Consider the following 72,089-nt stretch of genomic DNA (forward strand, 5'->3'; position numbering starts at 1 on the left):
GAAGTACTCTATAATAACTTCATCTCTAGCCTCATTAGTCTGCCACACCCCATTTGAGTCCTTTATACCATTTATCCAATTCTTTTTCTTTCTTTGAGATGCTTTATGATGAAAAAATTTGGAATTTTTATCTCCTTGAGCTAGCCATAAAGCCTTAGATCTTTGTCTCCACATAGTCTCATTTCTTTGTAGCCATTTCTGAACCTCTTCTCTTGCTTCTTGCAGCTTCTGTTTATCATGAGAAAGAGGATCCATCTGATGAGCCAACTGCAATTTCTCCTGTGCTACTTTTAGACTTCTCTGCACATGCCCAAAACAAGCTTTGTTCCACACAGTTAACTTCTCTCCACAGCATTGAATCTTCTTCATAACAGTACCCAAATCTCTCCTACCATTAACTCCCCTCCAAGCTCTTTGAACAACCTGTTTACAATCTGAAGCTTCAACCCACATGGCCTCAAATCGAAACAATCTTCTCCCCACCTGCCTTTGAACTCTTTCAGTCAGCTTTAATATGATAGGCACATGATCAGAATAAGCCACAATACCATGGAGCATAGTGGCCATTGGATAAAGGGAATGCCACTTAAAATTCGAAAAAAGCCTGTCTAACCTCTCACTTATAGTTTGTCCCCCCTCTCTCCTGTTGCACCAAGTAAAAGGATTTCCTTCAAAGCCTAGATCATGTAAGTGACATTCCTCAATAACATCTTTAAAAGCTTTCATCTGACTTTCAGATCTAACTCTACCCCCACTCTTCTCATCATTGCTCATTATCTCATTAAAATCACCCATTAATAACCATCCCTTATCACTAGGGACTTTGATAGATCTCAACAAATCCCATGACTCATATCTCCTACTAACATCTGGATTACCATATACACCAGTCAACCACCAAGACTCACTATTCTCCCCCTCCTCAGTAACCTTTGCATGAACATGGAATCTTGAATAGCTTTGTATTTCTACTGTAAAATTGTTCTTCCAGTAAAGTGCTATCCCACCACTCCTACCTTCACAACTTACTGCTAAGCAACCATAGAACCCCAGCTTAAACTTTAACTTTTCCATAACTTTAGAATGAAGTCTTGTTTCTTGAAGAAACAAAAAATCAGGAGCTTGTTTTCTGACCAAGTCAGAAAGGGTTTGAATTCCCAGTGGGTTCCCAAGCCCACGGGAATTCCAACTTATAAAACTCATTGATCTCGGCAGGGCTGGTGCACAGCCTCTGCCGATACCAAAACATTTGAAACCACCCCCTCTTGTTTATTCTTCTTAAAAGAAACCACTTCATCACTAGAAAAAGCAGTAAATTTACCTCTCTTTTTACTACCTGCAGTAGCTTTGCCTCCTGAAATCTCCTCCACATCTCTTTTCTTCTCTGATACATCAGCAATAGAATGGCATCTTGCTCTCTCCTTCCAAGTACTTCTAGTATTTCTACCTTGCTTTTGACCAACATGCAGGGATACTTTTGAATTTCCAGTACCTTGGGCTTGAAAAATAAGGCCTTGTCTCGTTTGTCTTTCTGCAAGTCCAGAAATAGGTCCAATAGTAGGCCCATGGGATGGCCCAGCAGAAATAGGTCCAGCAGTAGTAGGTCCAGCAGTAGGCCCCTCAACATTCTTAAACACTGACTCTTCCATAACATTACTAACCAGTAAAGGATCATTACTGGCCAATAAAAGATCATTAGTAGCCGTTACCTCAAAACAGTCAGTAACTGCTTTGCTATGAATATTCTCTATAACAGCAGCTGAACATATGCCTGAATTTTGTATCTTCTCATTGAATGATGGACCGTTACTCATCTTCTCCATTGGGATAGCAACTGCACCGTGACTCTTCCTCTCCACCTGAACAGCTTCATCGTGATGTGGAATCACCCCCTGATTAGCTTCACCTTGACTCTTCCTTTCCACCTGCACAGTATTTTCATCAGATGTCATCATGTTCTGTCTCTCCCCAGAACTAGTCGATGTCTTCTTGCTATACTCACTTGATGAGTCCCATTTCTTTTTAGCACTAGAAATAGCCCTTAACCATGCAGCATATTGAGGAGAAGAATCTGTATTGCTCTGGCAATCAACCTTTTCATGAATAATACGACCACAGGTGAAACAAAAACGTGGGAGCTTTTCATACTGCACTGGACTCCAGACTTTTACTCCATTCAGATGACAAGTTTTGCCTCTAGCAAGAGGTTTCTTCATATCAATTAGAATCTTCACTCGTAAACTACTACCCCACCCTACATTATCATCATCCACATCAACCTCTTGTACTTCACCTATTGAACTACCCAACCTTACACCCACTTCTCTATTCATTCCAAACAAAGGTAGATTATGGAATTGCACCCAGAAAGGTGCAGTATCAAACTTCAGATCATGTATTGGAGAAATGCCATCAAATGGATTAATAACAAACAGCTGACCATCAAAGAACCATGGTCTCCCCTCAACAATCCTTTGCTTATCAGCATGAGTAGCAAAGATCATTACATACATATTTCTCCCAACCTCTCTTAACGCTGCAGGTTTACTCAGGCGCCAGATCTTCTTCAAAGTAGACTCAACCACCTGTGTTGCCAATTGTCTATCAGACAATATCTTACCAATCAAACTAAGATCACCCTTCTTCTTTATCTCAGAGACTGCTTCATCTTCAATCATAATAGACATATCCTCTTCCTCATTCAACCGTAGATTACTCCACAAACTATTAAGCTTTTCCATTATAGGTAGCCCAACAGAGAGATACTACACTGAATCAAGAGCAGAAAGATGAATAAAACACCACCGTTCAAAAGAACATGGACATACCACCACCTCTATTTTCTCCAAGCGAGACTAGAGAGAAAACTAGAGAGGAGACTGATAAGCGAGATTTTACATTTTATTTAAATAATCGATTAGAAAGAATTTTTTGATTATTTTACTTATAAATGAAAAATGCAAGGAAAATTTTTTAAGGTTGTATTTGGATGTTAAGGTAATTTTAAATGATCAAAATTGATCTATGAATAATAATATTTTATTGATTTTTTTAAGATGTATTTGAATATAAATAAGTTACAAAATTTGTTTAAATATATTAAGATATATTTAATTTTTTTTATGAAAAGTTAAAAATTAATAAATTTTATCAATAATTAATTTTAAATAAATTAAAATTTTCATCGACCAAACATATCATAAACTCCGACAGACAATGTGCATTATGCCGTGCAATGGGCCGGATGGAATATGATACTTTTCCACTCTCCGAAACAAAAGAAAACAACAGAGTTGGCAGCAAAATAACGAAGAAAACAAATCCTATAATTTTTGTCGTTTTGTTATCTCCCCTTACGTGTATCGACAGTCCAATGATCGTGATTAAAGCTGTTTTCATCAGAACGCAGTGAAAGAGATGACCATGGCGATGTGCAGGGCGAGAGCACTTGTTTCTTTCTCCAAGTGCAAGCCTACACTCTTATCCCCTCTTTTTCATTTCTCTCCGATACGCCGTTTTTCCTCATCTCAGTTTGAGGTGAGCTTTTCCTCTTCTTCTTATTGGCCTTTTAACAGCTTTTATATGCTCGTCTCCTTAAGCCAATAGTTCTGGGTCCTTTAGGCTCTTGGATACAAATGATCAATTACTTGTGCTGATTCTCGGTTGGGTATGTGAGAAAATTGATGGGCAAATGTTTGTTTTGATGGTTCTTCGTCTGGATGTATCTATGGCACCTATAGAAAACATGACAATTACTTACAAAAAAAAAAAAAAAACATGACAATTAAAGCGGGAGAATAAACATGTTCAGTTAGTATATATACATACATAGATACACGTCTGCCTAAATACATATGTGTATTCTTTATTCTTGTGAACTGTAAGCTACAGAATCCAGCTGCTTTTTCGCAATTTCATGTTGTCTTGAGACCTTTTCCCCTTTTCATCTCTTTGGTGGGATTTACTTCTAAGAGTAAAACAAGCTCCCTGGGGCATACTATTATTTAGTATACGTGAATGAAAAGCCAGCTTCTTTGTTGTGAATGAAACAGTTTTTGTGTTTGAACATGAACTTTGTTACTTCACGGGCTTTGATAATTCAAACTTATAATGGGATGCATGTTTTAAAGGAACAAATCAGGCTCTGAAACTGCTAAGCGTGATTTGGGCTTCCAATTCTGTGTTACTCTGCAATTATTTGCAGATATATGGAGACCTCCTTTTGTGGGGGGAGGGATGGGTTCTATATTGGACTCTAATTGAGTTTAGTGATGCCTCTCAATTGGGCATTTGAAATTGTATGGGCTACCTGATTATTCTTGCTTTTCTAGTATCAAGTTAGCATTGACCACTGTAGATTTTTTTAGCTCTACCCACCTGAAAATCTGGTGTTTTCCTTCCTGGTTTTTAGATTGTTATGCATTTTGCGGAGTTACTTCTCAAACCATTGATGTATTACAGAGTGTTGGGTTCATAGGGCTGGGAAATATGGGCTCCAGAATGGTGCATAATCTAATAAAGGCAGGATACAAAGTGGCCGTTCATGACATGTAATGTATTTAGTTCTTTTCTTTTTTGAATTCTTCATGACTTGCCAAGGGAAAAAAAAAAAAAAATTAGTCAGACTTCAATTAATTATTTCATTTGTACATTTTGAAACGAGATGATTCACTCGGTGCAAATTCAAATTCAAATGATTCTGTATGTGTGGAGGCCAATGAGCTTGTAGTTCATAGCAGTAAAGCCCTTTCAAGTGTGATATTAGTTAAATTGGGATATTTTATTGTTTTCAGAAACTGTAATGTCTTAAAGAAGTTCTCTGACATGGGAGTTTCTACAAAAGAAACACCTTTTGAAGTTGCAGAAGCAAGTGATGTCGTAATTACAATGTTGCCATCTTCTTCTCATGTGAGTTTTAATTTATAAATCCATCTCTCTCTCTCTCTCTCTCTCTCTCTCTAAAAAATCTATTTCATTGCTTGTTGCTGTGAATATTAGTTTGATGACTGAATCAAAATACTGAAAATTTATGTAGGTATTTGATGTGTTCACTGGACCAAATGGTTTGCTTCAAGGTGGAAATCTCCTAAGACCATGGTTATTAATAGATTCATCTACCATTGATCCCCAAACATCGAGAAAGCTTTCCGTGACTGTATCTAAATGTATTTTAAAGGAAAAGAAAGGTAAAACTAGTAAATTAAAGTACTAAGCAGACTGTTTTAACTTGACTTGGCAGCTAGTGATTCCGCATTCTTGCTTGTCCATTATATATTTTAGTTTATCCATTTGCCTATCATAATTTACTTCTCTGATCTATGTGTGCAGATGGCCATTGGCATAGTAGTGCTATAAAGTAGTGTATCCACAGAGTAGGGATGTGGAGCACTCATTAGTTTTTTAATGTCTTCTCCTCTCTCTCTCTCTCTCTCTCTCTCTCTCTCTCTCTCTCTCTCTCTCTCTCTCTCTCTCTCAACTTTGTTCAAGATCCATACGGAAGAAGAAAATAGAAGGAATGATAAACTAATTACATAATGAAAGAGTTACATATGTAAAAAGTTGGGAAACACTCTTGGACAACACCAATTTCATAAACTAGAATACAATCCTGCTAAGGGTGCTAGGTCTGAGAATCCATGACTCTTGGGTACTGAGTTGACAAAAAAAAAATCCTAATCTGAGTTACTTGCTCAAACGGTAAGCTAATATGATTTATCTAATTCATGAAACATTCAAAATAAATATTAAAAGTACCATCCTTATCTATGAGGAAAGCAAGAGATATAAACAAAGTATCCGTCAAGTATTAAAATTACGAAACTACAGGGTGGAATGAAAGAGTGCCACATCCACTGAATAATCTATTATTCATGCATTAGAGCTTTCACGACATGTACCATAAATCTAGACATATCTTAAAGGTATGGATCACTTTAGCATGAAATACGTATGTAGCATCATACTCATCTTAAAAATTAGAGTTGCCTTTAAACTACATTTTCATCTTGCTTTGAGTAGTGGATGCTTTCCATGAAACTTGCCATGGTATTAAATTTGAATCAGAGATCAATGTGTTTGAATTTTTTTTTACATTCTTTATATTGGGGGGAGGAGACTAGAGTTTTGATAAATAATCTTGTAATTTTTATCTTTAACCATATCGTATGTCGCATTTTTTTTTTCTATATTTAAGGACTGGCTGATTGTGTTATTTGTAGATCATCGGGTGAACCCTGTCATGTTGGATGCTCCTGTGTCTGGAGGTGTTCTTGCTGCAGAAGCTGGGACACTTGCTTTCATGGTATAATTGCGCTTTTGACCTTTGATGTCCAGATGTTTAATTCATTCTGATTTAATTATGGTGTTAAGATTGAAAAATGACACATTGCCATCATGGAAACACTTCAGACTTTTTCCCTCAGTGATGTATATATTTCGGGCACCAAAGTTTTGTGTCCTGGTAATAATCAATATCTTAACAAAGACTAACATTTGTCCAGGTTGGTGGGTCTGAGGAAGCTTACCTGGCTGCAAAACCCTTATTACTTTCAATGGGGAAAAACACAATATATTGTGGGAAAGCAGGAAATGGTTCAGTAAGTTTTCTTCTTTACTGGAAGTCACCACATTCTGCTGTTGTTTCTTTTTTAATTTTGTTCATATTGAGTATATGTATGTGTCAATAATGATAGAGGAAATTATTTAAGACTCGGTATACACTTTTAAATCAGTTTGTTGTATTTCCCTTCCGAGGCCGATCTTACTTTGCTTTTGCCTGTTTCTGATTAACTTGGACTAACAGAGAATAATACGTCATTGCACATTGTTGGGATGAGACATTAAGAAACAATAGGATATTAGAGAATGAAGATCTCATATTGAAACCATGTGGCTTTTTATTTATTTAACAAAAAATAAATCAATTGTAGGTATTGCCTATTTCCATTCCTTGTATTCTCATCTTTCTAGGCAGAATTGAATGTTGAATTGGAGCCACTTTAAATGCAGTCGCATGAGAGATGAAATCTAACTTCAACATTGCTTGGGAGTGTCAAATCACACCCATATACCATGGTAGGTTCCACCAACTGGTTAGACTCATCAACTCTTCCCAAATTAGTTGTATATCATGATCAATATTAGAACCATAAACACCTGCAAAAGCCCATTCAAAGTTGTCATCAACATTTTAAAAATCACATGCTACAGTATATTCTGCCACACAAACATCAATTGTTTCCACTGCCATTCCATTCCACATGAGTAATATTCCTCCTCATGACCCTCTCGCACCCATATAACACCAATTCATATGTTGACAGCCTCACTAGCTTTATTGTTTATACAATAGCCCTAGACAATCTCCAATTTAGTCCTTCCAGTTCCTAAGTTATTAATCCTCGATAGTTTGTCCTCTCATTCAGCCCTCATACATTCCAAGACAATATCTTAGGCTTCATTCTCAAAAAGATGTTTCCCTCTTCTTTCTTCCACCTCTACTATAGTTACTGTGCTTGTTATCATAATTAATAGAATGCATCAACCTCTTTAATTGTCAATTTCTTCTATTCAAAGATCTAGAAGAAAACATACGGATTCTGATTAGATTTAATGGCAGTAACAATGCCATAAACTCTTCCTCAAACCCCTCACAAGCCATCAACCTTTTACCTTATGCAAAACTCTCTCTGATGACTCCTATGACTCTGAAACAACCTCCTCAATGATATCCAAGGGCAGCAATTCAATAAGGTTTTGTTTGGATTCTGGCACACAATAGCTTCCATTCCTCCAGCTTTTTAGAATTCATGGAACTGCGTTCTTTTTTTCATTCCCCGAGTTGGTTGTATCCTTTTTTTTTTATCAGTAAAACAGTAGTATTAATAATAATAGGCAGTATATGGGGGGGATGGTGTACTAGAGAGGGGAATGGAGCGTATGGAGTGGGGATCTGGAAGCAAATAAGAAGAGGGTGGGGGACGTTTGTCAATCATACTAAACTCTTGGTGGGGGAGGGCACACGTATAAGATTTTGAACGGACATTTGGTGTGGGGAGGAGGCATTGAAGGATTCTTGTCCATCGGTATACCAAGTGGCTTGCGATCAAGAAGCTTCGGTGGCGGACCTAGTGGTTCGCACAGGGGATCAAGTCGTTTGGAATGTCAATTTCTGTAGAGCAGCACATGATTGGGAAGTAAACACTTTCGCGGAGTTCTTTAACCTCCTGTATTCTATGAAGCCGAATGGTTTGCAAGAAGATAAGCTATGATGGAAACCTACGGGTAAAGGTACTTTCTCGGTTCGCTCTTATTATAAGGCTCTTACAGTTATACCAAACTCTCCGTTTCCATGGAGAAGATTGTGGAAGAATAAGGCGCCTCCCAAATCACTCTTCTTCATGTGAACAGCAGTTTTGGGTAAGATATTGACTACCGATAACTTGCGAAAGCGTCGGGTAATCATTACTGATTGGTGCTGTATGTGTAAGAAAGATGGTGAGTCCGTGAATCATCTCCTGCTACATTGTGAGGCAGCTAGAGTATTGTGGTGTGAAGTTTTCAGCCGAGTAGGACTAAATTGGGTGATGCCGAAGTCAGTAGTGGAATTATTGGCTAGCTGGGCGATGCCGGGAGGTGATCCACTAATCAAAGCTGTGTGGAAGATGGTACTGATCTGCATTATGTGGTGCATTTGGCAAGAGCGTAATGAACGAACATTCGAAGATAAGGAGTGGACTATGGAGGGGATCCGTATCTTATTTTTCAGTACTTTATTCTTGTGGTCTCTAGCTATAGACTTCAATGGACAAAATGTACATGACTTTCTAGTGACTACTATAGCCACCTAGATAGGTCTTATCTCTTGTATACCATCTTGTCTACTTCGGTTATGCCTATTATTATTAATAAGATTGTGTTTACTTATAAAAAAAAATAATAGGCATAGCCCAAGTAGACAAGATGGTATACAAGAGATAAGACCTATCTAGGTCGCTATAGAAGTCGCAAGGAAATCATGTATATTGAAGCCATTAAAGTCTATAGCTAAAGTCCACAGGAATAAAGTATTGAAAAATAGAGAACGAAGCTCCTCTGTTGTCTGCTCCTTATCTTTGAATGTTCTCTCATTACGCTCTTGCCAAATACACCACATAATGCAAATAGGGACCATCTTCCACACCGTTTTGATTTGTGGATCTCCACCCGGTATCACCCAACTGGCCAATAATTCAACCATTGACTCCAGCATCACCCAATTTAACCCTACTCGACTGAATACTTCGCACCACAAGGCTCTAGCTGTACCACAAGGCTCTAGCTGTCTCACAATGTAGCAGGAGATGATTTACTGACTCACCAGCTTTCTTACACATACAGCACCAATCAGTAATGATAACCCGACGCTTCCGTAGATTATCAATAATCAAAATCTTTCCCAGAGCTGCTGTCCAAGTGAAGAAAAGTGTTCTGGGAGTCGCCTTATTCCTCCACAAGCTTCTCCATGGGAAATGAGAATTTGGTATAATTGTAAGTGACTTGTAAAAAGAGCGAACCGAGAAAGTACCCTTACCCGCAGGTTTCCACCACAACTTATCTTCATGTAGTCTATTCAGCTTCATAGAGTACACTAGGCTGAAAAAAGCCACGAAGCTATTTACTTCCCAATCATGTGCTATTCTACAGAAAGTGACATTCCAATCGACTTGGTCCCTTGAACCAACCAAGAGGTCCGCCACCGAAGCTTCTGGATCACAAGCCACTCAGAAAACAGAAGGAAATGAATCCTTCAGTGCCTCCTTCCCACACCAGATGTCTCTTCAAAATTTCATGCGTGTGCCCTCCCCCACCAAAAGTTTAGTATGGTTGGCAAACACCCCCCACCCTCTTCTTATATGCTTCCAAATCCCCACCCCATAAGACCCATGCCCCTCTCTAGTGCACCAGCCCCCCCATAAGCTGTCATGTTTGCTATCAACTACTAATTTCCATAATGCTTCCGGTTCCATATTGTATCTCCATAACCATTTCCCGAGAAGTGTCTGATTAAAAGTTCTCAAGTTCTTTATCCACAACCCACCTGAAGAAATTGGTCTGCATACCTTATCCCAACTAATTAAGTGAAACTTGAATTCATCCCTCATCTCACTCCATAGGAAATCACGGTACAATCTTTCGATCCGTGCCGCCATAGAAGCTGGAATAGGGAATAAAGACAGAAAATAAGTAGGTAAGTTAGAAAGAGTACTCTTTATCAGGGTCACATGGCCTCCTTTCGGCAAGTACAATCTCTTCCATCCAGCCAATCTCCGCTATATTTTGTCGATAACTGTATCCCAGATAGATACGGTTCGTGAAGCAGCCCCCAACGGTAGTCCCAGATAGGTCATAGGGAGAGCAGCAACCTTACACCCCAGTGTGCTAGCCAACTGTCGAGTGCTACTGACATTCCCAACTGGGGCTAGCTCTGATTTATCAAGGTTCACTCTCAAACTTGACGCTGCTTCGAAGCATAACAGAAGTGCTTTCAGTGTCCTAAGTTGTTCTTGTTCAGCCTCATAGAAGAGTAATGTGTCATCTGCAAAAAGTAAGTGGGATATCGAGATAAGATCCCTATTCAGATCACCCACTGAAAATCCAGTCAACAGACCGTTGGTAACTAAAGCCATTAACATCCTACTCAGGGCCTCCATGATGATGACAAAGAGAAGTGGGGACAATGGGTCCCCCTGTCTTAACCCTCGCGAGCTGTTAAAGAAGCCTTTTGGACTACCATTGATCAAAATTGAAAATCTTGCCATTGAAATGCACCATCTAATCCACCTACACCATTTTTCCCCAAAGCCACACCTCATCAGTAGATAAGTGAGGAAGTCCCAATTTACGTGGTCATATATGCCTTTTCCATGTCTAGCTTACAGATAATACCTGCAATACCAGACTTTAATCTACTATCCAAGCATTCATTGGCTATTAAGACCGAATCTAGAATTTGACGACCCCTAACGAAGGCATTTTGTGGCTTTGAAATTATCTTGCCAATGGCCTCCCCCAACCTGTTTGCTAGCACCTTTGAGATAATTTTATAAACCCCGTTAATGAGGCTAACAGGTTGTATCCTATTGTATACCTCTTGTATATTTGGGTTCTACCCGTCTGTGCTTTGAATAAGATTACATTATTTATCAAAAAAATTAATACAAGCGAGTGAAGCATCATAAAAAATTTTAAAGCATACCAAAGAGCTATTTTAGGTCCTATCAAGCATCTTTCACTATCAGAACCATTTATGAAGGAAACCTTATTGCTGTGGCATAAGAATAAATGATTAAGATACTCTCAAGATGTCCAATGGAGAGCTAAAGACTATCACTTGGTAGACTCCAAGAATCAATTAGATTGTTCAGTTGGTTTGTTGCCTTAGTATTTCACAGTCTGATTCATGTGGTAATGGAGATTTTGATCACTTGATTTTACTTGGTTCTCTATGCAGTGATTCTGTGGCATAATTTAACATATTCTACCTCTTATTTTCTCATCTCCAATACGACTGACCGTATATGTATCTTGACACTGAAAGTATTTCTAGCTTGTCCATATATACATGTATGTTTGGATGGGAAGGTATCTGTCTATTATTGTAATGCAGATATGGACATGAGCATAACTAATTGAATCAAATGGATCCAACCCTGGTCAACTCAAGTTTGAATTAAAAACAAATACCTTGATCATGCTTAAGTCTTCATGTTGCTTGTGTGGTAGTTCCCCATTCATGAGTGACATATGGCAAATGTTGTATGCTGAGAAAGGTGGAAACTTTTAAGGTAGGATCAAGTTATATCTGTCTGGGCATTCTCATCAGGTCTCCTTCCCTTGCCCTTATTCGTCACAAGCACACACTTCCCTACTACCTGTATAACAGTCCATCAACTGAAGGAAATATGGTTCACAGCTTGTTCTTGAACTTGTGCTTAATTCTTACCCTATCAGATTTTGCTGCGCGTATTTTACGCTTTGAGCATCGTTGTTGTTTAGGCAGCAAAGATCTGCAATAATTTGGCAATGGCTGTTAGCATGCTTGGTGTCTCAGAAGCCCTTGCTCTTGGTCAGTCTCTGGGAATTTGTGCCAGCACTCTGACAAGAGTATTCAACTCTTCAAGTGCTCGCTGTTGGAGTAGGTATTTAGCACTTGTCCACTACTCACCTGTTGGTGAGATTCGATACTCTTAAAGTGCTTACTGTTGGAGTAGGTATTCAATGTTTGTGTATGTGAGAGTATCACTACTTTGAGCAAGACCACATTGGAAACACCAGCACTCTAAATCAATTCTGGAGCTTGTGCAAAACGACAATTTTAATGTGAATAGATGCTAAAGGAAATAAAATTGACATGGTAGCACTTCCTTAAAGTACTATTGATTTGGTAGCACTTCCAAAAAATTAAAGAGAAGGAAAGAAAAAAAAGGTTCCTTGCAGACACATAACATAGTTTCCCGAACTTGTCTTTTTCTTCCTTTCACTTACCTTTGTGTTTTTTTTGGATCTGTTACCATTTTCAATCCCAAAAGCTTTCTAAGAAGCGGGCCAAAAGTGTATATCACACATCATCAAACAAATAAAAACCCATCAGAAATATTAGCTTCAGTAAAGCATGAGATGTCGTAGATCAATAGTTGTCTGAAAGATTTTTTTGATAAGAAGTCATCTTTAGAGATTTAGAAGATAAGTATAATTGAGTTTCTCTCTCAAATGAGATTTCCCTAGTGGAACATAAAAAACTATGCAAGCCAAGAGCAGCCACATTCCTGTATAATGACTACAAAGAAATTGGTGGATGTAGGAACCCATGGCCAACCAGATCCTTCAAGTGCATGTTGCTTTCTACCACATCAAATGTTAATGTGGCTCAGTTTTAAGAAAATTTAAATCTTATCTAGGTAATTAGTATTTAAGACTTTTTAGTACTTACAGAATTTGAATGGCAGTGACAGTTACAATCCGGTTCCTGGAGTGATGGAAGCAGCACCCTCCTCGAGAAATTATGATGGTGGGTTTGCATCTAAGCTAATGGTAAGTGAGTTAACACTATTGCTTTTGAGAATATAATTGTATTAATATCAATGTACAAAACATGGCCATGTGCTCAAAGATGTCTTGAGCCTTCACCCTCAGTTTCATTTGGTTGCTCAATCATTGGGAGGTGGGCACTTTATCCAGTGGGCCACAACTTAGATGGGATGTGAAAACCTATGTTGTGTTCTGCGAGAAGATATATCTTTTTATTTAATCAAGATCTAAGCTCAGTCAAGCGGTATAGTCTATGCATAAGATTGACTTTATAGATATTTAATCTATATTCCTCATTCATAATGCGACACCAGTACTTGCATCGCACTCGATTGTATAGAAATGGACACCATTCATATTGTCAGGAGAAGTGCTTATGTTTGATCTCTCATTTTCCAATGTCCTAAATCTAATGCATATGGTGTTACCTCCTCCCATTAGGGCAAGGAAAGAAAATGGTAAGGACATACTAATATCTAAAGAAACAAGCCTAGCTTCAATCAAAATGACCAAAGAAATAAAGAGAAAAGAAAGGCATGCGTGCACGCGCACACACATATGTAGACTAGTTGTAACTTTGGGATAAGTATGGAAAACTCTTCTCTTACATCAATGTGCTCGCACACTATAATCAATGTCTAAATTCATTTTCCTCGTCTAGATGTCATGTATATGTTAGCTAACCTTCTCTAATTTTGGAAAATTACACTTTACTTTCTTAAATTACCGCTCCATTGTTAAATATACGAGCAAACTATAACTAGTTACATTCCACCCTCTAAATCCAAGTTTATATGTTTGCCCTCTATTAGACTTAGGCATGGTTTGGTTTAAGAAACCTTACAAATCATCTCATCTCAACGTCCAAATACCATTCAAACAGAAATATTTTTCAATTTCAAATTTTCAACATTTCAACTTTTTCATCTAATCATTATTTAATCATTTCAACTTTCCCAAACTTCCAAATAAAACTAAAAAAATAATTCAACATTTTCAAATACCAAAACAAAAATAATATTAAAAATTTAGATTTTAACTTCTTTAACTTTATAATTTTTTTATTCAATTTTTTTTCTCTTTTCTCAAAACCCGATAAAAATCCTAACTACTATTCACAAATTATCTCACTAGTATTCACAGATTTCTCATCACATCTATGTAACCAAACGAGACCTTAGTCATTATCTTGGATGGAAAGACATGTAGTGAGAAATGAGCCTAATATGCAAAACCAAAACCAAAACAAAACAGGAATTTAGTCACATTCTAGTTATTTCATTTTTTTTTCTAGCTAAAGTAACAGAAATTTGGATTTGGAGATGAATTGTAATTTTGTAAGTAGTTATAGTTTGGTGGTGTGTTCAAGAATGAGGTGGTACTTTAGAGTTGTAAAGTTTAATTTTCGTTGAAGGTTCTAGTTCTTTGTTATAACATTAAAATCAATCTTCATTTCAATATAAATGTGTTTTCTGGTTCGTTTTAGATGGTCAATTCATGTGCTAGCTTTTGTTAATTATGCATTCTTTAATATCAATTATTCCTTCATGCCATGGAAGATCGTTTGAGACAAGCTGGAAAATGGTCTTAATTTCTCCTCCAATAGTCTTTGGATGATTGTACACACAGCATGAGTAGTTGAGCATTCATGCTTATGTTCTTCTATATGATGCAGGTTAAAGACCTAAACCTTGCTGCGGCATCGGCCATTGATGTTGGTCGAAAATGCCCATTGACGTCCCAAGCTCTGGAGATGTAAGTGTTTTGGCCTTTATATACCAACTCCTGAACCTAATAAATATAACCTCAAGTGTAATACAAATTATATTTTCTTGTACATAATTTGTGTAACATTTTGCCTTTTAATCCTAAACTATTTGTTCATTTGTATTCTACCCTAAAGTTTCAATTTGAGCAATCAACCCCTTTAACGATGAGATCGGTTGCAATATTGCTCCATCATTAAGGTTTCTCAAATTTGCAGTATAGTTAACCTTAAAGTCATGTGCTTATCACATCATCACATAAATGGGTATATTTATTTTAGAGTTACGATACATACAGTCCTAAAATATGCAACTCATGTGCACTACTTCTTTTGAAAAGAATGAAACCCACTAAGAAAAAGTTAGTATTTTCATGTGAATCCCAGTTTTTTTCTACTTTTCAAATTGAGTGTACAAGACTTATACATTCCGGGACTATATAAATTATTTTCCTTTCTTTTTATCTTTTCTTCTGTCACATGTTAAGCATATAAATTTAATAAATATGACTGGAAACCGAGTAAACTTTAATTATTTGCTACAGATATACAGAACTCTGCCAGGATGGCCATGAGGCCAGGGACTTCTCCTGTGTTTTCCGTCATTATTACTCAGGCATGGATGAGTTTTAGTTCAAGCAATAAAGTTTTCTGGAAGAAGAAGCTCAAACCTTGGAAAAGCTCATCTTATCCTTTTTGTGTCATCATACCCTGCCATTTCACGGGCTTCATGTTTAACTCTACTCCTGTTTGATAGAGTTGTCTGTTTCTTTATGCTAGTCGAATTTGGTGCTGCTGTCGTTTGTCTATTTGACATAAAAGGATGGTTGCAGAAAGCACTGTAAAACCTCTCTCTCTCTCTCTCTCTCTCTCTCTCTCTCTCTCTCTCTCTCTCTCTCTCTCTCTCTCTCTCTCTATAACAGTTTGGAAAAAGCTTCAATAAATCCTTTTTGGAGCTGATTCCATTGACAAAAAGCTTCAATAAATCCTTTTTGGAGCTGATTCCATTGACATCTCCTTGAGGATGTAAATCAACTTTTTTTTAAGGTCATTTACATCTCATTTTTATTTCTTTATATAATGATTACTTTTTAGTATTTTTGGATCAACCTCTATTGTTTTAAAGAAAAACTCAAAAGTTGATGGACAATACCACCTTATTCTAGTAGGATGGGCCTAGGGGTGTGATATGTAAAATTACTCCATTTACTACAATTTAGAAATATGTGCTAAATATAGCAAAATAAAATAAGAAAATAGACTTGATTTTTTTTTTTTTAGCAAGAAAATAGACTTTGAATTAAATGTAATAACGAAATTCATAGGGTGTTTTATCTTTTTCCTTCATTTATGGTTACACGAAATACCTTCTAGGGCACATACCATTTTGAAAAATTCATATGCTTTATCTTTGATTTAAGCTTTTCTTTTACATTATTATTATTATTGGCAAGAATAAACACAAAACTTTATCTGAAAATGCTCTTGATTTTTTTAGAGGCCTTAGATATGGCTTGTTTGGACACTTAGGAGATGTTTGGAGAATGCAATGATATGAAAACTCTTTAGATAATAGTGAAATAGTTTGTAAATAGTAGTAAAATTGTCTGAGTTAATATATTTTATTGGGTTTTAAAAAATGATAAAGAAAAAGTTGAATAAAAATATTATAAGATTATAACATTATTATAATATAATTTCTTAATATTATTTTTTATTTAGAATTTGAATAAGTTGTATTTTTTTTATATTTTGTTTGGAAATTTGATAAACTTATAATGATTAAGTAATAACTAAATAAATAAGTTGAATATTTGAAATTAAAAAATGTTTTTGTTTGAGTGATGTTTGGAAAGAAGTTTTGAAAAACTTTGAGATGAGATGATTTGTGTTCCTAAATAAACCCTTAGAATATTTCATAATGTATTTCAACAGTAGTAAAATTATTTGAGTTAAGATATTTGAATAGATTTGAAAAATAGATATACTAAAGCCACAAATGGGGATCCCGATAGCGGTATCTTTTTTATTTAATGATTAAGGAAGTGTTTTTAATGATGTTGTGAATTTTGTTAAAAAAATATTAAAAAATACATGAAAAAAAGAAAAAAAAAATTTGCACTTGTGAGGATCCTAGTCAGGATCCCCCATGTGTGACTACACTTTAGAAAATGAGAGAGAAAAAGTTAAATAATAATATTGTAAAGTTAAAATATTATTTTTACTTTGAAATTTGAAAATTTTGTATTATTTTTGTGTTGTGCTTGAAAGTTTGTAAAAGTTATAATAATTAGGTTATGATTTGATGAAAATGTTGAATATTTAAAATTAAAAAATATTTTATATTTAAGTAATGTTTGGAAAGAAAATATTTGAGAATTGAAAATTCCTTATTACACAAAAAAGACCTTAGCCTTTGAGCCATCTTGATGTCCAGAAAAATGCAATGAGTACAAGAATAAAATTATAAAAGGAGCATTTCAAAACAAAGTTCATTTCCTCAATTTTTTTGTTTTTGGAAAATGATACAAATTCAATTTTTTATAATTCTTTACACAGTTTTTTTTTTTAAATATGGATTATTTTTATAAAATAATTTATAAAAATAATATCATTTTATAAAAATAATATTATTTTAAAATATAATTATATAATTTTTTTTTTTTACATCTTACTCTTTTGGATTGTAAAAGTTTTTCATCTAATCTTATCATTACAACTTTCCTAAATTTTCATACACATTATAATAAATAATTCAACTTTTAATTAAACTTATGAAAAAAGTTTATTTCATCAAAATAGTTACAATATTCTTATTTATTCATTTTATAATTGAAGAAAAATACAAGTCCCTCAAACTACTGTTAAACTTTTAATTACGCCAAACTTTATACTAAGAAATTGTGACATACCCAATTTAAAAATCATTTTTTATAATCATTTTAAAATTAGAAATATACATTCTTAGTAAAATATTATAAAAGAGAAAAAATTAAAAAAATAAATCATGATCTTTTTATAATATCCATTTTCATATTTTTGTTTCAGTTTTATGTTTGTTATGTTGCTTGTGAACAAAAATTTTATTTATTTTAAAAAATATATATTATTAAGTAATTATGTTTTTTTATTTGCCTTTATTGAGTTTTCTTTAAAATTTTATATTTTATTTATATTTTCTTCAAGTTTTACCTTTTTAATTTTTTAGAATTCGAGAATATTTATATCAAAGGGTTTATGAAGAGGTAGGTTATAAATTCAGGAGATTTGGATGAAGAGTATAAGCATTATTTTATTGAGGAAACATTAACGGGAAAATACTATATACTAAATTTTCGCCCAATTTTCAGTCTTACTGTGTTAATGTGCCATTATCCACCAATACTTGAATTAATTGTTGTAGCATTTTCCTTTATTACTTAAAAAAATAAAAGTTAATATGGTAGTTGAAGGATAATGCCATATCAACATAGTATAATGACAATCAGATATAACATAACATAACATTAATTAATAGAATATTTAATTAGCATAATATGCTATCTTGCGACAACGATTCATTAATTCTTAAATTTGCTATTGTAAAAGCAAGAGTTAATCCAATTATTAGGTCAATATAGAGGTATAATCGGTCCGGTCAATTGGTCTTTGAGGAGAATTTTGGACTAGATTGATTCTTTTGGTCCAAAAGGTCGAACCGTTAAGGTCTTTGAATTGGACTAGACTGTTTTGGTTGGATCTAGTTGGTCTTATTGCGGTGTTTTGGTTAGGATAACTTTTCCCCCCTTTTTTCAAGTTTTCAAGAAAAATACTTGTATAAAATGATAAAAAAAAAAAAAAAGTAATTAAGTGTGATTTTATAGTTTTCTAATTAAGTATATGCTTATATAATTGGAAAATGATAGTATAACTATTAAATATGTCCACTCATATATTTTTATTTTATTTTATTTTTTTTCTTAAATGCTTAAAGAAGTGATTATTAGTGAATTTATATATATATATATATATTTTATTTTTTCTTAATGGTTAAGAATGTTTAGAAAATGCTTAAAGAAAAAACTTATTTGTACTAGTGTGCATATTTGGTGGGCACATTTGATAAGCACTCTAGCATTGTCCTAAATAATTAAGTATTTTAATTAAGTATAATAAATTAATAATGTTAATAGTATCTATACTATTAATAATGAATAGTTAATACACTATCTTAAAATTCTTAATCTTTAATATTTTATATAATCTAAGCATTAATAATTAGGTTAGCATAAAATTACATAACTACTTATAATTAGTTACAAGAAATTACATAATTACTTACCTTCAAATTATATAATTATTTAAATAAAGATTATAAATGTCATATAAAAATTATTTAAAATTTTATATAGTAAATTCGGTCAAACCGGTCTAGTTCAGGGTGAAAAATACCCCGTCTCAAGACCAGATTGAAAACTTAATTTCCTACTTTTTTTTATTAGAGGCCAATCAATTCCTTAATCTGTTCGATTGATATTTTTGATGTGGACCGAAATTCTTACACCCCTAAGGTTTGTGTTGTTATATAAACTAAACCATCTCTTCTTATCTGATATAATTATTTTAATTTTTTAAAATTCTAATATAAAGTATAATAATAATTCAATTTTTTAAATTTTAAAATAAAAATAATATTAAAAAATTACATTAAAAATAATTTATTTAATTTTTATCTCATCTCATATAATCTGTATAATCAAAGGAGAAGTTCAGGAGATAAGAAAAGAGTGCTATATAACATGATTAAGCAAAGGATTTATAAAAGAGAAGTAAAGAGGAGGATAGAAAGGTCTATGCATGAGTAGCGAATAAATGGAAAACCCACGAAAATTCTACTTAAATAGCACGGCTTGCCGGCGTGGCATGCAAAACTTGCTTCCAAAGTTTTATTCTCTGATTGGCAGACCTTTCCCTCCTTTCCCTAAAAGACCGTTTGATTCTTCAAAATTGCCTTTCCCATAATCCCCACCAAATCCTCCCAAAGCTTGAAGCACATACACAACACTAAAAACCCAGAAGCTTAAGAGCCTCTCCCTCTCTCCCTCTCTGTGTGGAACCCATTGCCCATGTATAGGTACACTTTATTCTATGCAATTTACTGTCTTTTTTACTTGGAAAGTCGGTTGAATGAAACCCCATTAAGTCTGTCTTTTCTTTTCCCCCTTTTTTCAGCCTACTCTTATTCCAATTGCTTTAGTACATTGCTTGGTTACGGACCCATTTGCTAAATTTATGTTTTCTTTTTTTAATTCCTGAAATCTTTTTTTTTTTTGTTTTGTTGCTTTTTCTTATAAGATCGCCCTGTAAGTTTCTTGGCGACCTTTGAGACTCATTGCCCTCTGTCAACTCGAACTTGCAAAGAAAATCGTAGCACCGAAAATCACAGCAGATAAAGTTTGGGTTTGTTTTGCTTTTGTGTTTTTGTCCACTTCATATTGAATTTTATTAACTGTGACTTCTTTGCCTTATTACTCGGTGAATATTTTTTTTAGTTTTTTTATTTTCCCTCTTTTGTATAATCATCATGTAAAATGTAAACATTGGAATTGGCTATTGCAAGTTCGGTACATTAATTTTCACTCTTTTGTCTATGTATTTGATAGGTTTCATTTCTCAATTTGTTTGGGAACTTGGGACTTGGGGTGTTAACGCATTGTAATTTTTTTTATACTGTCTAAGAGGCTTTGTTTTGGATTCAAGTCCAAAATTGAATGATCAGAGCTGTATGTAGAATATTAGTTTGAGTTGGTTAAACATGTTTTTTAGTTTTTTTTTTTTTTTGAGTCGGGGAATTATTTAATTTCAATATCTTCAGTTTGCATCTAAATTTGGATTTTTTGAAATGCATTCTTGGATTTTTGTTGCTCTAAGAGTGGGAACTACATTGGATAGGGATTTAAATATAATCTCTTCATTACATCCTTTTCATGTAGATGCTGAACTATGGTAGTGGATTGTCTCAATTGCTATCTTTTTCTTTTCTATGTTGAAATTGGATTTTCAGGATATTGGATTTTGTGATCATAGTTTTGGTACTTTGTAATGAGCCTAAAATATGTTAGGAAAGTTTATTCACTTATAGGAACAAAGCTCAATGTGATTGATTTTGCGTTATTATAATAATCTTATATTAATTACTGCAATCCATGTTACTTATTTTTACCTTTGGTGGGATGCTTTATACTCCTTGCTAACTAGGAGTTCAGGTTATATATAAGTCCCCCTTAATGAGATCTAACTAACCGACCTTGAGATAGTCATTTATGCATGAGATCTGGCATTTTGTGCTAACAGTTTATACATTTAAACCCAGATGATGGAAACTGGAGGATCCTCATCTGTTGCTACGAAGAAGGCAACCCTTACACCTAAAGCTATTATATACCAAAAGTTTGGTAGCGAGGCTAGGTACTACATAGAGGAAGTACAAGAACCTGCTGAATATGGGTGCCCAGGATTGGCCATCCCACATAAGGGGCCCTCTCTTTACCGATGCAGCTTGCAGCTACCAGGGATTTCTGTTGTCTCAGGAACCTTTAAGAAAAAGAAGGATGCTGAGCAATCTGCTGCTGAGATGGCTATCGAGAAGGTTTCTATTCTCTTACCCTACTTTACCACCATTCTTTTTCTTGTTTCATTGGCTGCCAACTGCAGCTTCAGAATCCCTTAACTGAGTGATGTTTGTAGGTACAACAATGGAACTTTTGTTTGAACTGGAGGAATATCCATTATATTTTATTTTTCCTTTCAGCTAAGTTCTAAGGTTTATATCTGTTGCTTAGATGTGACCTGCCATTCTTTCCATAAACTCTGTCTATAATTATTCAATTACATATATATATCAATAATTCTTTTTTGATGAATTAACATATAAAAAAGGAAGTTTCTATTGTTTGCGCCCTATTTTAGAGCTAGAGTCTTTCGTTTAATTTAAGTAGAAAATATGCACTTTATAACGTAGCATGGTGGTGGAACCTATCGTATTTGACTAATATGTCACTATTCATTATTTGTTTACTAATTTATCTATCTATTGATCAAAGGTTCTTTCTTATATATTTTAAATTTGGAAAGGCTTTTCACCAGTGAGCTTATAAGCCTCAATATGATTCTACCGTGATTGGGCAAGCTTACATAGTTGGGAGTGCTATAAATATGAATATACTTTGATCTCTATCAAAGCCTATATTTTTGGGAGAAAATAAGGAAACACCTCTTTCAGATGCTGAAAAAAGAACCCAGAAATTCTCATCATGTCTAACAAGCCAAATGAGGATGTTTATTGATGGTAATAGGAATGCTGTATTGCTATTATTTCATAATCTTCTATTTATAAGAAGCCAAAACTGTAACGTGCATATAAAACTAATAAAAATGCTCAAGGGCCCTTCAATAACATTAAATAAACCAGATGGCAGCAGTGCCATGTGAACTGTATTTTTTTTTTTTTTTGTCTCCAAAAATTTTGTTCAGAATCTCTAATGCAGGCTGCTGCTTGTTATACTTGCCCATGAAACTTTTTGTACTCTGCTCTATTAAGCTGGGCTTTTTTATTCTCTGTGAATGACAAATCATAACCTACTCTTTTTTCGCCTATAATTTCTTACTCTCCCCTTTGTAAAAAGCAGATCTACCAGTTCAATTAATTTAATTTTATTTCCATTTCATGTGTTCGGAAGTCTTGCTAAGTCCTCTAATTGCAATAACTTTAACTTATAGTTGCTGGGTTCTTTAGTCTTTTTATTTTTATTTGTTTTTTTGGAATAAGGATTCTTGTTTGTTTTGTCATTCTTTTGATAGTCAAATACAACTGATGCACCAGGGAACATGGGTTTAGTCACTGTTTTTCTGTGCTCTCTCTCTCTCTCTCTCTCTCTCTGTTTGTTGACAAGTAAGATGAATTAATTAAAGATAAAAAGAGTAACTATTAGTAGACAAGGAGTATACATCAGATACACCTGACTAGAGAAAGAAAAAAGGTCAAAGTGGTTTGGGTGATGGGGGATGTCAAGGTGGCATTCTGTTGGTCATGAGGTGAGGGTTTTTTTTTTGTGTTTTTGTTTTTATTCTTTTGCTTCCTTCTTGCTTTTGAATGTAGTAATGTCCACTTGAGAGAAAAAGGAGAGGATTTTCATACGTACAGATCTGTAGGTTTTTTAATCAACAAAAAAGCTACAAAATTGCATGAAAAGATGGAAATTTCTGGAATGTGTAAAGATATTTTATGATGATGGGTGATGCGCTTTTTTTTTTTTTTTCAGATTTTATGATGGGGGAACTACCCCACGGCAAAGCCCTTAGGACTTACCCATGGAACCTACACCCCCGGGGAGACTAGCACAGCAACCCACCGCCATGGCCTCCTACTTAAATCACAGTTTGATCCTAGGGGGAATCGAACCTATGACATGTGGCTCATGCACACAAGTTTGCCCTTACCACTTGAGCTACCCATGGGTGGGTGATGATGGGTTTATACTTAGGATATGTTTGATAGATATACACTTTCCATTGCATATCTATTAGCAAAAAACCTTTTCTGGCCTACACCGTTCAGTATAGAAGACATTGTTCAGTATAGAAGACATTTTTAGCTCTTTCGAGTTATACCTCATATTTTTTCATTGGAAAGTGGTTTTGTTTTGTGATTCCTCGTGCATTAAAACTTCTGTGTCTATGGTAAATCTTTTGCTGCTCCTGTGATTACTCTAGTTTTCTTTACCACTGTCAACTTCATCGTCTGCTTGTTATCCAGCTTAATTATGCACCAAGTCATTTAGTACTCTAATAAATCCCATCGAATTTGAAATCTGTAACATAAAATAAAGCCCACTAGAACAGAAAAGTTGGTCCACTCCTAAGGTTAGCATGAAATGTGGAAGTGGTCCCTGCAATGGAGGGTCAATTATATATTCCTGTTACCTATAGTCGTATACCACGTGTCCCCCTTTTTGCTGGCATGGATCATAGGGGTTTTGGTTTTCATTTGAATGTACATTATGTAATAGAAGACATGCTTCTCTAACATGCTAATTAGATTATGAACATTTTCTTATTGTATTCTTCGATGCTATTTCAGTGTTTACTTATGAGTCCTTCTACAGCCACCAACTAAATCTACCGAGGTTGGATCCCGACTTACGTGGTATGCCACGTGGATTTATTTTTTTAATAAAAAAATCGAAATCGAGCTGAGCTGAAGAATACCCAAAGGCATAACGATGCAGTAACCCAGATTTCATTCCTGTTGCAGTGTATAGCTAACAATCTTGCTGTAAAAAACAAGCATCGACGGAGAGATGATTATGAGAGATTTTCCCTTACCTTTTTCCAGAAATTCTCATTTACCCTGCCCAGTGCACCACTTTCACCACCAACAAACTTCATTACTCTGTTACCCTGTATTAAGAGGAAAAGATATGCACTAGAAGTCATGAATTGTTTGATGGAAGTATGTATCTCAAATTTCTTATCAGATCCACTTTCAATTTGACCTTTCCAAGGTAACGCCTTTTCTCTTCTTTTTAGCACCCTCTATGGATTTCTCTGACTTCGCCAACGGACTCTCTGTACATCACTCTTCTTCTCTTTCTTTCTTTCTTTCGCCGAGAATTGGGATACTTTTCTGCCTGTGCTTGTGATTGAAAGCATTCTCCTTTTAATTTCCATCCAAAGAAGTTCCTGATAAATTATTGTCTGTGTGTACATACATATTATCATTGTTCCACTTGGAAACAAAAATTCTGCAAAATTCACAGGTGTGCACCTGATATTCTGGCCCACCATTTCCTCTCTCTCTATCTCTCTCTCTCCTGCTGAAGTTGCAGCAGATTCTGGTTTACAGCTTCGATTAATGAATTTTCTTCCTCCATTGATACATGAATATGGGAGAAAATGAGAGGGCTTGGTGTTGGAGAGGGATGGAGGCAAGCTGCTAGGGCTTGAACTTTGAGAGAAAATGAGAGGGAAGGGAATCTTTTTTTTTTCTTTTTTTTAAAAAAGAAGCGACGTGGCTCCAGCCATGTCAGTCGGGGATCCAATCTCAGGAGAGTCAGTGGCTCTAGCATTTTTCTTTACTTATAGTCTTATCTGCTTTTTCATGTGCAAGATTCAATTAATTTGTAATAGACTGTGATATCTACTTTGGTTGGAACCACATATAAAAAAATTTGTACTTTGGTGGAACTAGGTTGGGTAATAACAATTTTGTATTTTGGTTAAATTCCTTCCACTGCAGCTAGGCATCCAAAATTCCACAAATAGTCTTACTCAGCAGGAAGCGTCAGATGAACTAGTCGCTCGTGTCAAGTATTTATTTTCAAATGAGGTTGGTAGTTTGTATTGATATGAACTATGAAAAGCTTTTTTTTTTTTTTTTGGTTCTTTCTTTCCTTTTTCTACTATGAGGATATGTACACTTTATTGATGCTGGGAGGTTGTATAGTATAGAGCATCTAACTTTGTTACTGTAGGAATTAGTTTCATGTACTTGCTTTGAACAGTATCATTATTCTGCCCTGATGTGTCAGTGTTTGTGCTATTCCATCGCAATTTGTTTTGGTGATCTGAATCTCTGAACTCTGTACAATGCTTTTTTATCTGATTTTATTATGCCTGTGGATTCCTTATTTGTTTCAATCAGGGAATCACATTTATATTATTTCTAAATGAAAGCTTATTTTAACCTGATCTTTCTAGTATATCCCTCTTATTAATTTTCTGCAACTCCTCAAAGCCAATGAGTTTAAATTTACATATATGATGACTCAACTCATTCTCGTTTCTGGTTATTGACACAGACCTATATGTGGATCCTTAGCTTTGTCACTCAATGACTGGTGCAGTCATAATTGCCCGTGCATATGACTCAATCATATTTTCCCCCCTTTAGCCTTTGTGTAGATAATATGATATCATTTATCACCTGACTGTATACTTGGGCTATGCCTAATGATGTGGTTTCAATGAATTTTACTTATTAAAAAAAAAAATTTCCTGATATTCAACGTGGAGCCCTAGAAATTTCAACTGCCCAAGAGTAGCTGACAATTAACTACTACAACACATTCTTATGCCAACCAGTTTTCGATCTAATAAGCACATTCTTTTTATGGTTGAAATCTAAGCATTGAAACTTGGGTCACTGTGCTGCTTTTTTTATTTTTTTATTTTTTAATCTTGTGCTCCATCTGTCTTTTCTGCTATCATTATAAGATCTATGTATATGTACACACACATGTATGTATTTTATGATAGCTTTATGCCTTTTGTGGCTGTTGTTATAGTTCATTTATATCCCATGATATTTCACTTCAGAACTGCAATACAGAGAGAGGATGACTTCTACAGTCTCATTATGTTTTCTGACTTTCATTTCTGTTGTAATAAAAGCACATCCTACTGAGAATTTGACAAAATATTGAAACTTTCAGTTGAAATTACACTCATTCCATATTATCTTGGGTACATTTGTTTGAGTCTGACCTTTTCCATGTTTTTTTTTGTGTCATCGGCAAAGTTCCTCCCAAGTCTTCAGCCCCTAAGTGGCCACCTTAGAGCAGCTTTGCAGAGAGAAGGTGATCTTAATGGTTTGGTTCCTGTTTCTGTTATGGCCATCTGCGATTCAAAGCTTAGCAATCTTTGTAAATTCATTAATCCAAAAGTGGAGTCAAATCCATTCTTAGTTATACCATTAATTATGAGGGCGGCAGCAAGATTATCTGGCATTCTTGCTACTTCTGAGGGGCAGCTTTGGATTCGGAGGCAAAACCCATACCCTCGTGAGATAATGGAGTCTTCAATTAGCCAACCATCTGGCTCCCCACAAAGCACTTTGATTGAAGCTGTATGTATTCCATGTTCATCGGAGAAGGCTGTTGAAACTGTGACTCTTGATGTTTCCTCCACTGGGTATTACCTGGATGCTATTTCCAAAAAACTTGGTTTGACTGATGCTGCTAATGTTCTGGTCTCCAGGTAGGTGGAAACTATGTAGTGGCAGGGTCTAGGCAGATGGAAGTTTCTTTATTATGTCGCTTCTATGTGTGAGTCTGAGTCTCACTGTTGGTACTAATTTGGACTGGTTTGTAACAGGACTGTTGGTAAAACTTCTTCTGAGACAAGACTGTACTTTGCTGCCCACCAGTCGTGCATGTTGGATCTGTCATCTGATCCTCTAACAGCAAAAGAAGCTATTCATCTTGAAGGACCATTAAATGAAAGCTTATCAAAAAAAGGACCATTAAATGAAAGGGCAAGTTATTTCTCTGGTCATGATATATATGGTGATGCAATTTTGGCATCAATTGGATACACCTGGAAGTCCAAAGACCTTTCCTATGAAGATGTATCTGTGCAATCATATTACAGGTCTGCGTATTTCACCGAGTTGGTTGTTTTACCATATTCAACTTTTTAGGGTGTTCTCCACACTGATACTTGATATTTTTGTTTGATACAAACTGATGTGAAATCATAAAGAATCTGTGTATGTTTAGTATTCTCGTGCTACTGCAGAGGTTCAGTAAGTACTGCAAATGATAATTCGAAGATAGTTGGTGCATTGGCTATACAATGCTTATGAATTCTTTGTCACTCCCCCATGTCATGCCAAAAAAGTAATGACAGTTCATGCACTGCAAACCATTTGTCTGACATGTTTGATGTTTCCAATGCTAGTTTGCTTCTCTTTATTAAGTTTTTAGCTCTCTCTTTTTGGAGTCACCATTTTGTTAATTTTTTTTAGAAGTAAAAATATTATATATATCAATAGGAGTAACCAAGTACACTGGACATATACAAGAAAACACCTAGCCCATACTAGAGAGTCCCTAATGACCCAAAAAGCCCGTGAAAACTACCCAAAATGCACCAAGCCCGAATTGGAATGTAACACACCTCCCTAACCCCAACCCCTTGTTTCCCGTAAAACTAAACCTCTACCCGAAAATCCCACTACAAGAATGTCTTCAAAATGACCTCCCTTTAGTCTTCCCTCGACTTGGGCTACCTCCCTTAGTATCATAGTTCATAGTTGACTGCCCATGAAAGATGCCTTAACTCTCTGCTTTACTTAAAATTTGATTTGGTTTCAAGCGCGTGGCTGGTCTCGATTGTAGTGAGTAATGTTTTAAATTGGTCTTCATATTCTCCACGTGAAAGCCCCAGGATTTGTTGAAACCCGTTGACTTTATTCAAAACCAATACTAGACATATCAATAGGAGTAACTAAGTACACTGGACATATACAAGAAAAACCTAGCCCATACTAGCGAGTCCCTAATGACCCAAAAAGCCCGTGAAAACTACCCAAAATACACCAAGCCCGAATTGGAATGTAACACACCTCCCCAACCCCAACCCCTTGTTTCTTGTAAAACTAAACCTCTACCCGAAAATCCCACTACAAGAACATCTTCAAAATGCCCTCCCTTTAGTCTTCCCTCGACTTGAGCTACCTCCCTTAGTATCATAGTTGACTGCCCATGAAAGACGCTTTAACTCTCTGCTTTACTTAAAATTTGATTTGGTTTCAAGCGCGTGGCTGGTCTCAATTGTAGTGAGTAGTGTTTAAATTGGTCTTCATATTCTCCATGTGAAAGCCCCAGGACTTGCTGAAACCTGTTAACTTTATTCAAAACCAAATTTGATGGTGAACCCACTATATTGTTTATCAGAAAAAGAGAAACCAGGTGAACGACATTATCACCAGACACAGTACCCAACTGCACTCCTGACTCTAAACCTTCCTCCACACAAGGCACCAATGACAAATCGATAATTTCATTCCTGCCAAATGGTTGCTCGATAGCTATATGGTTGCTGTCCATTGTTTCTGTCACCATTACAATTTCCTCCCCTCCATCAACATTGCTTGTATGTACTCCACCCCTCCACGATCCTTGCCGTGCCGCATTGTCAGACCCTACTGTACCAACCCTATCTGCAATTGGTGCCTGAGGCCCTACTGCTCCCTTAGGAGGCATAGTGACACTAGCATGAAAAAAGATGCCAGCATCCAACGACCCTATCTGTGACGGTGTTGAAACCTTTGCCGGCACACTTGTGGCCTTCAAAACTTTATCTAATTTAGTATCATGATAATATTAATTAACCATTTAATTGCTCTTGTTTTTTGTAAATGATTAAAAAGAAGGAAAATTTCAAAATTGTAGGTCAGATCATCATTTTCTTGAAACCTTCCTGGAGGTTGGAGTTGTTTTTGAATACTCTTTTTTTAATTTTCTAATTTTTTTATGTTATTGGATCTTGTCAGAGAGTATGGTAGCAAGTAAGTTTGCATATGCAACTATTGTTCTGCTGTTTTATTATTAGGTAACTGTGCACCGTTGCATAAATTAGTTTTATTTACATTGACTTCAGGATGCTTATAAGTAAGATACCATGTGGACTTTACAAGTTGTCCAGAGAGGCAGTACTAATGGCAGAGCTGCCTTTGGCTTTCACTACAAGAACAAATTGGAGAGGTTCTTACCCAAGAGATATCCTGTGTACTTTCTGTCGCCAGCATAGGCTATCTGAGCCTGTCTTCTCTACTGAAACTACTCCTATAAAAGCACCATCTGAGTCACCAGCATGTGGCAAGAAGTTGAGGGTTACAGATTCAACTGAAGAAGAGATAGAGCATGAAAAGGGATGTGCTAGAGATACTGTTGCCAGGGAATCTGCAGAATCAGCTGTCACCTATCAATGTGGAGTAAAACTATTTTCCAAGTGTCAAGATTTGATTGTAGAGTGTTTCCCCAAAGATTCTTTTAAGAAGCAGAATGATTCTATCCAGAACACTTCCTTGAAAGTTCTCTCATGGTTGAATGCGTATTTTAGGGACCTAGATATGACTCCAGAGAAGCTAAACAGTACTGCCAATAGCCTTGAAATTCGATTTTGTGAGAAAAACTTTTCTAAGGAGTTTGCGTTGTGTAGATCAATTCATAATGTTTACCAAAGTGAGACTCAAGGTGCCAAATTTCTAGATGAAAACCATATTAGTATGCCAAATACTTTGCCTGGACAAGGAGTTTTCTCTTTAAACATTGATGGTCCAGATTCTGGTGTATGCCCCTCCAATGGGTGCTTGTTAGTTATTAGTTATTCGGTATCTTTGGTGACAGAAAGTGGATATAAGAAAGTTCTCGAAAGTAGTGATGAGTTTGAGTTTGAGATAGGGGCTGGAGCAGTAATTCCCCACCTTGAAGCAGTTGTGATCCAGATGTCCATTGGTCAGTCTGCTTGTTTCAAAATGGACATGGCCCCTAAAGAGTTTGTTTTAGCTGCTGCTGCTGTTTCTGCAAGGAATCTTTCATTGTTATCTTCAAGTGAGTTACCCTCTCCTTTCATGGCAATGTTATGAGGATGATTTCGTGGAACAGCTTATGACTACATAAATTTGAGTTTCATCATTATGAAATTGATGATTTTTCACCTCATCTGGATTTCATATGGATGCTGACTCAGTTTTCTGTAGAACGAAAGATTCATTATGTCCGAGGCATGCAATTGTTTGGTTGTAATCCATTGGTTGGCTGATATCGTTAAAAGGGAAATCCTTTAACTGAATGGTGAATAGCCAGTTCAAATCTTAAAAAAGTTTCTTCCTAAGAATTCTGTCTCATTACTCCTTGTTATTGGTAGGAGAATATGGCATATTCTTTCCTGTTCACTCTAAAGAGACAGTAGCATCAATATTGGTTTCTCTAAGCATCAACTGTATGCATGATTAAATTTGGTGGAAACAGCTTCTTTAGATTCTTTTATCCCCCCCAAGTATGTTTTCACTTGGATGGATGATTGAAATAACACTTTTGGTGCTATGTTGCAACTTATGACTCAACTTTTTTGATATATTTCATTCAAACCGATTCCCAATCTGTAACGGGGTCTCTTCATCATTTCTTTAGCTTAAAGAATTGATTATGAGATCTAATTAGCTGTGTGCTGTCTTATTTGTTCTCTCTAATTTGCAGAATCCTGCTGCTTGAAGTATTCTCTAACTTTGTTGCGTGTAACTGAACCTCTGGAGGAAAGAATGGAACAGGCCCTTTTCAGCCCACCTCTTTCGAAGCAACGTGTTGAATATGCCGTGAAACACATCAGGGAATCTTGTGCTACTACTCTGGTATGTAAGCGTCTCTCATATGCTATTTTTAGTTTTTATATGTTAAACTGAGTTGATCTCTGATTTATTTCAGGTTGACTTTGGATGTGGTTCTGGAAGTTTATTGGATTCTTTATTAAATTATCCAACCACTTTGGAAAAAATTGTCGGTATTGATATTTCACAGAAGAGTCTAAGCCGCGCAGCAAAGGTATGAACTGCTTACAGCTGCTGAGTTTTGCATATAGGGCATGTTCTCGTTATATCCCAAAATTTTCTTTGAAGTCATGGTCACTCCTTGGTTAGATATTTGGCTAGTTACCATGTGGACAAGATAATGTAAGATCTTCTTCTAAACAATTTGAATATGTTCAAGGCTAGTGGGTACATTTTTATAGGTCTACCTATCATCGGGAGCCAGCAAAGAAAGTATGGTCCTTCGCTATATGTAACGTTTAATCTATTTAATCACCTGTGGGAAGTAATGTGATATATAATAGGCCTACTGGTATGCATACAGATTTGTAGTTGTTGGCTTCTTGTTCCAGAATGATTTCCTTGGTGTAGCCCAAAACTTTTGTCCTCGTGGTTTAGGAAGTTTGATCTGTTCCGGTGTGTAACATCTTGTCATCCCAGTGATGTATATGCTGTAGGGTCAACCACTCGGCTATTAAAATGACCATTTTAAAGGTTGCAAATTTTTAAAGGTTGATTTTGACTTGTAAATATTTTCTTGGTTTGAGTGCATTTCCTGCATGCGTTCTGTATGTTATAGCTACATCTGACAATGTATTTATTACATTTTTTTTTTCATCCTTATTAGAAGTGTGTGGGTAAAGATTTCTGTATTTCTTACCCTATGATGTGTCTTTCCTTTGCTGTTAACCATTTGCTATATTTTAAGGATCTTGATTAGTGCTAAATACTGCAGATTCTTCATTCAAAACTAAGCAGGAATACCGATGGCAATGCCCCGATTGCATGTGTCAAATCTACAATTCTTTATGATGGTTCTGTCACAGATTTTGATTCTCGATTATGCGGATTTGATATTGGCACTTGTTTAGAGGTATACAATAACCCTTCTATGCTCACTTGATTTTACCTACAATGCATAGTGTTCTATGCTTTTTGGTTTGTTTCTTTCCCGGCTTGATTTGATTTTGTTAATTTCATTATCTTTATTCATAGTTTGTCATCTTTGACTTTTTAGGACTTGAGCTTGGCAAGGAATTTGTATTTATGTAGCCTTAGCACCTAAACTCTACATGTTGCCCATGTTGTGTTACCGTGTGTGCATGTTTGGGTGCATTTTATGCAGATGGCATATGCTGTTATCATGTACATCACTTGTGACTTTGGCAATTTAGTATTGAGGCAAACAAAAATGAAAAAGAAGATTAAGAAAGGGAAAAGATTTAGGTTTTGAAAGTTTTCATTTTGATGCTTCTATGAAAGAAGTTCAAAGTTCAGTTATTTGCTGCAAATGTCCTTCCCTACTAAAGGCCGTACTGTTCTGTTTTGAGGCTGTCTCTGGGCTGAAGGTGAATCTGGATAAATCAGAATTGGTGCCAATTGGGTCGGTTCCAAACACCCGCCTATCGGCACGAACGCTGGGTTGTAAGGTTGCTTCTCTTCCTATGACCTATCTGGGACTGCCTTTGGGGAGTGCTTCAAGGGCTACTTCTATATGGGATATGGTGTTTGAGAAAATTGAGCGGCGACTGACAGGGTGGAAAAGAATGTACTTGTCTAAAGGCGGTAGGATCACCTTGATAAAAAGCACACTATCTAATCTACCCACATATTTCTTATCTCTTTTTCCAATTCCAGCAAGTGTAGCAGTCCGTATTGAGAAGCTTCAATGAGATTTTCTGTGGGGAGGCTTGAGAGATGAGTTCAAGTTTCACTTGGTCAAGTGGAAACAGGTATGTAAGTCAATCCAGGGGGGAGGTTTGGGTGTTAGAAACCTAAGGGTGTTTAATCGGGCACTATTAGGCAAATGGTTATGGAGATATCCCAGAAAACCAAATGCCCTATGGAAAATGGTTATAGAAAAAAAGTATGGCGGCTTATGGGGAGAGTGGAACACGAGAGAAGTAAGGGGGGCTTATGGAGTTGGGTTGTGGAAAAACATCAGAAGAAGCTGGGAGGTGTTTAACCGTTTTGTTAAGTTTCAGGTGGGTATAGGATCTAGGATTAAATTTTGGAGCGATGTGTGGTGTGATTGTCGGGCCTTAAAAGATGTGTATCCATCTCTCTTCCAACTGGCGAGTGCAAATAATATTTCAGTGGCGGATGCTATGGAGGTGATGGAGGGACGGATTGTTTGGAATATTCATTTCGGTAGGGCGCTACAGGATTGGGAGATGAATAGCATTTCAGATTTTTACAGGTTTATATACTCCATAAATCTAGACAGCCAGCAAGAAGATGTCATGTGGTGGAAGCCAACAAGAAAAGGTATTTTCTGGGTTAAATCTTTCTATAAGGTTCTCACCTCAGAGTCTACTTCTCTTTTCCCGTGGAGGAAGATATGGTGTCACAATGCACCTCCAAAAGCCTCATTTTTCGTCTGGACAGCAGTGTTGGGTAAGATTCTTACCACTGATAATCTAAGGAAAAGAAGGATTATCATTGCAGACTAGTGTTGTATGTGCAAAAGTGGAGGAGAGTCAGTCGATCACCTTCTGTTACATTGTGGGGTAGCAAGGACTTTATGGAACGAGGTGTTTGCTCGCTTGGCAATGGTATGGGTGATGCCAAGAATGGTTAAGGCAGCCTTGGCTAGTTGGCCAAGCATAAGAGGAAGGCGGCCGATTAAATCTATGTGGAAGATGATTCCGATTTGCATCGTGTGGAGTTTGTGGCGGGAGCGCAATGAACGGACGTTTGAAGACCAGGAAAGATCTATAGAGGAGCTTAAACTTTTATTTTTTTAGAACTCTTTGTAGTTGGGCCATAGCTGTTGATTTTAATGGTATGGCCCTTCGGGACTTTCTAGCCTCTAATGCACCCACTTAGGTGGGGCATTAGAGTTGTAATTCAGGCGTTGCCATTCTTGATTAATAAAATTATTTATTTATCAAAAAAAAAATTATGGCATTGTATTATTTTAACCATTTCATGTTAATCAAACTAAACACTGCAGATTGAGTATTAAATCTTACCATATATGATGGATTCTTTAAGAAAACATCTAGAATACATTTTCTGCTAGTCGCTTAAATGGGTCAAAATTATGTGCATAATTGATCTCATTTACCCTTACATGCATGCAACTTTGATTAAAAAATAAAGAGCTTCATTTATCCGAGAAACAAATCTGTTTATGTGCATAAACATCTGCGTTGGATGTTTTGTTTGTCAAATTTGTGTTGGATGAATGGTGCTTCTCATATATGCTTTAATTTTGACCTAGATGACAATGCTATTTATTTCCAATATGTGTTTAGTTTTGTCTATAATTTTTTCTGCTATATAACTAACTCTGATTGCATTGAGTTTGACACTATGGTTCCTTATATACCACTCCTTGTAGGTGTTAAAGAATATAATTTAAATAATTAAATTCACCATTTTCAATTTTCTATTAGTTTCAGCTTTTGGGATAATTGGTGATTAAGCATATTATCATAACAGTGGTCTACATGCCGTCTAGTCCTGTGTACTTGACTTCGCTTATTTTAATAAATTTGTATTTAGTGATAAAAGAAAGCATTAGAGAATATAATTTAAATGATTAAACTCATCTTGTCCTATCAATTTAAGGTGATTTAACTGCACTATTTCTCTATTGCTAAAAGTATGTACTAGTGGCATTCAGGGTACCTTATTTTCGATGTGAGAAGTAGCAAACAAATTCTGCCTCTTATATATTGTTACAGTAAATTGTTATATGCTCTGAAGGTTACAGTCTCCTAAATAAGTGAACTGTTTTCTTATGCGTGCCTGATTGACAGCTATGTTGTGGGAAATATTACAGGTTATTGAGCATATGGAGGAAGATCAGGCATTTCTGTTTGGAGATGTGGCACTTAGTTCTTTTCGTCCAAAGATTCTTATTGTTTCAACCCCAAACTATGAATACAATGTGATACTCCAGAAAGCTAATCTATCAAGCCAAGAAGAGGATCCAGATGAGAAAACCCACATACAGTCTTGTAAATTTCGCAACCATGATCACAAATTTGAATGGACTAGAGAGCAGTTCAACTGCTGGGCAACTGATTTAGCTGCAAAGTACAATTACAGTGTCGAGTTCAGTGGGGTTGGCGGATCTGCTGACATTGAACCGGGTTTTGCTTCTCAGATTGCCGTCTTCCGAAGAACATCCCCACCCGATGAAGATGAACATCTAAAAGATACAGATTCAGCACATCATTACAAAGTTATATGGGAGTGGAATAGGCCGTCAACATATTCTAGCTAAAAAATTACTGTCAATTGTATTATCCTTTAGAATGTGTCGATTGAGATTTTAGTTTCAGTTATCTTAGTGCATTAGGAATTTAGGACTCCTTGGTGGGGTATCCGGTTTTGATCGCAGAAAAAATTATGGGATTCCAACGGATAATGTGAATGCATGCACATGTCGTCACAGAGTTTTTGCAATTTGTTGTCCCTACCCAAATTATGTTGATATTACCTTCAGATATTTATATAGACTTGATTTTGTAAATATATTCACAACATGGTGCTTGCTCGAGCTCCATATTTTTTTGGTAATCATGCTCAAGCTCCATTTACTCAGTAGAGATTGGTGGGTTCTTGCTTTTTATTTGCAAATGACAAACCACTGAAGCGTCTACTCCATGTGATTTGAAAAATCTATAATGGATTATTATATCCCAAAATTTACACATTTGAAAAGTTTCTTTCTTCGTTTCTTTTTTGTTTAAAGGAAATTATAATTTTCACCAACAACTCACCGTATTCTTTACATTGGATTATAAAGAGTTTCATTTTCGAATATATTAAATTATCTATAAATTTTACTTTGCATCCTCCATTCAAATTTGACCACTAGGATTGTGCCAGCTAGCCAAATTTTGGTTCATCTAAAGGTCATGTCTATATATATAAAGGTAATGTTATATACAGTTTTAAAATGTGTAATTTTATGCATTTCTCTTGAAAAATAGAATCTATTATTAAAAAATAATTTTTTCACATAAATTTTAGATCTATCCACTTTTTTCAAAGAAAATTCATGTGAATTTAACATTCAAAAATTACAAATATCATTTCTAAAAAGATATAGGTACTTGAGGGTGTAAAACGAAACTTTTTATAGTTAAGGATGTAAAAAATAAAAAATAAGAGCATTCATATTCGGTTTCGCATCTTCCCTTCATCTCTATATTTTGGAGAAAGTTTTAGGGTTTTCAACCAAAACCTCTCTCCATTCCAATCCATAAAATAGGGATGAAATTTACAGATGCTACAATTGCTCCCTATATTTGGGAAACCATTGTACATCCCCAAATCTGATTTTGGTTCCTGGCCTATCGTTGGTCCCTTGTCTTCTTCTCTCTCGACGGTTGGGTACCCTCCTCCGTATTGTCCCTCTCTTGTAACACAGCCACCATCGACTACAGCCTCTCCATCGGCAATTTTTGTAAGTCCTCGTATCCCTCACTCTTGGTGGCTGGATTCCCTCATTCTCTCTCGCACATTCTATTATGTTTCGACTTCCTCCATTGTTGGACTTTGTGAGAATCAAAATCCTCCATGGCTAGCCACCAAACTTCTCTATCGCATTTCATTTTTGGGATCCTCCATGGCTGGGCTCCATCCTTCTTTCTCACACAAATCTAACATACACTCAAACCCATCCATATGCTTTCATTTGAGATTTGTTCTTGGTTGTGCTGTTTTTGGATTTTTATTTTTATTTTTTATACAAGCGTGTATTTCGAGATTGCTATTGCTAGTTGTATGTATTTGGATTTTTTATATATTGCATTGCACTGATTTGTTCTTGCTAACTCAAAACCCTAGCTTTTTTTGGATCTCCCATTTGTGAATTAACTCTGATCTTTGTGGGTTTCTTTGTTATTTGCACTGAGATCTTTGTAATTTATGGTCTAGATCAAAGTTATTTGTGGCATTTGTTTGGTTTGCACTATTCTAGTTCTGCACTATTTCTAAAATTGTGCACTGATGAGAGAAATTAGATCTGTCAGTTTGCAATGTTATTGCTATTATATTTTACTTTTCTATATGATTGATTGATAACTTGCTATATGCTCAAATATTCAACTAGTAAATGCATCTTTAACCTTGGGCTTAAAAAATAGTGGTTTTGCAGTATGCAAATGACATCCAAACATATATTTATTACCACTTCCCTGTATTGACATTGAATGGTGGCAGGCTTCCATCTCATTTAGTTTAAGCCCCTAGACGATGGACATGATTGAGATATGTTTTTGCACTATAATTTCTCTTGTGCATTGAGTAAATATTGCTACCATTGCTACGTGATGTGCATTTTTGGGTCTAAACTTGCAACCATTGCCATGTGATGTGCATCTTTTGGGCCTAAACTTGCGGCCATTTTCACTATTCTATGATGGACAAAATTTCATGTTCAACTTAGTGATATTGCATTTCAGATTTTGCATGTTGTGATTTACTTCTACCTTCCTCATTTGCAACTTTTGATATTTAGGCATATTGAGTGGGGCTATGAATGGGTCTAGTCTAAGGCTGTGATGAGTGGGGTTAATTCAAAAGTGTTCAGGCATGGGGCTCCATTGATAAGGTAGGGTAATCTGAATCAGGATGGTGACCAAAGGCAACCGGGTTAATGGTTTTGCTGCCATTTGAGATTGAGCTCCTGTATTACGCATGCTGTAAATAAATAAAAACAATTCTGAACCCCATGGAACACCGTTCTTTTATGGAAGTGGACGAGAATACTCTTATATTAGACCATGTTCTGTTTTTAATCCATTACTCATTTATGTTTTGAGGAATTTCTTGTGCATTTTGCATGTTGATTTCCTGTTATCATTGGATTTTCCTTATCTAACCAGTTCAGCTATGTTGATGACAAAGAGTGGGGACATAGGAAATTAAAAATTTTCCTGTATATTACCATTCGGTTATTGAGCCACCTACCAAAATAAGTTGACAAACTTTGAATGGAAATGTTAACTGTTTGTCTACAAATTTGAAGCAACACAAATAATAATACTACCTAATGCGTAAGTCAAGTAGTAGCACTACCAATATGTCATGCTTAGAAAACAATCGTCGTAATGAATACTTAATATGTTATTGTGGCATTAAAGCATGTTGACAAACCACTCATATTGAGCAAAATGAAGGGCGGCGATTTTTTGGTTGCCAAAACTATGATGTAATCTATTGAGTAATTTTGTTGGGATTAAATTTCTGTTTTATAGTTGTAACTTGGATGTTGGTGCTTACAAATTTTATTACTTTTCAATTGTGTAGGTTGGGGAGGTTTGCAGGTATTTTTTGTTGATATGACCCAAAAATACCATCATATGGGTAAAAGAAAATTAACCTATTAAAGGCCGAACTTCATAAAATACAAGGCTCAATGGACATCCAAACCAGTAGACATCAAGTAGAAATTGATTTAGAGATGCGTAAATAAAAATTAGAGAAAACTAGTTTTATTATTCTTATTTCGATGTTGTGGTTATTTGTTTTAAAAATTTACTTTGAAAATTGTGAGGTTGGCGACATATACTAAACTTTTAGATCCGGTATATGGGGATTGTTTTAGATATTGTAATTATTATTATCTTGAATTACCTTTCATTTCAATCTCATTTACAAGTGTTTCCAATTTTGTATTTAATAACCTAGAAAAAAAACCATTAGAAAAATATGAATATTTATTATTTATATTAATTTTACTAACATTTGCATATCGGGATAAAAATAATTTTCGTGTTATAATGATTTTTAGCTAAAGCTGGAAATACTCAATAGAGGGAAAAGACAAAATAATTAGTAGTTAAGAATGGAAATGGAAATGAGAGAAAAAAAGTAATAAAAAAGAACATAAGAATATTATTTTAATAATAGGGAATGAGATATAGGTTTTATTTTATTTTATTTGGTAAATGAGTAAAATTTAGGAAAAAATTATAAGAACTGTCAATTTTAGCTAAAATTTAGAAAAAGTTATGGAGAATGGACGTGAATGCTCTAAGTGAGAGTTTGTTGAAACAAATGCAATACCCTTTTAATGGATAGGAAGCAAACAAAAATATAATTAAATGCAGAAAATTTAGAGGGGATAAAAAATAAATAGCATAAGAAAAATTCAATTCATCAATTTTACATCACACCATTGTTTTTGGTACCGTACTATACCGGCCGTTACATTTCGTACCAGTCATTGGTCCGGTAAATGTATGGTACCTATTTCGTACCAGCCTATATTTCAACCTGTACCGGTCAGTATTTCAACCTTTATCTTTTTTTTTTTTCATTTTTTCAAATTGTAATATTATTTTTTGACCCTCAATTCAGACCAGACTATTTATAATTTATATATACATATGTATTCATATATAATTTATTCATATATAGATTATTATTTTGAAATATAATTTATATATATAAATTATTTATATATCGACTATTTCGAAACAATACAAGTATCAAAATATTTTACTCTAGTACTTTAACCGGTACAACATCCGATACGGTATTCAAAACATTGCATCACACACCTATTAAGAGGGAAAAATAAAAAGATGAAAATTAAAAATCTATATGAACAAGTATATGGTATAAAACTGTTAAATAGAAGAACTTAACAAATGATGATATTTAAACAAAAAAAAAAGGAGATAAAATTTTAGGAATTTTTATGAAGTTGCGGTATCGTCGTAATTGCCAACGGGCTTTATTTCTCAATAGTAGAGGACATAATACATGTATATAATAGAAAAGGGATTTTAAAAAATAAAAAAAAAATTGAAGTATCAATTTAATAAAAATTGAAATTGAAATTCGATATATAAAAACCAAATACTACTAATCATCTACATATTATATATTAATATATGATTATCTTTTTATCATTTTATTTAAATATATTTTGTCGTGTGAAGAGTGGAATCAAGAACTTTTATGAGAAGGGCTAACTGGGCTAACTTTTCTATTGTATAACACGTTTATATAAAATAAAAAAATTAAAAAATTGTAAAATATAACTAGATCTCAATAATTTGCTACATATACATTGAAATAAAATTCTAAAAATCACAACTTAATATATGTTTTAAATTTTTGCCGATAATGTTTCATAGAATAATATTAATTCATTATTATTTTTATAATGAAATATTTAAAATTTATTTTCTTTCTAGAAACTATCAAGTGATCTTTTAAAATGTCATCTTTAATTCTAATTTGTAAGTTAGTTTATCAAGTTTCATACAAAATCTAGATATTTTTATATCACATTAAGTATATAATATTATAATTGAGACCTTAAATAATTTTTTTTTACTCAATGAAGTTTAGAGAATAAAATCTCTCAATTATTTTTCATGTAAATTATCAACTTTAAATGATTTTTCTTATACTTTTATTTTGGATTCTATATTAAGAAATCTAATATCCTATAACAAAAAAATAATCTAGAGACCCATACTAATAAATTTATTACTTTTCTTAAACTCAATTTTAATTTAATTTTGGTGAGGCCATATCTTTAAAAATAAATAATATATAAAAATTATACAAAATTTTGAAGCTATAAAAGAAAAATTAGAGAAAAAAATTTCTAAATATATAGAGATTTTAAAAATTTCTTAAAAAATATATGGAGAGTGAATTTTTTTGAAACATCATTTACTATATTTATAAAATTATAAATAAAATATAAGATATATTTTGAATTTTGTACAAACTTTTGCGGGTGCCATTACCACATAAGGTAGGTCCGCCACTGGTCTGAGGTAGGTCCGCCACTGGTCTGAGGCAGGAGAATGTAGAATTCTTTTACATAAAAATGCAAAAATTCCTGTAGTGATTTTATAATTAATAGAATAAAATAAGACAGAGAAAGATGAGGGGCACCATTTTCACCGCTCTGTAGAGACGAGTAGTCGAGTAGGCAGGGCAGCATTTTCACCATTCTGACCTAAGAGCCACCAGGTAACCAAAACAAAGCTCATACAGAAATCCCCAATTGTTTTTGGCTCTATATAATTGGTCCGGTTCTCTAAAAGCTCCAGTTTACTAGCTCTTTCTTCGGTAATCCTTATTGATTTTATTTTTTGGTGTAATACTTCAGTGTCATACTGTCATAGTGTTGCATATTTGATTGATTGAAGGTGGTGATGGACAGCCAGCTCCTCTGCTCTAAACGGGACATCTCATTGCTTAAACCCTGCTCAATTTGTGCTCGGAAAACAATTCCAAGCCGGTTTTATCGTCTGCCGGCAGGTATAAAAGTATCATTTTGATTTTATTTTTTTATTTTTTAATTTCTAAAATATGTGATTAGTTTATGGGTGCAATGCAGTCCTGAAAAAAAAAAAAGTTTGAAATCCCTTGTTGACCTTCGTTCAATGGGTTGTATGCATGGCTATAAAGTACGAAAAACTGTTTAGATTTTTTACTTCGCGAATTTGGGGATTTGGTTATGGTGGAATATTTTAAAGTGAACATGCATGTTCCTTCCTGGAGTTACTGCCTTCTCTTTATAGATGGTGGGCAATGTTTCCTGATAATTTCAATTTTCCTTGATTGCTTCTGTTCATATGTTGCGGCAGGATTTGTTTATAAAGGGATAAAGTGCTCTATGAAGTCATACAGATTATCAGACCTTTCTCGGACCGAGGTTGAAAGCCTGAAGGCTCGTCCTCGTATAGATTTCTCTTCCATTTTCAGCACGGTAGGCTTTTGGCCTTTCCTTCAACTCTGAATTAAAGTTCTTCAATAACCTGAAAATTTATTTTTGTTTTTGGGTTCAATATGAGCTACTTGATGGATTGATCATATATGCATACTATCAGGTCCAGCCCATTGTTGATGATGTTCGCAAAAGAGGCGATTCTGCAGTTAAAGAGTTGGTGCTCTTTCTCTCCTTTTTGTTATTTTTATGTTTTTATTTTATTTTATTTTACGCCATGTTTTCTGTATGTCTCCCAAGGCTTTACTTCACTGTGAAGCCCTATTAGTCACGAGGCAATATGATGTCTATATTGCTTTTGAAGCTATACTGTAAAGTTCGACAAAGTTGAACAGGAAAAGATTGTGGAAAAAGTCTCTGAGCTCCCAGATCCAGTGGTATGTAATTCACATTTTTTGGTAAAATGGAGGTCTTCTTGTCTTTTTTCTTGTTGACACATGTAGTCTTTGTAACTGCAGCTTGATCCAGTTGTCAAAGAAGCATTTGATGTGGCATATGACAATATATATGCATTTCATGTTGCTCAGAAATCTACTGAGAGAAGTGTTGAGAACATGAAAGTCAGTCAATGTTGCCTCTTGGTTATCACAGTCACATCTTTCTAGTGATGTGATTCTTTAGCGTTCTGACTTTTCAGGGTGTCAAATGCAAACGAGTGGCGAGAAGCATCTCATCTGTAGGTCTGTATGTTCCTGGGGGGACTGCAGTTTTACCTTCAACTGCTCTGATGCTTTCGGTTGTAAGTTGATCACATCTATTTTTTTTTATGGTTTATCAGCGTATAAATATATGATTGCAATTCATGGCAATTAGATTAAATTGACATGTACTTCATTCTTTTAATCCAGCCAGCACAGATTGCGGGGTGTAAAACTGTTGTTCTTGCAACTCCCCCTGGTCAGGATGGTAGCATATGCAAGGTATTTGTTCACTGTTGATGAGAATTTCTTTGGAGGAGATACTAATTCTGATCAGTTTCTTTATAGGAGGTACTATATTGTGCCAAGAAGGCTGGTGTGACTCATATCCTTAAAGCTGGTGGAGCTCAGGTTTGAAAGGACCTAAAAATATGCCCCTATGTGGTTGAGAGTATTGTGTTCTTGTGTAGGTTTATGTTTCTGCATTTATGTGTTTTAAATTTTAATATTTAATAAATCTAACATTTGTCTCTTTAAAGGCAATATCTGCCATGGCTTGGGGGACGGAATCTTGCCCTAAGGTACTATTTTCCTGTGAACTTGTCCCTTAGTTACTCTTATCCTATACTTTTTGATATTTGAACTAGTATTTATAGATAGCTTATTATTCTGACATGCGGTTCATTTTGAATAAACCGATGGAACAGGAGCGATTTTTGTTTTCTTCTTTTAGGTGTAAATGTCAGTTTGTGCATTAAGCTTGTCTTGTAAGCTATTTGTGTTTTATGCTTATCAAGCTGGTGCTTGCAAAATACTATAAGGATCCTATGCATAAGACGTGTCTATGGATAGATTTTGACATATCAACACATCCCATTGAGTCATGAAGTGATGAGGTCCATATTGAAAATGATTAAAAACATGGTGGATTCCATCCAGGAAAACAAGAAGTATTCAGGAGAAAATCCCCCTAAGCAGGGAAAAGGAATATAAAATGTTAGGAGACTGCAAAAAGAAATGAGAGGTAGAATCCTCCGTTCAAGCAAATAAAGTACTTGAAAAAGTGCCTTGGGTAGTTAAGTCTAAAAGAGGGATGTTCCACTTTCCATTGACAAGTTGGTTATCTCTAACTTAACAATCCATGTTATGTCTACTGTCAAATGACCTTTCCAACTTAATGTTTCTAATGTGGTTAGTCTGCCAGAATTATAGGGTGCAAGGTATCCTCTTTGCCTATGAAATACCTTGGCCTAGTGTGATTGAAAAGATTGAGCTCTGATTGGCTGGTTGGAAAAGGATGTATTTTTCTGAAGGAGTAGGATCTGGATCACCTTTATCAAATATTTCTTGTTTCTATTTTCCTTCCCTACTAGCATGGCTAGTAGAATAGAGAAGTTACAGCAAGACTTTTTATGAAGCAGGCTAGTTGAATAATTCAAATTCCTCTTAGTAGACTTAGCCAAGGTGTGCTCTTCAAATTCTAACTGAGGTTTAGGAGTCTTTAAGATTTGTTTTTGTTTTTTTTTTTTTTCAATCATGCCTTTCTAGGGAAGTGACTTTGGCATTACCAACATGAGAAGAATGCTTTGTGGAAAGTTGCAGTGAAGAGTTTCATGATCCACATCTTGCCCTTCTTTTTAAACACACACATATTTAAGCAGTCAAATTAGACTTGAGGTGGATGGAGGCTCTAGGACTAAATTCCGGCATGACTTATGGTGTTTTGATATGGTCCTCAAGAAAATTAATTGATCTATAGAAAAAGTACTCACAAAACTTCAAAAATGTTTTATATCCTTCTATGATTTTGAATATGAATTTTTAATTTTTCTTACATTTTTTTCCTTTTTCTCATGATTGCAGGTTGAGAAGATTTTTGGCCCTGGAAATCAATATGTCACTGCTGCGAAAATGATTCTCCAAGTATGCTTGCTTTTTGTTGATCTAGAACTTGTTCTCATGGCTGATATTTTGTGTTATTGTTATAACTTGTATAAGTGAATTTCCTGCTATATATTCACTTGTTTCTGAATGTTTTTTTCTCTTTCCAATTTCCATTTCAGAACAGTGAAGCCATGATCTCAATTGACATGCCCGCAGGCCCTTCAGAAGTTTTGGTCATTGCTGATAGACATGCCAATCCTGTTCACGTAGCTTCAGATTTGCTTTCCCAGGTGCATACTTGCATCAAAATGCTTCTTTTCTTTTTCTGATAGAGCATTTCCATAGCGAAATGATTGATGCTGCTGCTTTGTTTTCGTTTCTCAAATAATTAAACTGTGACTGAAAAAATCAATTCCTTGAAGGCTGAAAATCATCAAATCATCCTGTTTAATGAAGTATTATGTTATTACCAGTCTAACTTTAGTTAGAACTGAAAATCATCCTGCTTTATGAAGTACTATATTTTAGGTAGTCTTACTTTTGTTAGAAGCTAAGTTCAATCACATCAAGTTTTCTGTTTGCCTAACCAAAATAACTAAGTTTAACATCTTACTTTCCTGTACATTAGAACAAGCTGCAAAAACAATCTAAAGTCCTGTCGGATCACTTCTTACCTATAACTTCTCTTCTCTTCTCTTCCCATATAACTTAAATTTCCAAACACACTATGTTGTTGCCTTTTTATGTTCCTTATAGGTGTGGATGGTGGATTCTCTTTTAACTTCATGCTTTCTTCTTTTTGAGAGTAAACTTACTTTACTACACATGCATAACAAACTATTTCTGCTTTAGTTTATTAAATGCTTGTACCTAAGTGTGATGCCTTAAGTGACTTGTAATTTCAGGCTGAGCATGGTCCTGATAGTCAGGTTGTTCTTGTCATCACTGGCGATGGCGTAGATTTAGAAGCTATAGAGAAGGAGATTAAGCAGCAGTGCCAAAGTCTTCCAAGGGGAGAGATTGCTTTGAAAGCATTGAGCCACAGTTACACAGTTTTTGCTCGTGATATGGTTGAGGTTAGTCCTATTATCATGACTAGATGTTTCTAATACTCATCAACCCATTTTATGTGCATCTTTAGGGTATTTTACAGTTGTGTCCGGCATTTCCATGCATGAAATGTTCGATCTCTAAAGTTTCCAAGAGTTGGAGAGTCCTGTTGATAGATGTGTGTATCAGTTTGGTTTTTGTTGCTTTGACGGGTCTGACTTCGTTGGTTTTTTTTTTTTTAAATTAATTAATTAATTACTTTTATTTATTTATTTATTTTTTAAATACATAAAAAGTGTGTTTGAGAAAGACTCCCAGAGCTGCAACCTGTGATCTCATCATTGCTTTCCTGTGTATAGCGCAGTTGTAAATCTTGATTGTCTCCATCACCTTAGATCATATATACTCTTAGATATCTATACATGAAAATTGAAGGCGGGGGGAAACCTTGGCAGCCCTACTAAAAAGTGTGTTCTAGAAAGACTTCATTGGTTTTTTTTAAATACATAAAAAGTGTGTTCAAGAAAGACCAGAGCTGCAACTTGTGATCTCATCATTGCTTTCCTGTGTGGTGCAGTTGTAAATCTTGATTGTGTCCATCACCTTAGATCATATATACTCTTAGATATCTATACATGAAAATTGAAGGCATGGGAAAGCCTTGGCAGCCCTACTAGCTTTGCATGAAGCCAACATTCTTAAGTTGACAAGTCATTTTTTAGGGAGATTTGTTGAGGGTAGGCCAAGCTATCCAAAGCAAGGAGTGCAATGACCAGTATGTAGGGCTGTAAACGAGCCGAGTTCGAGCGAGCCTGGAGTGTGCGAGCTCGGCTCGTTCACTACTCGAGTCGAGCTTGGGCTCGGCTCGTTTATCAGCCGAGCCTAGGAGCCAGTTCAAGCTCGGCTCGTATAGTAGGTAAAAGAACTCGAGCTCGGCTCGAGCTCGATTATGTTAACGAGCCGAGCCCAAGCTCGACTCGAGCTCGGCTCGTTTATGTCAAAAATTCCTCTAATTAAATTATTTATATAAACATATAAAATTAGAAAAATAAAATAAATGCATCAATACTGATAACAAATTAAATACAAATTTACATTAAGAGTATTATGGTTATGGACTTATGGTACAATATTAGACGAAGCTTTACATCTTAACGGAACAAGTGAATAAAAAAATTAATTACAATTTACAGCAATAAATTATGAAATAATATACATTATATTTCAAAACAAACAATAGGCTGTCAAATGACAAAATCCTCAGTCTTCATGGAATCATGCATGGAGCCAGCCAGAAATACATTGTTGCCCTGCATACACTAATACACTAAAAAAATTGGTGTTATTTTTAATCCCTTGCTCAAGTACCATTAACTTAGCAATACTATCAAGGGATATTCCACAGAAAATGCAAAACTTAATTTGCCATGAAAAATCAATATCATATCTCTAACAAGTTACACAATACAATTATACAGGCAATATCATAAATAAATATGTGCATTAGGGATTTAGACAAGTCAATACAATCTGATATCACCGTGACAGTCACATAAGTCAGCTTAGTTCCCAAAATCTGATAGAAATATGTGCATCAGTGATTCAGCAAAGTTACCAAATGCTGCATATATGCAGTTACCATAGAACAGATCCAAAACAACGACCCAGCAATAGGCAATAGCCAATAGGCATGACTCATATCAGCCAGAAAACAAACTGTGAGGTAGACAAGTTGACAACTTCAATGGGCACACACAGAAAATACACATAACTCAATACTCTCATACCAGCCACAAAATATCAATACAAAGTAGATACAAAATGCAGTTTGAGACAGTTACCAGCCACAGGCCCACAATACTCTCATTCTCATACCATTGGCAGTTACCAAATAAGTTACCAAAGAAATTACAAGTTCATAACAAGTTACCAAAGTTCAACAAAATCAGCCAGACAAACATATAGATGGCCAACTGCAGTGTCCAAAACAGATGTTCACAACAAGTTACCAAAGTTTGAAATTAATCTCATTCTTCTAACTGCAGACTGCAGTTACCAAAATTTGAACATTCACAATGACAGGAAGTTACCAAACTTATACAAAATCGGAGTTCACCATGTCAGAAGTCAACAAGTTCCCAAACTTGAAGAAAATCACCATGACAACCTGCACACACTGATCCAGTAAAAAAACATTAATATAATTTTTATTCCCTTGCAAAATTACTCAAGTACTTTTAACTTAGTAATATTGTCAAGGGATGTTTGCAATGCAAAATTTAATTTGCCATTTAAAGTAAATTAAGGAAATCTGGATGGTGAAGAGTTAGAACTTAGAAATTACCTGAACTATCATGACTCATATCATCCCAAACAAAATCAAATAGAACAACCAAACTGTCCAAATATTACAAAGTAAACTGTCCAAATATCATATAGCAAATAATATAGACTAAACAAAAAAAATCAGATAAAACTAGAAAACTGCCCAAATGCTCCATTTTTTCAACATGCTCAAAAAACAGAATGTAAGTTTGTATGGGCCTATTGCTGTGGCAAGAGAATATGAGTTTCTGATGGGACATCCATCTATTGACAAGAAAAAAACAGTAGTTAGTATTTTTGTGAATAAATTAATAATAGTAAGTATAAAATAGTATAATAGCAATAGGCAATTAAAATAAATAAAATACACTTACAGAATTTGTGGATGATCTTTTAAGGCCATATAGTGCTCTAACCCAATCAGACCCACATAACAACATCTGGACAGTTTCAGTCTTCAATGAAGCTCTATGAGGATCAATGACTCTGCCTCCTGCGCTGAATGTTGATTCTGAGCTAACTGTGGTAATTGGAGTAGCCAAAATATCTCGGGCCAGTTTGGACAAAGTTCGAAACTTGAGACTATTTGTTTTCCACCATTCCAAGGCATCAAAACTTGCATCTGAACTCTCTTCACAAATATAAATGCTCTCCTCTAAATAATTGTCCAGTTCTGATTTACTAGGCTGCACGGTATCAACACTTCTAACAAAAGATTTAAATAATGACTGGCCACTCTGCATGCTTCTCCCAGTCCCAACACTTGAGGAAGAACCAGATACATTCATTCGAGCATTATCCTGCTCTCTTTGTGCCTCAAGAGTTGAATTGTATTCATGAACATACTCATTATATAACTCAAGCAACACAGCAGACACATGATCAATATTCTTTGCAGCCTCCGGCCCGTGATAAATTAAAGGAAAACAAAACTGGATCAGGACCATTTTAAATCTAGGATCTAACACCGCAGCAATTGACATCAATAGATTACACTCCCCCCAATATTTGTCAAACTTAGCACTCATTTTTCTTACCATTGATTTCATGTACTCATTCTCATCTCTACTCTTCTTACCTAAGATGTCTTTCATTCTCCAAACTTCAGAAAGAAATAAGTTTGCTGTTGGGTAATCACTTCCAGATACAATATTGGTGACTTCATTGAAAATAGCTAATAGTTGACAAACATTTTCAACTTGCCCCCACTCTTCAACAGTTGGAACCCACTCAAAACATCTATCTCTATCACCATATCTAGGAAAAACTTCTTTGAACTGAATTGCAGCATCCAACATTAAATAAGTGCTGTTCCATCTTGTAGGCACATCTAAAATCAGTTTCTTTGAGGGCAATTGTAACTGTTTTGCAATTTCACTAAACTGTTTTAGCCTACTCTCCGATGCTACCAGATATTTTATACCATCTCTAACACAATCAACAATATCCCTAATCTCCCCAAGTCCATACTGTACAAGTAAATTTGTTATATGTGCACAACAACGTACATGAAACAGTTGGCCACTTACAGACAGTGTTTTCTTCAATCTAAAATCATCTTTCAAGATCCGAATGGCAACATCATTAGAACTAGCATTGTCAACAGTAATTGAACTAATTTTATTCTCAATCCCCCAACTTTGGAAACACTTTTCTAAAGCATCAGTAATAAGAAGGCCAGTATGTGGAGGTGACACATTACAAAAGTTCAAGACACGCCTCTGAAGGTGCCAATCAGAGTCTATAAAATGACATGTCACTACCATATATGAAAGTTTTTGACAAGAAGTCCACATGTCAGTTGTGATATGAACCTTATTCACATGTTTAAGCAAAGCCCTTAACTTTGTCCTTTCATTCTCATAAGTTCTCATGCATTCTTTCTTTGCAGCAGCCCGAGACATTTTTTCCCAATATGGAGTGTTTGCACTCATGAATCTATTAAATACCACATGTTCCATTAAAGAGAATGGATATTCATGGTAAAGTATCATATGAGAAGCAAGCTCTCGGACCCTATTACGATCATAGGTAAAGTTTGAGACAGTGAAGGCACCATCTGCCTCCTTAGATTCAACTGCTAAGATTTTTTGTTTTTTCTTAGACCCCATGTATGGCAAACAAGTCAGCAGGTGCCTACGTAATGTAGTGGTAGAACTTGAGCGAGAAGCTTTAAATATAGTTTTACACCACTTACATTGAGGCTGTTTAACCCCATTGCTATCAACTTCAACAAAATCCTTCCATACATCAGAAGTCCTCTTTCTTTTTTTTCTTTCATAGGCTACTGTTTGAACTTCTGTGGAAGGGCCCTCAGTAGACACAGTATTAGGGGCCTGAGAATTTTGGGCAGTGTCTCTATCATTATCAGATATGGCCTCTACTAAGCTAATCCCAACAGAGTTTTCATTTTCATACTCCTCTACCGGATCAACATCATTAACTGGATCACCCATTTGGTGGGATCTAGATAAATTGTAAACACAAAACCAGAAACATCCAATAAGCATGGGATCACAGACCAGAATTCAAAACAACCTTTCAACTTGGTGGCTCAAGGTGCCACCAGAAGGCAAGGATACTAAAAGATGTTAAAGTCAAAACAATTTCACAATAACAGTTTTGTTATACAGCCCTGCCTTGATGGCTCAATGTGCCTCCAAAAGGCAAGGCTGATATAGTTGATTTAATTCAACTAAAACATATGTTAAAGTCAAACTAATTTGACTTTAACAGTTTTAGTATTCAATCTTGCCTTAGTGGCCCGATGTGCCTCCAGAAGCAAGGCACCTCAACAACATAAACATAAAAGAAACTGGATAAAACTTGCCACAAAAACATAAAAAACACAAATGCCATTTCATACTTGTAATTAGAACAGAAACACAAAACAGATTGGAACATATTAATCAAGCAACACAATTTTATGGCATACATTAAATACTTGAAGCAAGAACAATGTATAAACATTTATAATCAATCAAAACAGATTCTACATATGCATATTTAAGTACTTGGAATTAGAACATAAACAAAAAACAGATTGGATAAGAATTAAGATGAATCAAGTAACACATGGTAAAGATAACATGAATTAAATACTTGAAGCAATCATAATATATGATCCTTTATAATCAACCAAAACAGATTCAAAAAAGTATATTGAAATACTTGAAATTAGAACATAAACACAGTTACACAACTACAAGACAGATTGTAAATTTAATACTTGAAGCAATCACCATATATGATACTTTATAAGCAACCAAAACAGATTCAAAAATTATATTTAAATACTTGAAATTAGAACATAAACACAGTTACACAACTACAAGACATATTGTAAATTTAATACAACCAGCAATCACCATATATGATACTTTATAAGCAACCAAAACAGATTCAAAAATTATATTTAAATACTTGAAATTAGAACATAAACACAGTTACACAACTACAAGACAGATTGTAAATTTAATACAACCAATACATGTTAAATAATCAAGGTGCACCACTACTTAAGGCCAAAATCACCATAGGATCAGATTAATCAACCCAAACATGAACAATAAAGCATTATTAAATAGTTCAAGCAAGAACATAAACAATCATTAAATAACAATTAACTTGAGAGGCTGAGAGAACTCACTTGCGAGTATAAATTTTTCTTTGAGCACAACTCAGTAGGCAAGATGATTAGCCAAGCAGCAAAGACAGATATAAAAGCACAAAGCTCAAGTTAGACGCCAAGTTCTAGCTTTTGTAAGCAATAGCAAAATAACCAAAACAGGGCATATTCAACTATTACAAATCAAAAGAAAAAATTAAAATTAAATCATAAACTTAACAATCAAAGTGATGGACAACCAAAACAGTCATAGTCTCAGTGTCTCACAGTTACCAAAATTAGCATATACGACTGCTTCATGATCACGATTCATGAATGACAGTGTACTTAGATGAAATCATGTAGATCTATTGTGCCCACAATACCACAAATCACAATATGAAAAAGAGTTAGGATAGAACCAGAAATGGGCATTGAAAATAGCTACATAAAACTATAACTAGATAAATCAATCAAATCTGCCAACATTCCCAACCAAATGCGTAGAAAAAGGAAACTAAATTGGGTAATCGACTCGTAGATGGACGAATCGACGAACCAGAGAACCACAATCCACAAAATCAGGGAACCACAGTGGTTGGGAGTCATAAATGCATGCATTTAATGACCCATTTGTCGAGGACCGGCTGCTTTCTCAGAGGCTGAGATTACAGCCATGGTTCCCCTCCAAAACGGCCGCTGACTGCAGTCTGCTAGGGTTTCTAGCAGACTGCAGAAGCAGCCATTTTCACTGGACGGCCCGAGGCCCCTCGAGAAGAAAGCTGCCCAAATGCACCACACAAACCGAATGATAGATTAAGATGGCATATAGGAGGTAACCAGTAAATAGTAATCGGTGTAACCGTGTAGACATAAGAGATTCAGAGAATGGATAACAGGAGAAGAAGCTAGGGTTTCTCGATGGGTCTGAGAGTGAGAGGAGAGAAAGTGAAGCGGCAAGGCCGAGAGAGTGAAAGTGAAAGTGAAACGGCGCAGCAGTAACTATAGAAGACTCGGGAAGCCCGAAGCATTGTAAGTTGTAACCCTAGGGTAAATGTGCCTCCATTAAAATCCAACGGCTCCAAAGTCTTAAGAAAAAGTAACCACATATCCAACGGTTCAAATCAATCTAGGGTTTAATCGGATTGGACTCTTTAATATAATTTATACTAGCATAAATAAATATATGTAAATATTATTCTATTAACATAAATACTATAATCTATGCATTATAAATTATAATACTATAGTTTTTTTTTTATATTATAATTTTTATAATTAGCAAGTAGTGACTGTAGTGTTGTAAAAAAAACTATAATTATTTATAATAATTAATTATATTATAAAATTGTCTAATATTATATTTTATCAAACATTCTCCAAATTGGTATTCATGATATAAATTTATAGTTATATTAATTAGTATAATATAATAATACTATAGGCTAATACCGTATATTAACCAAAAAGAGTATTCTATTCTAGAAAATATTATAAGTTATAAATTATAATGCATGTTAATTGTTATATAAATTAATTTTTAAAATTAGCAAGTAGTGTTGCAAATTCGTAGAATATATAATGATATAATCTAAGAATCATAAGTGATAAGTATTTAATAATTATGTTATGATAGATTAATAAAAATATTGTAAATAGAATGATATAATTATGATTTATGAGTGATATGTTATAGGGCAATAAGTTATGACTATAGCTTATAGACTATAGCCTAGAGCCTTATTATCCTATAAGCATAACTTCTTATATGACATTTCACTATTTGATAAGAATAAGATAAATATATCAATATCATATATTAATATTATAAATTAAATATATAAACTTATAGTATATGTAGAAGAAAATGTTTAACTATAAGTCACTATAATTCTATATACATAATTAATAATACATATATAATTATTGATTATTATATATATATTTTATATTTTACTATATATGTATAAATATATACGAGTCGAGCTCACGAGTCGAGTCGAGCTTTATACGAGTATATTCACGAACATTAATCGAGTCGGTCGAGTTTTATACGAGTTTGTATCGTTTAATAATCGAGTTTATTTCTGTGTTTACGAACGGCCCATTTAATATTCGATTCGAGCCGATTTCGAGTTTATTCGAGTCGAATTCGAGCTGCCTGTCGAGTAGCCTGTTTATTTTACAGCCCTACCAGTATGTTGGTCCAGAAATTACTGATATCACAAGGAATGTGGTTCATAATGAATTTTTGGACTTCAGGTTCATGCCACAAAGGCACAAATTGCAAACTGTGCAGCGCATAACTTGGCTAGATGGTGACTCACAAATCCTTATGTGGGCGTATAACAATTACCAATTGTCTGTAGACGTTTTTAATGCTAACAATCTATTGTACTCCCCTTGTTTTGCACCATTAGTAGAATATTTCTCAAGTGGCTTAGGAAAAAAGAAAAAACTTGATGATATGAAATATGTAGATCCTTTGCCTTTATCGCTCTCATATAATCATTGGTATGTGATGTGCACAAAAGCACGTGTGTGTATACTTGAAAATGTTTTTGCTTATATGTCTTGCTGTTTGAAATAACTTTTCTTTTTTGGTCATTTCAGGCAGTCTCTTTCTCAAACATGTATGCACCTGAGCATCTGATTATTAATGTGAAGGATGCAGAAAAGTGGGAGAGTTTCATTGAGAACGCAGGTGAACTATTGTAATTTTGGCATCATAATTATCTGCACTCTACTTTTTATTATTTATGGATGTTGAAGTACCTTTGAAAATGCTAAGGGTTTTGCAGTCTAGTCCACACTTTTTTTCCCTGAGCAGTGTCATTCCTTTTAAGGGAGGTTCTTTTTCTTATTGGCACTGGGTGTCTGGGAATAAAGTCCCAACTTATTTTAGGGGTGCACAGGCTCTCGGCAAGGAGTTTTCCACCAGTCCAAGGGTTTGAACCTTAGATCTAGAGAGATCATACTGCCAAGCCCAAGGCTCTTACCACTCGAACCAATCCATAGGGGTTGCTTAAGGAAAGTTCTTGGATGGGTATTTGGATATTATTCCATCCTTTTGCCTTTATTGCATAAAATGGCTGCTCTCAGGACTGACACATTGCACTAGTAGCCTGAGATTTTAGCTTCACACCAGACTGTAGACCCTACATTTGATGCCACTAAATCTATCAGTGGGAACCACAGACCTTTTGACTTTCTTCTGCCCCTGCTTGTTCAATTCATTGCAGTGGTTGAATACAATTTTCTTGTAGAATATCCCAATTATAGCAAAAGGACTGTCAAAGATCCTTCTGAAACAGAATGATATCTGGAAGACCCAATTGTGGTGGAGACTGTCGGATTGTCTTGTCAGAACTGTCTTCATATTATTTTCTCAAGTCTCAAAAGAATTATTATGGGCTTGATTCCTTCTGCAGGCTCTGTATTTTTAGGGCAGTGGACGCCAGAGAGCGTGGGAGATTATGCAAGCGGGACAAACCATGTTCTTCCAACATATGGGTATGCAAGGATGTATGGCGGCGTGTCTTTGGACTCATTCCTGAAGTACATGACAGTGCAATCTTTGACCGAGGAAGGTCTGATAAAGCTTGGGCCATATGTGGCAGCAATGGCGGAAGTTGAGGGACTTGAAGCCCACAAAAGAGCTGTAACTCTTAGGCTTCAGGATATTGAAGCTAAGCAGGTTACCGGGATGAGATGATGCTCCAATTGTGGAGAATATTGGCATTCACAAAACGTGACCATGATGGACTTACTCGCTATCAAATCCCTTGGTTACAAAGCTGCCCTCCCTAGGATATTGATTGTTGCATAATAGGGTAGCAATGTTTCTTAAACGAATCAGGTTGAGGACTTGTGTAGTTCGATCAAATATCTACAGATCTTTGTATTCCTGGTGGTCAGTTATTTTGATGAAATGTGAATGACCATAATTACGAGACACGGCCTTATACTTATTCATTGTGGGAATAAGGAAAGAAAACCTCTGGAAAACTAATTATTTTCGAATGAGTTTTGCTATATACAAGCACAGTTGCGCATTAATCTGTGTATTAATATTGATTTATTCATACTTAAAATTTAAATTAACACTGTTTTTAATAAAATCTATTTTTTGATCAATCACATCACATTGGTGTATAGATTAGTACACAATTATGCTTGCAACTATATTTTTTCCTGCAAAAAATATGTGATCACAGGTGATGTACCCTTTCCACCCTCCAAAAAATTTCTGTGAATTAAGAAAAATAGGGCTCCCAGATTTAGTAAAAGGTTTATTAAAAATTCAGTTTAGAAGAAAATTGATTGACATATCATTGCCTAAAATCACTTTTGTAGGACTCTTGTGTTGACGAAGTAATTCTCTCCAAAATTTAGATTTGCTTGATTCGAACTCTACTCAAACTTTATACAATTTAATTGGACTATGTTTTGACACTATATACATGATACTTTTTACTTCAACATTTGGGAACTCTATCCATTTTCATTATTTGAACTGTGAAGAACTAGATCAAAGTTGCGTTGCCAATGTAGCATGGAAGTTGTCTGTGAGAATCTGTAATTCTAAGGGTTGTGATTACCAAATGGTATACTCAGAATGACACCGGAGAAATATTCTGACGGGAGTGTCACTATATTGCCAAATTTTCATTCATGTTTGTTCTACAAGATTCTACATAATCAACTTTACAAATTACAAGGAAGAGTGAGGTGTCCCGAGAAGAAAGTCAAATAGTGATTTGAAGGGTAATTTATTTTTGCGAGTTGCAGAACACTTCGTGATAAGTTTGGGAAAGAGCGTTCAAACCATATATGCAAATTTGCAATATGTTCGTCTCTTGTGAATGTTGGAAACTCCCCAAGTGTGAATTGCTCAAGTGTGAAATGCCATTTGAACTTGTAGCCACCCACCTACCGAAAGTCTCTGGCAGCAAATATTGACCAAAATTTGCTGCACCGAAATAAGCCTTCCTCTTGGTCAAGAAGTGTGGGTGTTTTGTCCCCCAAAACTTCTCCTATAAAAGGAGTCATTTGCTGAAAATTAAAATCATCCTTACTGTGGTGAGAGATCAAGGCAGGGTTGAGGGCGAAATATAGGTTATAGAGAAACCCAGAACAGATGGCATTTTGAGAGATACAGAACTTGTTTATGAGTGTTTGTAATTTTGTACAAACATATAGAAAATACAGAGTTTCCGCTTTAGTGGACGTAGGCAAGTTGCCGAATCACTTAAATATTATCTCTTTATCGCCTTGTGTGATTTTTTAGACAAGCCAGAGGCTCAACAATTGGTATCAGAGCTTTAGTTTCGTACTGTCCAGAAAAATCAATTTGATCGAAAGCAAATTTTGATCACACAATGATGTTCCTCGCGTTAAGATGAATTCGTTGCCGCAAACGGCATAAAAAATGGATGCCGAATGAGCCTATACGCGCCCCTAGAAGTCGGATAGTGAGTAGACATGCCTCAGTCGCACCAGAGGAAGAAGACGCATGAGAAACACTCTCACGCGCCTCCACGCTAGGGCCAGGGCTCAGATGCGTGAAAGGCATGCTACCACGCCCCTTCACGCGCCCAGGAAGGCTCGGTGCGTTACCGACACGCGCCTCATGTGCTCCAGATGAATATCCTATGCGTGTGTACCACACGCGCCAGATGATCTGGACCATTGAAATTTCAGATCAGTTTTTGGTTAGATTTAAGCCATTCAGAGTTCGATTTCAACGATCAAATAGTGCTTTCAAACTATTTGGATCATTTCGGACTCATCTGTACAGTAGGAATATTAAGATTCGCCATCAGTACATTCGATCTGAACTGTTCAGAGGGTCAGATCATTTTGGGCTTGATCTATGCTAGTTGGAGTTCAATTGCGAGGATTAAATAGTGCTGACAAACTATTTGGATCATTCTGGACTCATCGGTAAGGTGAGAATGTTGAGATTCGCCATCGGTACCTTCAATCTGAACTGTTTAGAGTTCAGATCATTTTGGGCTTGATCTACACCAGTTGGAGTTCAATTGCGATAATCAAATAGTACTGACAAACTATTTGGATCATTGCGGACTCATTGGTACGGTGGAAATGTTGAGATTTGCCATTAGTACTTTTGATTTGAACTGTTCAGAGTTGCAGATCAATTTGGGCTTATTCTATGCCAGTTAGAGTTCAATTGCGATGATCCAATAGTACTGACAAACTATTTGGATCATTTCGGACTCATCGGTATGGTGGGAATGTTGAGATTCACCATCGGTACCTTTGATCTGAACTGTTCATAGTTGTAGATCATTTTGGGCTTGATCTATGCCAGTTGGAGTTCAATTGCGATGATCAAATAGTGCTGACAAACTATTTGGATCATTCTGGACTCATCCGTATGGTGGGAATGTTGAGATTCGCCATCGGTAATAATGATTTAGACCGTTCATACTTCAGATCAGTTGTAGGCTTGATCGCAGCCATTTTGAGTCGTGACAGACTCATTTGTTTGGGGCTTGATCGCAGCTAGTTGGAGTCGTGACAGACTCATTTGTTTTGGGCTTGATCACAGCCAGTTGGAGTCATGATGGACTCATCAGTTTTGGGCTTGATTGCAGCCAGTTGGAGTCGTGATGGACTCATTTGTTTTGAGCTTGATATCAGCCAGTTGGAGTCTTGCAGGAATCATTTGTTTTTGACTTGATCGCAGCCAGTTGGAGTCGTGACGAGCTCATTTGTTTTGGACTTGATCGCAGCCAGTTGGAGTCGTGATGGACTCATTTGTTTTGGACTTTGATCTCAACTAGTTGGAGTCGTGTAGGACTCATATGTTTTGGGTTTGATTTCAGCCAATTGGAGTCGTGCCAGACTCTTTGGCTTTGGGCTTGATGTCAGTTAGTTGGAGTCCAATGTTGCCGGACTCAGTTCTTTTGGGCTTGATTTAAGCCAATTGGGATCGTGAAGTTTAAGGAGTAAACTTCAGATCATTGTACGATGTTGACTAACTTGTTATATCAACAGGTTTTGATAGTCATACAATTCATGGAGCATATTGTTATTAAGAGGAAAATCGCAACGGATCTGATTGTGGCTTTCTTTGAAAATCGAATTGCAAATAACAAAGTGCAGATGAAGAAATTGTTCAATTTTAAAAAAAAAAAGATAGAAGGTACTTTTGTTGCCCAATAGTATTTGGCGTTGTGGTCAAAAAGTTAGGAGGTCATGAGAATGGCTATGAGCAATTCTGTAAAGAAGTTGAAGTTGAAGTTTCATAATGTAAGAGATCTTATCCTAGATGAGGAGGTGCGCAAGAGATTCTGGCAAGAGCTTGAGTTTGTTGGTCCTGAATGTTGATAATTAGGGCAGAAGCTTGGATTAGTCAAAGTTCATGAATAAGGGCAGAGGCAAGTGAAGATCTAGACAACAGATGACTTGCTAGGAATTGTGACAAGACGGACCACAAGAAATTGATAAAATTAGGAGAAAACTGATAATGCTGTTGTGAATATGGTGACTGAAGAAATACATGACATCGTATTTCTTGTAGTACACAAGGTTGTTAAAGACAACTTGAAGACAACAGTCATTTAGGTGTGTTTTCTCAAAAGGGCGTGGAAGGTCACGAATGATTCATTGGTCTTGGCTTGTGGTAATGGTCGTGAGAATTAAATGAGGAAGTAAAAGCAAGTCAGTTTTACTTTTCCTCATCTAAACCTGAAGAAATCTCCCTAGACCACGACATGAAGCAAAGGTGTGAGAGATGTGAACAAAATGTCAGATATTCTAGGGATATCTACACCTAAAGTTGATGATCACATGACTGCCAAGACAATCAGACCTCCATGATGGTTACTACCTTAAACTATATCTTGCTGAATGAAGGTAGTGGACTACGGCATGAAGAAAAATATTGCAAGAATGGAGATTATGCAAGTCGCAGTTAGCAAAGACTGCACACAAGATAGGCATATCGACTGAAGACAAGATATGTTAGCAGCAGGATGATGAGTCAATCGCCTAGATCAGAGATGGAGATCTCAGCAATAGGTTCTCTGATATGTGTCAAGGTCCGTGCAAGACCATTGATTCTCAGTGCAATGAGAGATATGTTGCCCTATATATATGTGTTGATTAAGGGCACTGAACGTGATGAACTAAAATTATGCATCACTTTAGTTAGTCTTCTAACTTGAAGACATGAACTGTAAAATTACAGAGATGATAAGGGATTATGCTAGAGATAGAGGCTGGCATGTTGAGAACCAGTCTCTAAGTTGGAGATTGGTGTGATTGTAGGATTATGAAACCTGGTTTTGAAAGCTGTAAAGGCACCAGGTAGATTGTTCGCTCGACTGTGGCTCGAGTGAAGCTCAGTTTGCTCAAGGTGTACATGAAGACGGACTCATGTACTCGAGAGAAAGAAGAATCCTTGGGAGTTGAGATTGTGCAATAAAGCATTAGTAAATCTCCTCTGAAGAAAATTCCTTGCAAGCTCCATGGATGTAGACAATGCTGATGCATTTGAAGATGCATTTAGAGAAGTATCTGGACATTCATTTGAAGACGTCCCTGCAGATGAATTGGTTAGTGAAAATCTCTCATGGCTAACAAGCATTCCAATGAAGAAGTGCAATCATTTGAAAGATGTAACCGTTTGTAACATCCTAATATGACACACTTGGGTGGAAGGGGTGATTGTTGGAAACCCCCCAAGTGTGAAATGCCATTTGAACTTGCAGCCACCCATCTACTGAAAGTCTCTGGCAGCAAATATTGACCAAAATTTGTTGCACCGAAAGAAGCCTTTCTCTTGTTCAAGAAGTGTGGGTGTTTTGTCCCCCATGGCTTCTCCTATAAAAGGAGGTCATTTGCTGAAAATTAAAATCATCCTCATTATGGTGAGAGATCAAGGTAGGGCTGAGGTGAAATATAGGTTCTAGGGAAACCATTTTGAGAAATAGATAACTTGTTTATGAGTGTTTGTAATTTTGTACAAACATATTAAAAATACAGAGTTTCCGCTTCAGTGGTCGTAGGCAAGTTGTCGAACCACTTAAATATTCTCCCTATCGTCTTGTGTGATTTTTTGGACAAGCTAGAAGTGCAATAGTGAGTTCCTAAAGCAATCAACAATAACTTGATAGTAATTGAAAATTTTTAAAAAAGGGTCTTTTGGAGCTTAGTACTTTGGAACATAAAGATTCTACATGGAAGGGAAAGAAGAAAGTAGGGACAAAAAGGAAAATCCATAAGAACCTTTATTCTGACGCAGAAAACTCAAAAAATAGAGAGACAAAAAGGGTACCTAAGTTCGACAACACTACTTCACACCAAAAAAATAAACAAGCTACATGTCGGTTAAATTTGAACAAGACCCACTTGTAAACTTGTACATGTACCAAATACAAACATTCAGTTGATCACTTAAATGACAATACTCCTGAATAGCAAAACAATGCACACAAACTAATGACACTGAGGCTATGACAAATTAACAATTCACAACCAGATACAATCACCAGGGGAAATTATCACGGCTTGTCTAGAACTTAGACTGGATAAACTTGATGACATTCTTATCCACCTGGAAAGCCTTTGCTAGAATGTCACTAAGAATATCCGGATTCAACCCAAACACTGCGTTGGCAATGGTTATAAAACCAGGGTTTTGACTGCTTAGAGCTGCAATGGCAATGGCCATTTCCTTACCAACATTTCTTTGGAAATGGATGAGGCCAATTGGGAATACATACACACCACCCTTCTTTAGCACCTTGTGATTAGGCGGTTGTCCAGGTTTCCAACTTCAAGGCAACCTTCCAAGACTGTCAAGATTTCGGAGGCACGAGGGTGGGTGTGGGGAGGATTGATACCCCATGGTGCGTAGTCAATACGAGCAAGAGAGATGCCAAGAGTGTTAAGTCCTGGAAGTTGGGCTACAGTCGCTACAATCACCCTTGACCCAACTGCGTTTGATGTATTGCCCGCCATCTAAAGCCCGCTGAAGGAAAGGTCATTGGCTTGAACCATCTTAGGATCCTTGCAGACAAAACCATTGACGAGCACTGCCATGAAGCAGAACATATCGAAATAAGAAACACTTAAGCCACTTAGTAGCCAAATGGTCCAGCAAGTGAATAAACTGATGATCCAATTAGAGTTTGAGTTTTGTTGGCATATTTCAGAAACAAAAAATGAACTTAAAAAAGAAAATGAATGAGGTGGGAACTTTTGTAGCAGAAGGGGAAACGAAAAAAAAAAAGGCACAGTAACGAAATATTGCAGCCCCAAAATCAAAAGTAGCATGCATGCCTAGTGTTAAACAGGTTGTAGTTGTAGTTCTTACTTCTCAAGCTTGTAGAGTGAAACTTGCAAAATTTCAATAATAGCTAACATGCATGTTAAAGGTTCATTTTCTACCTGCACTGTTTGCATCTGCAACACAGAAATCTTGAAGAGGGCTGCTATCTGACGCCAATGCATCAGTGAAATCAAAGCTAGAACTCCTTACAGGAGATTAATGCGTGAGGCCATTTTCAAATTGTACCAACAAGAAGTTTTAAACTTATGGAAGGATAAGCTCTATAGGGAGATTAGACCAATTGAGATTAGAGTTGTGAAAGACTTATGAACACAGTACTTGCTATATATAGGAAGAGGAGTGCCTGTATTGCAGCACTGCTTGCAAACAGGCAACTAGGTGGTCTCACTTGATAAGATGTCTAATGATCCAAAAATTATTTGGAGGCCGGCTGTTACATGTGCTTGGACAGGGAAGAATTATACCTTATCCACCTAACCTTTGACCACATAGGACCAAGTCTAAGTGGAAGGACGGTAGATATATGCCTCACTCAAAGAAATATTTGTTACCATAAGAGAAAGTATATTAGAGTACTTCGAATCAAACCCCAAACCCATAAGTTTATAACATTTGATATGTTAAAGATCATGACGTGTTAACTGATATGTTTGATGACAACTAGAACAGTTTCCCATTGAAATATTCTTAATTTGGCAATGAGGATTTCTCAAGATTTTGATAATCTTATTATTTAGTTTATCTAATCTCTTCCAAGACGAGTTAGGCCTATGGAATCAAAGAAACTTTTGAAGTATTGTCTTTCTATGCATACCTGATAAGAAGAAACGATGTTCTTCGTCCTATTATATATCATCTTCAATTACTTCAGCTAATGTGTCATATTTTAAGTAACTTTTTCATGTAAGTGGTTGACCTATAGAGTCATTTGAAATATATCATATCAACCAGTATAACTAAGTTAATGAGTTTTGCTACACATAAGTCCACACATCACACATTTTTTTTTTTTTTTAAATTTTTTTTGAGTTTTTTCTTCTTAAATTAATTGAATTCTTCTACTTATTATCCATATACCAAACATTTGGTAAAAGAAAAAAAAAATATGGTGTGTAGTGTGTGGACTTATTTTTCATTCTTAATTATTGATAGTTGTGCCAAGGAATTAAAAATTTGCATCTCATTAATTAGTTTTTCTTATCTCTATCAAGAAGAATATAGGACAATGGAAATAAACAACTTTTTGCAGCATTGTCTTACCAGTATATATATATATATATATATATAATTTCCAATTCAGCATAAAAACATGAATAGGTAGAGTTGTACTTCAAACGATTGATTTGAAACCTACAAATTTAGAAATGTTAAAGACGAGCTGTCAATTAATATGTTCAACGACAAACAGAAAATGGTGCCATTTGACACATTCTTAATTGATACAAACCTGGGCCTGATGTATTAAAGAAATTGCATCTAATTTACTTACGGAATCAAACAACTTTTGAGGTATTTTATTTTTATGTGTACCGTTCATGTTCATGTAACATGAACATGTAATTTTTTGCTGGACTGCTAAAGAGATTCTGCCTACAAAATAAGGAAACTATCATTGAAATCTGTTGGATCTCGGAGTATCCACAACATTTTGACGATTAAGTAAATTCATTTTGTTCACAGAAATAAACTCAGTGAGATTGGAGTTTGAGAACGATTCTCATTCTTCCTTTTCGGGGAGAGTAACTAAGTTGTAATAAACAACATTCATAGATGCTTGCCATGTGTTGAGCTTGGAACCATTTAATTGATTAAAGTGGTTAGCTCTTAGAAAGTGGTTTTCATAAGTCTTGTGAGTGACGCATTCCTCAATTAGATCAAGTACTGCAAGATATAACAAAAGTAAACTTACATATTGATATGATTTTATATAATATATTAAATATAGGAGTGTTCAACCGAATCCTGACCCTGATATCTGACTATAATTGGATCTGGATTCAAAAAACCGAGCAGTTATTTGCCCGGATTAATCTGGATTCAATCTGGGCGGATAACTGGATTTAATCCATATATATTCCCATTTTTTACTTTTTTTTTGACTTAAAACCTAGATATCTGGGTTATAACCTGATTGAATCCGGGTTTTTTAATATATTTATATATATAAAAAAAACTTTATAACTTCTAAAAAAATCATAGAACTTTAAAAAAACAGACATCTTGTTTAAATTGTTTAGATTTTTTTTTAAATTAAACACTTTTTAAAAGTTTTTTTAAAAAATAAATTGAAGAACAAAATAAATAAAAATGCAAAATAGATAATATTGTTGTTACATCACAATGCAAAACATAAATTTACAAATAATAAAATAAATAATAATACATCACAACTAATTAAACTAATACAATATTACTATTCTTCAACTTATAAAAAAAATATAATGTAAAAGACATAATATTGTAATAAGTCACCGTTGGTGGTAGCATGATGGTTAAGGTAGGAAAAGACATAATGTAATATAATTATATGATATGACAGAGCATAATGATAAAAGGGATAGCTTTCCCTGAAGCACATGTAAATTTATATAGAAAGAACCTTGTGATATTCAAGAGTATCCCCAGCAGCCTTTCGAACATCATCAGTCATGAAAAGGGATGGTGCAACTTCAAAAACCTATACACAAAATCAAGGCACTGCTACCAAAAACGAGAAAAATGTAAGAACATAGACAATGACACAGAAAAAAAGGATCAATGATCTAGTCAAAGAATAATCCTGCCAGAGAATATTATACTTAGAGAGAGTTGAGCATAAAATATATAGTTCTTTTTTTTATTTAAAAGCAATCCCTAAGATAATATACCTTATCCTGATCAGTTTACAACCTATTGAAACCAAATTATGCAAATCAGATCAAGATACAAACTCACCAGCATGAGCAGCTCCAAAATTAGCAGCAGACATGTTCACCATAAATTAAGTTGCTGAAGTTGAAAGAAGAGAGTTACAAGCAAGAAAAAAAAAGTAGAGGTCAAGTTAAATGGATAAATTAGTAATAAAAAATCAAAATTAACAAATAAAAGCATTTATCTTGGATGTCAACGTTTTCTAATGCTCCTCCACCTCACAAGAACTAACTGGCTCACAAGTCAACCAATTTTGAGTGCAGATTAGTGCTTAGATAGTCTTCGGTGCTAATGAGATTCAGTATGGGTCTATTACATGTCTACTAGTGCTAAATGCGGACTTGGATGCGATGGTGGAAATATAGATGACTAATATATCAGGTGCAATCTCCGTAAGGATGAGATATCTTAATGAGTTTCTTTTCCAACAATCCAAAATCTCAAACCTAGGTACTTTTGGTTGAATCACATCCGACAAATACCTATCCATGTCCGAGCTAAATACCTAATTGTTTTGCCTCTCAAAATATTGATCTAGAGATGTATCAAAATTTTCATTGTCCAAGTCATCACCAATAATCCTTGAGGAACTTTTATGGGCCATATTTCATCTTCCACTACCTAGCCCATGAAACTTGTGGTATTGCTCAATCAAATGATTCATGAACAATCTTACATTGGCCTCAATTCTATCTCCGTATTCATCTCATTTGCACATTTTTAACCAATATGGCAAGACTGCAATCTTATATTAAGAGTCATGTACAAAAACTACATATACAGTCATGTTTATCTTATTCGTGTTACTTTGGCCTCAATTCAATCTCCGTATTCATATTAGACGCCATCCTTCTTAACATATTATCCTCACTTTGACGCAGTTTTTATCAAATTGTGCTTAATTGTAAAAATTTTTTGAAATAAAATATTAGATGACATGTAAGATGAGCTGGAGATTTTCAAAATGGTATCATAAAAAACTTTTAGAAACTTAATAAAAATATGTACTAGATAAAATTATGTTAATTTGTAAATTTACTTAAGTAAAATCTTTTTATAATTATAACACTTCTCTTCAAAAAATTTATTCCAAAGAGTATTTCTTGAATAAATATGAATGGAATTCTCAATTATGTATAACCTAACATAGCCCATGTGATTTGTATCGAAATCATAGTACTCCATGAGTTTTTAAGACTGCATTTGGTTCATTGACTGCACTCAGTGCAATTTATATTTAAATTGTACTTAACATCCAAACACACGGTTTATACCGTTATGAGTATAGTTGTTGAACCCAATGTTTCAAGTTTTGTGTAATTATATATCTACACATGGATTCTGATGATAACAAATGAATTCAAAGAATAAAGAAATCTCAAGCTCAAGTTGTCTACACAATAGAGTCAAGCACATCAAGGAAACAAGCATGGGCAAGAAGGGAACAAGTTCACATTAAAGTTATAAAGTAATGTTGTAAATCTCTTAAAAATTCGAAATTAGGATTAAGGCTCAAAATTAATATTTTATCATAAAACATTAAAATACATTTTCCACATGTGCATGAATATTTTGAAAATTAAATTTGAAAATTTTGAAAGATAATTGATTATCATTTTTCAAATGTGCATACCTTGATTAAAGGGTTGAACTTTGAAAATATTAAAAATGATTGATTGTCATCTTTCACATGTAAATGTTTTATTTGAATATTTTCAAAAGTGATTGATGCTTTTTTTGACTTATGCAAAATGTAGATGTTTTTGTTTGAAATATTTGAAAAGTAAAGTGTGCTCATTTTGTCATATGCAAAAAGTAAAAAGATTAGATTTGAAATATTTGAATGGTAAAGTATGCTCCTTTTGTCATATGCCAAAAGTAAAATATTAGATTTGAAATTTTTGAAAAATGAATGATGTTGTCTTTGACAATTGAAAAAGAAAAACCTTTTATTTGAATTTTTTGAAAATGTGAATGATGTTGTCTTTGACATGTGAGACTTTTTGAATTTGAATATGAAGTCTCATATGCCTATAAATAGATCATTTGAGAGCTTCACATTTATAACATCTAGAGCATACAACATTCATTCAAAGTTTTCATTCTCTATTCTCTAAATATTGAGCCTTAATCCTTGTTCATTTTGAGAGATATATAGTTTGTGCTATATTGTTCTTATTTCACTCATTGATGAGTGTTTTTTGATAACCTACCCACTATTAGCTCTTATATCAGAAAAATGGTGTGTATAACCCTTGTGCGTGTAGAAAGTGTTCTACACAGGGAATAGTTGAATCACCACGTGTAAGGTAATTGCAAGTGTAGAGAGTGTTCTACACGGATCCTTTGTAACGTTGTTGTTCAAAGGTGTAATAGGTTTCTGTCTCCACCTGAAGGAGGTTGAATAGTGAACTTGGAAATCCTCAAGGGGTTGCTAGAGGTGAGGATGTAGGGAGTGGGGTCGAACCTCGTTAACATACTGAGTTTGCTTCTGTTACCTTTACTATTTATATTTATTGTTATTTCATATTTTGTTTATATTTTATATTGTATATTTGATTTATAATTATTGTTTTTTTAATACAACAAATTCACCCCCCTCTTGTGTTAGTCATCTGGGTAACAATTGGTATCAGAGCTAAGAGCCCTGTTATAAAATTAACTATCTTTTGAGTTAAGACCTTATGGCTAACATTGCAACTTCATTTGGTGAAGGTCAATCTAACAGTCGGCCTCCACTCTTTTGTGGAGATAATTACTCATTCTGGAAAGTTAGAATGAGAATATTTCATCAGATTCAAGGTCGAGAAATCTGGAAATGTATTGTAAATGGACCTTATATTCCAACAAAAGTAGTTGATGGAGTAAAGGTCAAAAAGGAAGAAGAAGAGTTTGATCGTGAAGACGATAGACTTTATATTTTGAATTTAACTGTTATGAATTTATTATTTAATGCTCTCAATGGAAATGAGTTTAATAGAATAATGACTTGCGCTACGGCAAAAGAAATTTGGGATAATTTGGAAGTTACATATGAAGGAATTTCGCAAGTCAAGTAATCAAAAATTTATATTCTTACTCATGAATATGAAATATTTAAGATGAATGATAATGAATTTATTTCTAATATGCACACTCGTTTTACTAACATCATAAACAGTTTGACTGCTTTTGGCAAAATTTATTCCAAAGTGGAGATAGTAAGAAAAATTCTCAACTCTCTACCAAAATGCTGGGAATCAAAAGTGACAGCGATTCTTGAAGTTAGAGACCTCAAGAAACTCAAAGTGAATGAACTCATCGGCTCACTTATCACTCATGAGTACACATTGAAAAGAGGAGAAGAAGAAGGAAAACCAAAGAAGAGTTTGGCACTTAAAGCTGTTTCTTATGAAAATGAAAATGATGAAGATGAAGAAAATGATGACAAAAATGAAGAAGTTGCAATGATAACAAGAAGAATTCAGTGGTTCTTGAAGAAAAATAAAACTCCTCCGAGAAAATCCTTCAAAAAGTTTTCCAAGAAATATTCAGGTAAAAATGACACTTTAATTTTTCATAAATGCAATAAGCCTGGTCATATCAAGCCAGATGGTCATCTGCTAAAGAAGGATCGAAACAAGGTCAAGAAATCAATGAAAGCTATCTGAGATGATGATTCAAGTAGCTCAGATAGTGAAGCAAGCAATGAAAAATCAGCAAATCTTTGTTTTATGACTAAATATGACATTGAGGTAACAAATCTTGATAATATTGAATATCCTTCATATAAAGAATTGTAAAATATTTTAGAAGAGGTATATGAGGAATTTGAAAAATTGGGTATCAAGTATATTGTTTTGAAAAAGTAAAATTCTTCTTTAACAAACGAAATTGATATTTTAAGAAAAGAAAATATCGTTTTGAAAGATGAAAATCTTGAGTTGAATAAGAAGAAAACTGATTTAGAAAATATTGTTGAAAATTTTACGAATGGAAGGAAATTTTGAAAAACTTTTTGGTAGTCAAAGATGTGTTTTTGACAAGGCAGGCTTGAGATATATGCCAAAACAAAAATACAAACCTTATAAAAATTTATTTGATAATCCTTCTACGTCAAATACTAATATTCAAAATTCTTTTCATAAAAATAATTTTGTCAAAAAAAGATACAATTATAATTATTCAAGTTCTTCATATATATTACATGCTATTTACAATTTTTGTAATAGAAATGATCATAATTATCATATTTGTCCTATTAAAAGAAAGCATACAATAACTATTAGGGCCATATGGGTACCTAAAAATCTTGTTTCTTCTAATACTAATAAATAAATGACCCAAAGAACTTGGGTACTAAGAAAAATCATTTTAATTGTTTTTATAGGTATGCATGAAGTTCTCTACAAGCAAACACAAATAGTTTTTAGATAGTAGATATTTAAGACACATGACGGGAGACAAGACTAAGTTTTTTTTATCTTAAATCTAAAGAAGAAGGACATGTGACATTTCGAAACAACTCGAAAGTGAAGATTGCGGGAATCGGTAAAATTGGTAATGAATATTCTTTCATAATTGAAAATGTTCTACTTGTTGAAGGTCTACAATATAATTTTTTGAGTATAAGTCAATTATGTGATAAATGATTTACAGTTACTTTCAAAATGGATAAGTGTATTATTTTTTATCATGATTGTAATATTTGTTTTATTGCTTTTAGAAGAACAATGTTTATACAATCAATTTTGAAGAAATTACCTCACAAGATGTTATTTGCTTTTTAGCTCAAAATGAAACTAGTTGGCTATAGCATAGAAGATTAGGTCATGCCAACATGGAACTTATTTTCAAACTTTCAAAAAATGATCTTATGAGAGGTTTACCAAAAACAAATTTTCTTAAAGACAAAATTTATAATGCATGCCAATTTGGTAAACAAACAAAAACTTTTTTTAAAACCAAGAAATATATTTCCACTACTAGACCATTGCAACTGATACACATGGATCTTTTTAGACCAAATAGAGTTGCAAGTCTAGGAGGAAAATATTATGCATTTGTTATTGTTGATGATTTGTCTAGATATACTTGGGTCATCTTTCTTACTCATAAAGATGATGCACATAATGACTTTACCAAGTTATGCAAGAGAATTCAAAATGAAAAGGGCTATATTATTTCAAGTATCTGAAGTAATAGGGGAAAATAGTTTGTTAATAAAAATATTGAAACATTTTGTGATGAAAATGGTTTTATGCATAATTTTTCTGCTTCTCGAACGCCCCAACAAAATAGGGTAGTAGAGAGGAAAAATAGATCTCTTTAAGAGATGGTAAGAATAATACTCAATGAGAACAACTTACCTAGTTATTTTTAGGCCGAAACGGTAAGTACTGCATGTTATGTTATAAATACAGTTATGTTAAGGTCTAAGTTAGATAAAACCTCTATGAGCTTTGGAATGAGAAAAAACTCAACATTGGTTACTTTCATGTATTTGGATGCAAATGTTTTATTTTGAATGACAGAGATAATTTAGGCAAGTTTGATGCAAAATCTGATGAAAGTATCATTCTCGGGTATTCTACTAATAGTAAAGCTTATAGAGTATTCAATAAAAAGACTTTGATTGTACAAGAATTTATACTTGTAGTATTTGATGAATCTAATTCTCCACTCTTCAACAAATCTATTAATGAAGAAACAAGAGGTATAAATAACACGAAAAGTCTCAATCTCAACAAAGAGAACAAAATAGAGGAAGTTCAACATGGAGTCACCCGGAAAGATCATCAAAATTTAATACAAGATGCAACCAAACAGTAAAAATTTGTGAAAGATCATCCAGTGGAACAAATTTTGAGAGAACCTTCACGAGGTGTAAGTACTCGATCATCTCTTAGAAATATTTACAATCATACTGCTTTTCTATTTCAGATTGAATCCAAAACTATTGATGAAGCACTTCTTGATGAATCTTGGATTCTAGATATGCAAGAAGAGTTGAATCAATTTGAAAGAAATGATGTTTGGACACTTATTTCTAGACTCCAAAAATCATACTATTATTGAACTAAATGGGTTTTTAGAAACAAGAAAGATGAGTCCGGAATCATTACTAGAAATAAGACTTGACCTGTAGGCCAAGATTTTAATCAAGAAGAAGGAATCGATTATGATAAGACATATGCACCAGTCGCAAGATTAGAAACTATTCGAATGCTACTTGCGTATGCTTGTTATAAATATTTCAAACTTTTTCAAATGGATGTTAAAAGTGTTTTCTTAAATGATTTTATAAATGAAGAGGTATGTGTTGAACAACATCCAGGTTTTGAAAATCATATTTTTTCAAATCATGTTTTCAAACTCACAAAAGCACTATATGGACTCAAACAAGCTCCTAGAGCCTGGTATGAGAGACTCAGTAGTTTCTTAATTGAAAAAGATTTTTTAAGAGGAAAAATCGACACAACTCTTTTCAATTAATATGAAAATGATAATATTCTTTTGATTCAGATTTATGTTGATGATATAATATTTGGTGCTACTAACGAAAATATGTGTTAAGATTTTGCTAAGACTATGCAGGAAGAGTTTGAGATGAGCATGATGGGAGAACTTACATTCTTTCTCGAATTGTAAATTAAGCAAGCTAAAAGTGGGACATTCATCAATCAATTAAAATATATTAAGGAATTACTGAAAAAGTTTGGGATGGAAAATGCTAAGGAAATTGGAACACCAATGTGCCCATCAACTAAACTTGATAAAGATGAATCCGGTAAACCAGTTGACTCGAAGATATATCGAGGTATGATCGGTAGCTTATTATATTTAACAGCCAGTAGACCAAATATTATGTTTAGTGTGTGCTTATGTGCACACTTTCAATCATCTCCAAAAGAATCACATTTAATTGCAGTTAAACGCATTCTTAGATATCTTAGTGGTACAATTAACCTAGGGTTATGGTACCCTAAGCACACATCTTTCGATCTAATCAACTACACAGATGCAGATTATGCTGGCTGTAAAATAAATCGAAAAAGCACTATTGAAGCATGCCATTTTTTAGATCATGTACTAGTTTCCTGGTTTAGTAAAAAATAAAATTCTGTTGCACTATCTACTGCTGAGGCAGAATATGTTGCTGCGGGTAGTTATTGTGCTCAAGTTCTCTACATGAAGCAACAACTTGAAGATTTTAAACTCATGTATAATCACATTCCAATCAAATGTGATAATACAAATGCTATAAATCTTTCAAAGAACCTGATACAACATTCTAGAACCAAGCATATTGAAATAAGATGTCATTTTCTTCGAAATCATGTGCAGAAAGGCGATATAATATTAGAGTTCACAAATGCACACGATCAATTAGCATATATTTTCACAAAACCTTTACCAGAGGATAGATTATGTATGATTAGAAGAAAAATATGAATGATGCATG

At 34.8% G+C, this 72,089-nt stretch overlaps 3 protein-coding genes, 1 long non-coding RNA gene and 1 pseudogene across 21 annotated transcripts; 4 read left to right on the forward strand and 1 right to left on the reverse strand.

Annotated features, from left to right (window-relative positions):
• The first annotated feature begins 3,253 nt into the window (after positions 1 to 3,253).
• LOC122276100 (probable 3-hydroxyisobutyrate dehydrogenase, mitochondrial) lies at positions 3,254 to 15,930 on the forward strand. 3 transcript variants are annotated; one of them, XM_043085568.1, is made up of 10 exons: positions 3,260 to 3,537; positions 4,462 to 4,550; positions 4,794 to 4,908; positions 5,036 to 5,186; positions 6,219 to 6,301; positions 6,501 to 6,596; positions 12,037 to 12,179; positions 12,987 to 13,071; positions 14,744 to 14,823; positions 15,379 to 15,930. In XM_043085568.1, the coding sequence occupies exons 1-10, from the start codon at positions 3,418 to 3,420 to the stop codon at positions 15,464 to 15,466; spliced, it is 1,050 nt and encodes a 349-aa protein (XP_042941502.1). In that variant the 5' UTR covers positions 3,260 to 3,417; the 3' UTR covers positions 15,467 to 15,930. The 3 variants fall into 3 exon arrangements, 2 of the variants coding, with proteins under 2 accessions (XP_042941502.1, XP_042941503.1); XM_043085569.1 differs by having other exon boundaries at positions 3,261 to 3,537; positions 4,412 to 4,550; XR_006228752.1 differs by lacking the exon at positions 15,379 to 15,930 and having other exon boundaries at positions 3,254 to 3,537; positions 12,037 to 12,211; positions 14,744 to 14,779.
• Positions 15,931 to 19,728: 3,798 nt separating this feature from the next.
• Positions 19,729 to 35,714, forward strand: LOC122276282 (small RNA 2'-O-methyltransferase-like). 9 transcript variants are annotated; one of them, XM_043085879.1, is made up of 11 exons: positions 19,729 to 19,946; positions 20,168 to 20,272; positions 21,186 to 21,461; positions 25,110 to 25,199; positions 26,391 to 26,848; positions 26,966 to 27,241; positions 29,255 to 30,207; positions 30,856 to 31,007; positions 31,081 to 31,197; positions 31,918 to 32,055; positions 34,972 to 35,714. In XM_043085879.1, the coding sequence occupies exons 3-11, from the start codon at positions 21,186 to 21,188 to the stop codon at positions 35,416 to 35,418; spliced, it is 2,907 nt and encodes a 968-aa protein (XP_042941813.1). In that variant the 5' UTR covers positions 19,729 to 19,946; positions 20,168 to 20,272; the 3' UTR covers positions 35,419 to 35,714. The 9 variants fall into 9 exon arrangements, with proteins under 9 accessions (XP_042941813.1, XP_042941814.1, XP_042941816.1 ...); XM_043085880.1 differs by having other exon boundaries at positions 20,168 to 20,266; XM_043085882.1 differs by lacking the exon at positions 20,168 to 20,272 and having other exon boundaries at positions 19,729 to 19,940.
• Positions 35,715 to 36,307: 593 nt separating this feature from the next.
• Positions 36,308 to 37,969, forward strand: LOC122277445. The gene is made up of 2 exons (XR_006229012.1): positions 36,308 to 36,606; positions 37,663 to 37,969. It is a non-coding gene; the product is annotated as an uncharacterized LOC122277445 (long non-coding RNA).
• Positions 37,970 to 40,982: 3,013 nt separating this feature from the next.
• LOC122276503 (histidinol dehydrogenase, chloroplastic) lies at positions 40,983 to 55,467 on the forward strand. Of its 8 annotated transcripts, none has more exons than XM_043086278.1 (15): positions 40,983 to 41,144; positions 41,284 to 41,435; positions 41,765 to 41,886; positions 42,008 to 42,060; positions 42,209 to 42,281; positions 42,363 to 42,464; positions 42,542 to 42,643; positions 42,753 to 42,824; positions 42,891 to 42,953; positions 43,082 to 43,123; positions 44,406 to 44,465; positions 44,606 to 44,716; positions 45,332 to 45,502; positions 54,022 to 54,112; positions 54,840 to 55,467. In XM_043086278.1, exons 2-15 carry the CDS (start codon positions 41,330 to 41,332, stop codon positions 55,121 to 55,123), a joined length of 1,452 nt encoding a protein of 483 aa, XP_042942212.1. In that variant the 5' UTR covers positions 40,983 to 41,144; positions 41,284 to 41,329; the 3' UTR covers positions 55,124 to 55,467. The 8 variants fall into 8 exon arrangements, with proteins under 8 accessions (XP_042942212.1, XP_042942213.1, XP_042942217.1 ...); XM_043086279.1 differs by having other exon boundaries at positions 40,994 to 41,144; positions 41,324 to 41,435; XM_043086283.1 differs by having other exon boundaries at positions 40,994 to 41,144; positions 41,338 to 41,435.
• Positions 55,468 to 60,955: 5,488 nt separating this feature from the next.
• On the reverse strand, positions 60,956 to 64,703 carry LOC122276896 (annotated as a pseudogene).
• Positions 64,704 to 72,089: the final 7,386 nt, after the last annotated feature.

This window comes from Carya illinoinensis, chromosome 9, assembly GCF_018687715.1.
Source record: "Carya illinoinensis cultivar Pawnee chromosome 9, C.illinoinensisPawnee_v1, whole genome shotgun sequence".
In the NCBI taxonomy this organism is placed as follows: Eukaryota; Viridiplantae; Streptophyta; class Magnoliopsida; order Fagales; family Juglandaceae; genus Carya; species Carya illinoinensis.

Coding starts and splice junctions, on each gene's coding strand:
- LOC122276100 (XM_043085568.1), top strand. CDS start 3,418: ATGACCATGGCGATGTGCAGGGCGAGAGCACTTGTTTCTTTCTCCAAG. Junction 4,909..5,035: donor TGTTGCCATCTTCTTCTCAT/GTGAGTTTTAAT, acceptor AAATTTATGTAG/GTATTTGATGTGTTCACTGG. Junction 6,302..6,500: donor CTGGGACACTTGCTTTCATG/GTATAATTGCGC, acceptor ACATTTGTCCAG/GTTGGTGGGTCTGAGGAAGC.
- LOC122276282 (XM_043085879.1), top strand. CDS start 21,186: ATGATGGAAACTGGAGGATCCTCATCTGTTGCTACGAAGAAGGCAACC. Junction 30,208..30,855: donor TCTTTCATTGTTATCTTCAA/GTGAGTTACCCT, acceptor TCTAATTTGCAG/AATCCTGCTGCTTGAAGTAT. Junction 31,198..31,917: donor GTCTAAGCCGCGCAGCAAAG/GTATGAACTGCT, acceptor TAAATACTGCAG/ATTCTTCATTCAAAACTAAG.
- LOC122276503 (XM_043086278.1), top strand. CDS start 41,330: ATGGACAGCCAGCTCCTCTGCTCTAAACGGGACATCTCATTGCTTAAA. Junction 41,887..42,007: donor TCTCTTCCATTTTCAGCACG/GTAGGCTTTTGG, acceptor GCATACTATCAG/GTCCAGCCCATTGTTGATGA. Junction 43,124..44,405: donor GGACGGAATCTTGCCCTAAG/GTACTATTTTCC, acceptor TCATGATTGCAG/GTTGAGAAGATTTTTGGCCC.